The following is a 72,089-nucleotide window of genomic DNA, read 5'->3' on the forward strand; positions in this document are numbered from 1 at the left end:
ATAACTTTCGTATTCCCTTTCTCTATAATATTTCCCATCACTTTAACTTATTTCTCTTAACTAATATATCAAGAACATAAGACTTTACATAAGAAAACTCTACTATAACATCTTTTCCATGATATTTCAATAATATCAAACTTAAAAATATATTGAAATCTTAATGTTCTTACCTTGTCCTATTGATTTCAATATTTAACTTGATTTTCTCTCTCCTCCAGCTTCAATTTCTTAAATCCAACTTGATATTCTAGCTCCCCATAGTCTCCTTGTTATCTTTCTCTCTTGATGGATATGGAAATTCTTCTAGGTGAAAATGGTAAGTTTTTGGAGGAAGGACCAAATTGTAAAAAAAGCAAAACTTTCATTCTTTCTCTCTTCTCCTCACGTTGGATGCATGGAAGATGATGGGTTGGTTGCTTTTCATCTTTCTTTCCACACACACACACACACATATATATATATATATACTAAATAAATTAATAATCAAATAATAAAATATCATTTAAAAATCAAATTAAAATATTAATAAACTAATATTTATTTAATTAATTAATCTAAAATATCACCAACATCATCATTGCCTTCTAAATTTATCTCTCTTCTAATTGACCATTTTGCCCTTTATGTTCTTTTAAAATTTCATCCTTGAGTCATCAATTAATTTGGTAAAATTACGATTTAGTCCCTCAAAATTCTTCACCTTTTCAATTTGGTCCTAATTCATCCATTTTCGTTGGTTTCTAGATTATTCTACCCTTAAAAATTTGCACTATTGGTCCTTCAACTTTTTCATATTTACACTTTAACCCCTTAAATTTTGAGTATTTACTCTTGGACCACAAAACTTTTCTCACTTTTGCGATTTAATCTTTTCTTGAATTAATATGTCATAATATACTTCTCAATGTTGACATAACTCAAAATTACCCTTTTTATCACTTTATTTCCTTATTTTACTATATCATGAATATTATCTTACTTTCTTACTGTAGTAAATTTTTTTTAGGTATTACATTTCTCTCCCCCTTAAAATAAATTTCGTCCTCGAAATTTCCTTGTTTTCTTTTGATCATGAACTTCATTTTCCTTTCCATAAGAATAGAATACCTTTAGTAGATTACTTTTGAAGTTATTCATATAATCCTATTGTAACATATAGATTTTGGGTCTAGTCGGAACAGTGGTTTCGGGACCACAAATCCAATGAGGAAAAATCTATTTTTCTTATATTTTTATGGTCTACAATTTCATGGAATGATTTTGTGAAAATTTCGTTCAAAAATTTCGACGTTTGGGCACTCAATTTAGTCAAAAGGACTAAATTGTAAAAAATGCAAAAGTTGAGTTCTACATGTTAGAGGTGTCCAATTGTTATGAAATTTTGAATTTGAGGCCCTTATATGGTAATTAGACCATTGGTTAATTTGGTAGACAAAAATGGACATGGTTAGGCATGTTTCCAAAATTTTTCATTAAGGGCATTTTGGTCATTTAGGTATTAAAATGAATTAAAAACAAAATTAAAAGCCAATTTTTGTCCATCTTCAACCCCATGGCCGAATTTCACAAGGGGAAATCATGGCTAGGGTTTTTCAAGCTTCTAAGCTCGATTGTAAGTCTGTTCTAGCCTCATTTTTAATGTTCTTTACGTTTTTGAAATCCCCGTAGCTTAATTTAGCTTATTCTAGCAATAATTTAACCCAGGGTTCATATTTGGAAAATTACCCATAGGTGAAATATGTTGATTTTGATGTTTTATGGTAGAATATGAAGCTAGAAATTATGTTAAACAACTTTTGCTAGTCGATTTTAAGTGAAAACGATTATATTGACAAAATCGGCAAAAATACCTAATGTTCATAAGTAAGTGTTAGAGTAAGAATTTGATGTTGTCATAGAAGGGAAAAATGTTCAGAATGTTATAAAACGTAAGAATAAGAGATAAAGTTTAATTTCTGAGCTTTGGGGCAAAAGTGTAATTATGTAAAAGTTTAGGGGCAAAATCATAATTTTGTCAAAGTTAAAGTCGAGGACTGTTTTGATGAATTTGGGTATTAAATAAGCTAAATTTTCAATTATAGATCACGAAGAACGAAATCCAAAGCTAGACTAGGGAAAGAAAAAGATTGAGGACTAAAGTGTTAGATTTGATCACATTTTTGTACTGAGGTAAGTTTACGGTAAATAAATGAAATATTTTGATAATTATTATTAATGATGTTATTTTCAGCAATTACGTATTTATTTCATGAAAATATCTAATGTTAACTCAAGTATGAGATGACAGAGAAGCAGTGTTAAAAGGCCCCGTTGAAACATAAGGAATGTATCGGATACAAATGTCATGACATTAAGAGGATGAGATCCCATGTAAGACCATGTCTGGGACATGGCATTGGCATCATTGAGATTATGAGAGGTCCCATGTAAGACCATGTCTGGGACATGGCGTTGGCACTAAGATGAGAGGTCCAGTGTAAGACCATGTCTGGGACATGGCGTTGGCATCGAGATGAGAGGTCCCATGTAAGACCATGTCTGGGACATGGTGTTGGCACCAAGATAAGAGGTCCCCCGTAAGACCATGTCTGGGACATGGCATGGGCACCTATATGAGAACTCCCATGTAAGACCATATATGGGATATGGCATTGGCAGTATAAAAAACATCCCATGTAAGACTATGTCTAGGACATAGATTTGGCATGTTATATTCAGAGAAGAGACCCGAGTATCCTTAGTATTCCAAGTGATTCAACGGGCTAGGAAATGAATTAAGTTACATGACAGTTCAAGCAGAAGCATGATAACTAGATTCAGGTGAGTTATAAAGGATTGAAAATATCTCAGTTATCAGTTGAGAAAAAGAATTTCACTAAGTGAAGAGTAAGTTATAATCGTGAGTTATTTAAGCAAGCAAGTAAGTGAGTAAGTAAAGAAGAAAGTAAAGATCCTAGTGCTTGATGAAAAATTATGAGTATGATGGTTTATGATAAATGTTGTTATTTATTTACTTTTATTTCTTTTTCTTTCATATAGTATTATCAAGTATAGTCGGGATCTTAAAGACGTCGGAGAGGGTTCACACTATCAACCACCACAACTCGGTATTTTAAGACGATAAATGTTTTGAGCTATGGCATGTATAGGGACTTGGTCATTTTGATTGTATATTCTTAATATATGACCAAAAGATGATATGTAAATATTTGATGATGAATAGTTATTAAAATGGCTAAGTATGAAGGTGTTTGTTGTTATAAATGTCTAGGTGCTAAATTATGCATAGAAATCATGAAAAGTAAAATTGGTAGTAAATCGGTTTGAGACAATGATAGTGACGTGAATTTGAAAAATCACCAAGGATAGTATAAAATGAATTAGAGAGTGGATGAGATATAGAATTAAATATCATTGAGTCTATTTTCATAGAAAAATAACAGTGTAGACAAAGAAATTATGTATTCTAAGATATTTGCACTTTAGTTAGACAAGGTCAAAATGGTTTTCGGAATCCCTTGTCCTGACTTTGAAAAATCATTAAAAATTATACAAAAATATTTATGCATTTTAATTTAAATTTATAGATTAATCATTAAGTCTATTTTCTGTAGAAACAAGTGATAACACCATATGAAGTTTGTACAATGAGATAATTGAATTTTAGTGACGAGAGGTCAGGACAGTCGATCAGTGAAATAGGGGAGAATTTAACTAATACAATCTACTAATTTGCTGAACCAAAAATTCTAAAAAATTTATGGTAAAAATATATATGAGTATAGTTTCATGGAAAATTTACGGATCTAAATTTTGAGTTTCATACCTTGAGTTATAATTGATTTAGTGACTGTTGCGCAGGTGGACAGCCTTATTATGAACAGTGAAATAACTTTTAAAAGTAAATTTTTATGCGCCGAACTTTTAAGTTAAGTCAAGTAATGCCTCATGCTCGAATCCGGCAACGGTCTCGGGTAAGGGGTGTTACACCTATATTTCCTTTTTGCTCAATTTATAAGGAAATTCGTAATTAATATACATTCTCAATTTCCTTTAAATATCAAACATATAATGATTTATTGGTATATATATTAATTCATACTTCAACTTCAAATTTTCAACAATAACAATTAATCAAATTAATATCGCATATCCTCAAACTGAATTTAATCATCTTGTGAACCTTTGGTTCATGTCCTTTATTTTCAGTCTCCATTTAATTCACAATTTCAATTTTCTCATTTCTTCAATAAATCAATTGATCAATTTCATTCGTTTTGTAATATCACTTGTTTACCCCTAGTAACAAGTATGTAAGCAATAAATGCTTAGTAAGCTCGTATAAACTTTAATCATGTCCATTCATTTCAAATATGAAATTTATAAATATCAAGAATAATTTAATATTGATACCACAATGCTCATGTGGCTATATTCATCAACTCACAAGGTAAATAAATCCACATCATTACTTGTTCGTTTTATCCCTAGTAATATAGGATTTTAAACAACTTTATACTCTTCCAAATTTCTTTATTTTCATTTGCATTTATTTACTTTCCACACTTATTCGATATGCATGACACACAAGTCATAAACATATCATTCAACCATGGTCACAAGCTAATGTATTTAACCAAAGTCATTTTCGAATTGATCACATGATAAATCATTTCATAAGAAATTGCATAATTTAAACCTTACCACTTTTTAGTGAGCGCTAGCATATTTTCACTTAAATACTTATCAATTCAATGCATTATATAAATAATCATATTACCATTCAACCAATAGCTTGGCACTTGCCTAAGGATCAAGCAACACCACCGATTAGCGTACTTGCACATATTACATATAAATTCAACTTTGATAAACTTATTTTCTCAATATGTCACACTTGAGTTTATTACTTGTCTCAACATACATAATTTCCTTGTCAAATACCATATCAACATTAATTTAGAAATCTTTCATTTCAATCACATAAGTCTCTTTCCATTTCTTACTGAATCGAAGAACGGCTTACGGATATGAGTACATTGTTCTTTTTGTGCCATAGTCCAACTATGGTCTTACGCATGTATCTATACTACCATGGTCCAACCATGGTCTTACATTCAAGGTGCCATAACCCAGTTATGGTCTTATCCATAAATTCATCCTCTACCACAGAACGATTATACTCAATCCCGCGTTCAATCCAAACTGAGTATTAAATTCTATAATATATTTCTAATAATAATTCATTCATTAGTTAATATCATATACTATCACATTGAGCCATTATTTGTCTCATAAACATTTAGTTCATGCTTTCTATTCACATTTTCATATTCAATTCACATTTTCAAATTATATTCCACTTAGTCATTACATGATCTCATATATTTTTACTTAGTTAATTTCCCGATGAACACTTCAGAATAATAACATATACACGGTGGAATCAACACGTAGCAACCACCTTTATAGTCAATGGTATCCGGTTCACATAGTAGCCTGCACATAGTACTGCACATGTGACCATTTCCATCTGATACACGTAATAGCCTGCACATAGTACTACACACGTGATCGAAGCTATTCGGTACGCATAGTAGCCTGCACATAGTACTACACATGCGACCCATCATTCCGATACACGTAGTAGCCTGCACATAGTACTACATACGTGACCATCACTTTCACTTTTACATAGTGGCCTACACACAGTCCATGCCACACATGTGATCATTTCTGTCACTTCATTCGTATCCCTTTTTATTCTGAAGGTTCATTTGGGAATTTTCCTCTTTTTCTCACTTCTCTTTTTATCGATCAATTTCAATTTCTCGTCTTTCTTGATTTATAACAATAAATTTAACTTATATAACATTCACACTATTCATTCCTGTCCAAAAATCATACTTTGGAAAAATTACGTTTTTGCCCCTAAAGTTTCACAAAATTACGATTTTGCCCCTAGGCTCATAAAATAATTTTTATTCAATTTCCTTGCATTTTAGGACTGCCTGAACCATTTTATGACAATTTCAATCCACAATTTTCACTTATTCACACACTTATGGCATATTTTTATAACTTTTCCAAATTAGTCCTTTTAGGTGTTTTTATCGAAAATCACTTAGTTCAAGTCGTTTATCACACTCCAAAAATTCATATTCTTCCATAAAACATCAAAATACATTCATATAATTTTTACACTTTTCGCATAATGCTTTCAATATTATCGAAATTAGCTAAGTTGAAAAGTATCTTCATCTATAACTAAAACAAATCTTATAAAGGTTGGGAGATATCACACTATCACAGGTTATATAATGGCATGTATATTCCAAACTTCACATATGCTACGTTCAGTCCGAGAATCGATTAAACCGTAGCTCTGATATCAGTAAACGTAACACCCCTAACCCGTATCCTTCTCCAGAATAGGGTAATAGAGCATTACCGGAGTTTACAAATTAATTTTCAGACATTTCATTTCATCAAGCATTCATATTTATAACTAATCAAAATCAAAACATTTATGAGATAACATTAACCAATTTAACTTATACAAGTCATTATAACCAGAATCAAATCATCCAAAATTACCAATAGAACCAATGGATAATGTGATATATCTCCAACCAGTTTCCAACCCAATCGAGCTTCCGATAATCATTTCAAAACATCTAATAGTTATACCTATTACCAATAATAATTCAATTCCAATAATAAAACACACACATATATAATATTCATTAACAAATAGCATTCAGTTCTATTAAAATTATACAAAATATAGTCCTTATGAACTTACCAGGCTAAATTGCAGAAATAGCAAAATTCAGGGACATTTTGGAAAATTTCTATTTTTCTTGAATTTCCACCCAATCTTGATCTAAATTAATATTTCATTCAATTTACTACTTTAAATAATAAAACAATTTATTTCATGCAATTTGGTCACTTTTTGACATTTTTACAAATTTACCCTTAAAGTTTCACATTTGTTCAATTTAGTCCCTGAACCTAAAACATGTACATTGGTCATTTTTAATGAAAACTCATGCTAGTTGAATAATCATATATTTTCCTCCTCCTCCTCTCCATTCCACATCCTTAATGTATATAACATGCTTATATGTAACATTATCTATAATTTCACCATTTATTTATATATTCATTCAAAGTTGTCCACTTGAGTTATAGTCACTAAATTATTTATATCTTGAGCTACAGAACTTCAAATTGAGATCCGTTAATTTTATCTGAAACTATACTCACATATATTCTTACTATAAACTTTTCAGAGTTTTTGGTTCAACCAATAAGTACATTTTATTCTTTAAACTCACCTCTGTTCTGCTGTCTAACAGTTTCAACCCTTCTTCACTAAAACTTAATTATGTCCTTGTACAAAATTTGGATGATATGTTTGTTTATTGCTAGTGAAAATAGACTCTTTAAGGATTTTAAAAATATAAATTATAACCAATATTTTTTTTTACAATTTTTTATGATTTTCCAAAGTCAGAACAGGGGAACCCGAATTCATTCTGACATGGTCTCACAAAATCTATTATATCTCATGATTTACAATTTCATTACTTACACCGTTTCTTCTATGAGAAACTAGACTCAGTAATATTTAATTTCATATTTTTTTTAATCCTCTAATTTCATTTCCACAATTTATGGTGATTTTTTCAAATTTAACCTACTGTTGCTGTCCAAAACTATTTTAGTGCAAAATGTTAATTAATAAGTTTATAAGTTCCTTATTCCCTTTCTCTATAATATTTGCCATCAGTTTCACTTGTTTCTACTCACTAATATATGAAGAACATAATACTTTATATAAGAAAACTCTACTATAACATCTTTTCCATGCTATTTCAATAATATCAAACTTAAAAATATATTGAAATCTCAATGTTCTTACCTTGTCCTATTGATTTCAATCTTTGACTTAATTTTCTCTCTCCTCCAGCTTCAATTTCTTGAATCCAACTTTATATTCTAGCTCCCCATAGTCTTCTTGTTATCTTTCTCTCTTGATGGATATGGAAATTCTTTTGATTTCTAGGTGAAAATGGTAAGCTTTTGGAGGAAGGACCAAATTGTAAAGAAAGCAAAACTTTCATTCTTTCTCTCTTCTCCTCACGTTGGATGCATGGAGATGATGGGTTGGTTGTTTTGCATCTTTCTTTCCACATATATATATACTAAATAAATTAATAATCAAATAATAAAATATCATTTAAAAATTAATTTAAAATATTAATAAACTAATATTTATTTAATTAATTAATCTAAAATATCACAAACATCTTCATTGCCTTCTAAATTTCTCTCTCTTCTAATTGACCATTTTTCCCTTTATGTTCGTTTAAAATTCCATCCTTGAGTCATCACTTAATATGGTAAAATTATGATTTAGTCCCTCAAAATTATTCACTTTTTCAATTTGGTCCTAATTCATCCATTTTCCTTGGTTTCTAGATTATTCTACCCTTAAAATATTTTCACTATTGGTCTTTCAACTTTTTCGTATTTACACTTTAACCCCTTAAATTTTGAGTATTTACTCTTGGGTCACAAAACTTTTCTCACTTTTTCGATTTAATCCTTTCTTGAATTAATATGTCATAATATACTTCTCAATGTTGACATAACTAAAAATTACCCTTTCTATCACTTTGTTTCCTTATTTTACTAAATCAGGAAAATTATCTTACTTTCTTACTGTAGTAATTTTTTTGGGTATTACACTTCGATTGCACTGGCTCGATCTTTGTGGGATCTTTTTCTTCTTCTTTTTCGGGATCCTCACTTTCTTCAAGTTGTTGCTGTAGAATAGAGTCTCTAGCTATTCGATAGAGGTCCCAATCTGTGATTGTGCCTTGGCTATAGCCTGTCTTCTTTACGTTTGCAAGAATTTTAGCTTTCAAGCACAGAATTGTTATCGTAAAGGGAAAGTAAGCTGGGCCAAAACGTGAACGTCTAACGGCACAATTCTGCCTTTCCCTCAAGATGATTTTTCCCACATCAATATTCTTCCCAGTTAAAATCAAGTATAGTAAGACCATTCTCTCTAATGAGATTGTAGTCCCATGTGAGCTAGGCATAAGGTTGAATCGGATGAAGTAGAACCATACCTTTGCGAGTGGTGTCAAATATTCTCTTTGACAAGTGTGAATTCCTTGCTTTGACACAGTCCACTTAGAACCTGGAATCGTAAGTTCCTTAAGAATTTCTTGCAAATTTTCAGACTCTATATTGCTCATCAAGGAGAAATATTCATCGCTTTCAAAATCAAGCAATTCAAAGAACTCATTAATAGCGTTTGAAGTTATTGGTACCTTTATTTCACGAACTGGAACTTCTGTCAACTCGCTTGAGGTTAAATTTGCATAGAATTCGCGCACTAACTCTTCATCCACACTAGGTCTTTTCTCACAAAACAACTCTGAATTAAGAGTTTCAGCAACCTGACAAATATGCGCCATAAAACCAATATAGGTTCTTTCTTTCAATATGAAACCTTTCTCTTGATGCATCTGTTGATTCTTGAAGATACTCTCGTATCTTGCTTTGGCTTCTTCACAGTGGAACTTGTTTTGTGATTCGTCAATTTGGGCAGATGTATGAGTTCTCATACGAGGCATGATTAACTTGATCATAAGATGGTAACAATTATTTTCTCAAAAATTTAATTAATATAAATATTAATAATTTAATAAATTGAAAAATTAGATAATTAAATTAAAATTTAGGAGAAAAATTGGCATTACCACCTTTTTTGTAAAAATTAAGAGCTCTTAAGAAAATTAATTTTGAATCAAAATATGGAAAATTAAAAAAAGTTGAAGGGTTTTTGGCTAAGGATGGGTGAAAGGGTGATGTGTCGCTTGGGTATTCATGGCAGCAACGCTCAGCAGGGGATGGATGTGAGTAGTGTGAAAATCATTGAGCAGGCCTAGTGTGGGCACGCACGGGGTGCTGCTGACCGATTAGCTGGGCGATGCTGTGGCTAGGGAATTGTTAGGAGGTTTTGGCACTTAAGGGTTTTGGTGTTTTTGGAGGGAATGGTGTATGAATGAAAAACAAATAAGAATCGATGGGTGGAATTTATAGTGAAAGGAGTAGGAGCTAGTGTAGAATTCTTAAAAATTCTAAGTTCTAATTCTACTCAAAGTAAATAACAATTAATAATTAATATAATGCATATTAATTTATTATTTGCTATTAATTTATTAAGATAAAACTTATCGAATAAAATATGATTAAATTAAAACTAATCCTAACTCTAAATAAAGTGATAATAATTAATATATATTATAATTGATATAATTATATATTAATAATTATCATCTTTTCTTTTTTCTTTTTATTGAACTAAAACATTTATTCTAGATGCTTTTGAAAATATTGACAAAAAGAGGCATCGATTTTTAATATTTACAAAAGAGCAACCAAATTTTTAAAATAATTCAATTACATTCCTAGACTTAATGAAAATTCAAAATTAAGTTGCAACATAAAACTTGGATCAAAATTGACCCTTTTATTTGAAAAACTATAAATTTATTTTGTCATTTAAGGAATAATTTCTTGGGAAATTATGTTAAAATCAATTTTCAAGAAAGATTGGAGTGGTCACAAGCGATCCCGCTTAAGTTCCAATCTCCTAGACTGAATTTATTTAAACTTACTAATCCCGAAAATATACCCTAAATCATTTATTCAAACAGAAGAAAAGAAAAATTAAATATCTGATAAAATGAACGAGATTTTATTCCGTTCAATTTTATCTCCCCAGTAATGTTTCAAACGTTGAGCATTACCTCGAAAATTACATCCCTTACCTTGAAGTTCAACAACTCCGTATGGATAGACTTGACGAATCATAACTGGACCGAACCAACGTGATTTTAACTTACCTGGAAAGAACCTTAATCTGGAATTGAATAACAAGACTTGCTGACCTGCTTCAAATTCTCGAACTCGAATGTGCTTGTCATGCCATTTTTTGAGTCTCTCCTTAAGTAATTTGGTATTCTCGTATGAAGACATTCGAAATTCTTCTAATTCATTAAGTTGAAGCATTTGTTTCTCTTTGGAACTTTTAAAATCCAAGTTGATTCATTGGAGAGCCCAGTAAGCTTTGTTTTCTAACTCCAAGGGTAGATGGTAGACTATCCCAAAGACTAACCTATAGGGTGGCATCCCTAAAGGTGTCTTGTATGTTGTCCTGTGAGCCCATAAAGCATCATCCAGTCTTTGAGACCAATCTCGTCGGTTCAGGCAAACTACCTTCTCAAGTATGCCTTTGATCTCCTTGTTTGCCAGTTCAGCTTGCCCATTCGTCTGCGGATGGTAAGCTGTAGTGACCTTGTGTTTCACTCCATGTTTATCTAATAACCATTTCAACCACTTGTTCACAAAATGGGACCCTTCATCACTAATGATGGCTCTTAGGGTTCCAAACCTTGTGAACACATGTTTCTGCAAAAACTTCATTACAACCTTAGCATCATTTATCGGATACGCCTCTGCCTCAACCCACTTAGACACACAGTCTACTGCTACTAATATGTACTTGTGACCAAAAGACGGAGGGAAATGACCGAGAAAGTTAATACCCCAAACATCGAATAATTCTACCTCAATGATGTTTGTTCGAGGCATCTCATTTCTGTTGGTGACATTTCTGACCCTTTGACATCGATCACAACTCTTTACGTACGCATATGCATCTTTGAATAGTGTTGGCCAAAAGAATCTGGATTGTAATACCTTGGCTGCAGTATGTGTACCTCCAAAGTGTCCCCTACTCAGAGTTGAGTGAAAATGGTATAAAATCTTATGTACTTCATCTTCTACCATGCATCTCCTGATCATTTTATCTGCACACTTTTAAAACAAATACGGTTCTTCCCAAAAATAGTACTTCACATCGTGAAGAAACTTTTTCTTTTGATCAAACCACAAGCTAAAAAGTTAGCAATATCAGCAAACCAAGGGGTATTATGGACATGAGTTACCTTCAATATGTGTTCATTTGGAAACGTCTCTCGAATTGGTATAAGAGGAGAGTTCCCTTCTTGCGACTTCAATCTGGACAAGTGGCCTGCTACTTGGAATTCCACTCCCTTTCGATCTTGAATTTTTAGATCGAACTCTTAAAGTAGAAGTACCCATCGAAACAGTCTCGGCTTAGCATCTTTCTTGGCAAGTAAATACTTAATTGCCAGTGGTCTGTATAAATAGTCACTTTGGTACCTACAAGATAAGATCGAAACTTGTCAAAAGCTAACACAATAGTAAGTAACTCTTTTTCTGTTACTGTGTAATTCAGTTGAGCTATTGTCAGAGTCCGATTCGCATAGTAGATGGGATGAAAAACTTTGTTCCATCGCTGACCCATGACAGCTCTGATCACGAAGTCACCTGCGTCACACACATATTCAAATGGCAAATCCCAGTCTGGTGTGACTACTATGGGTGTAGAGACTAACTCGTCAAATCGTTGAAAGCTCTTAAGCACTACTCATCAAATTTAAACGTCGTGTCCTTCTCTAATAATTTGCATAAGGGTTTAGCAACTTTGGAGAAGTCCTTGATGAATCTTTGACAGAAACCGGTGTGGCCCAAAAAGCTCCTAACACATTTTACAGATATTGGAGGTGGGAGTTTCTCAATAACATCTACCTTTGCTTTATCTACCTCGATTCCACGTCTTGTTATCCGATGCCCTAGAACAATACCTTCTCGTACCATGAAATGACACTTTTCCCAATTAAATACAAGGTTTGTTTCTTCGCATCGCCTTAGTACCTTGGCTAGATTGGCTAGGCAATCATCATATGTATCTCCGAATACTGAAAAATCATCCATAAAAACTTCCAAATATTTTTCAACCATGTTAGTAAAAATAAACATCATATATCTTTAATATGTAGCAGGTGCATTACATAAACAAAATGACATGCGCCTAAATGCAAATGTACCATACGGATAGGTGAATGTTGTCTTGTGATGATCTTTCGGTGCTACTGTAATCTGATTATGCCCCGAGTATCCATTAAGAAATTAGTAATAGTCTCGCCCTGCGAGTCTATCCAGCATCTGGTCCAAAAACGGCAAAGGAAAGTGATCTTTCCTAGTTGCCTTATTCAGCTTTTGATAATCGATGCAAATTCTCCATCCCGTAACCGTTCTAGTTGGTATCAACTCGTTAATCTTGTTTTCAATGACCGTGGTACCTTCTTTCTTTGACACGCACTGGACCAGACTTACCCATGAACTATCTGAGATGGGGTAAATTAGACTCGCATCTAACCACTTGATGATTTCTTTCTTGACTACGTCCATGATGGGGTTCAGTCTTCGTTGTCCATCAATCGTCCCTTTTTTTCCATCTTTTAAGATAATCTTGTGCATGCATACAGATGGACTAATTTTGCGAATATCGGCTATGGTCCATCCATTAGACTTCTATAATTGTTTCAACACCAGGATGAGTTTCTCTTCTTGCTCAATAGTTAATTCTATTGAAACAATCATAGACAGATTAGAAGAGTTACCTAAATAAACATATTTCAAATATGAGGGAAGTACCTTCAGTTCTAATTTAGGTGGCTCCTCGATTGACACTTTTGGTTGGGCATAATCCCTTTTCTCTAACTTCAAAGATTCAAAGCGAGATTGCGGATTAAATCCCCTTTGATTAGCTTCTAACAAAGCTAAGTATTCATCTTCCTCTTCATCATTTGGAGGATATGCTGTCAAAATTTATTCCAATGGGTCCTCAACATAATTGAGTTCTTTCTCTACGATTAAATCCTTTAAATCAGACACTGCAGAACAATCATAAATTGTGTCAAGAAATCGCATGGACTTAAAAACATTAAATGTTACCTGATCATCCTGAACACCCATAGTAAGCTCGCCCTTCTACACATCAATAAGGGTCCTTCCGGTTGCTAAGAATGGTCTTCCTAGGATGATTGGCACCTCTTTGTCTACTTCAAATTCTAGAATCACAGAGTCAGTAGGGAAGATAAATTTGTCTACACATACCAATACATCCTCGATTTTTCCTTTTGGATGTGTTAAGGATCGATTTGCTAATTGAAGTGTAATTGAAGTAGGTATAACTTCACCTATCCCCAACTTTCTAAATATTGACATGGGCATCAAGTTGATAGTCGCACCCAAGTCACATAGTGCCTTACCACAAATTGTTCCTCCAATATTGCAAGGTATGGTAAAACATCCAGGATCCTTCAATTTTGGGGATAGTTTATGTTGAAGATATGCACTACATTCCTTCGTTAGGGCTACAGTTTCAAATTCTCCAAACCTTCATTTTTTAGACAGGATAGCCTTCATGAATTTGATAAAGTTCGGCATTTGTTCAAGTGCTTCAACCAACGGGATGTTGATATGAAGTTGCTTGAGTACGTCTAGGAACTTCTTGAATTGAATTTCTTACTTCTGCTTCTAAAGTCTTTTAGGGTAGGGTAGTGGAGGTTTATTTATTGGAACTGGTTGATTCCTTTTTTGTGGCAATTCTGCATCTAATGGAGTTATTAGTTTATCAGAATTAGCTGGTTCAGAAGTTACCTTGTCGAATTTTGTAGATAAAATTTCCAGTGAAACTAGAATTTCAACACTCGGTTGAACTTCCTCTGAGTCTTAAGCGTTAGCTAGCTCCTCCTTAACTTCGACGGAATTGGGCTATAAAGTTTTTTCGCTCATTAATGTTAAAGCTTTACAATGCTCCTTCCCTAGATTCCTCGAATTTTTCGTATCACTAGGTAAAGCACCTTGTGGTCAGGTTATGAGTTCAGTTGCAAGCTGGCCCACTTGATTCTCCAAATTCCTTAGAGAGGCATCATTTTTCGCCATGTATGCATTCAATAGATTCTGTAGGCTATTGGATGGTTCAGCTTGGGCTGGTTTTTGAGCTTGTTGGGAAAAACTAGGTGGCTGGGTTGATCTAGGTTGGACATAATTGTTACTGGTTCCTACCCCTTGGTTACTCCAGGAAACATTCGGGTGGTTTCGCCATGATGGGTGATAGAAATTGTATTGCAACCCTTGCCTTCCTCAATTTTTGTTCTGGTTACCCATGTAATATACAGATTCTGGGTTTGATAGACAATCTTCGAACAAATGTCATTCCCCACAATAAACACAGGCTAAATTTTCAAATTGATTCAGTGGTTGTGCTTCAAAACTATTACACCCATTAGTAGTAAGATTTTTTAACATTGAGGATATTGATGATACTTGAGATGCGAGTGAAGTAAGAGCATCTACTTCATGTATTCCAGCGACTTGTCCTCCTAACATTGCTTGATTGGTTGGTCATTGAGAATTGTTGTTGGCAATCCTCTGAATGATTTCATAAGCCTCATTATAAGACTTAGAAAGGAGAGCGCCATTAGCAGAAGTGTCCACTACTATTCTCGTGTGAGCATTGAGACCATTATAAAATGTCTCAAGTTGTATGCAATGTGGGATTCTGTGATGAGGGCACTTCCATAATAATTCTTTGTACCTTTCCCATGCCTTATACAATGACTCATCATCCATTTGATGGAAAGTAGTGATCTCGTTCCTCAACTTAGCATTCTTGCTAGGCAGGAAATAATTCACAAGGAATTTTTCTGCTAACTCTTGCCATGTTGAAATTGAGTTTGGTAGTAATGAGCTCAACCAAGCTCGAGCTCTGTCCCTTAGTGAATATGAGAACAGCTTCAATCGTAATGCATCTTCGGGTACTCCGGCTAACTTGAAAGAATCGTTCACCTCCATAAACAGTCTTAAGTGTAAGTGAGGATCTTAGGTAGGCATTCCTCTGAATTGGCCCACTGTTTGAAGCATGTGTAACATGATTGGCTTCAACTCGAACTATTGTGCCTCAATTTCAGGTCTTTTAATACCCGAATTAAGATCACGAAATACTGGCACGACATATTGTCTCAAAGCTCTATCCCTATCATCAGCAATAAGGATAGGATTTTGAGCAAGGTTTGCTCTGTTTCCTTGATTCAGATTTTCGAAGTTCATCTCTTTAGTCCTTCCCTGACGTGCTTGTCTTCTTCGTTGTTGAAAAGTTCATTCAATCCCAGGGTCTACAAGGAGTAATTCGATGATTCAGTCAATACTCATAAACACCTGAAATAATCACAGAAAAATTAACTAAGTTAAAATTTGAACAGAAAAATAAACCAAAACCCAAAACTAACAACTCCACAAATAATGACTTTTTAAAAGATACCCCGCAACAATGCAAAAACTTGAACGCGATTTAAATGTGCAAGTGTACACAATCGCAACAAGTAATAAAGTGACAAGTAAATGTCAAGTTATCGTACCCACAGGGACTGTGAAAAGAATTATTTATGAATGCTATTTAAAACATTTTAGTGAAGAAAAAATTTTGTTTGAAGAGGGTGATTAAAAAGTAAGATTTTAAACTAAGTAAACTAAATAAATAAATCTCAAATGCACAATTTTAAAATACGATTTTAATCAAGATGACATAATTGTGTTAGATTAATTACTTTTCTTAACGTAGAATTATTAAACTCATGTTTATATTGTTACGAATAAGTTCACGGCAACTCGGTAATTTGCTAACTTATGAACATACTCACCTGCCAAAATCCATTTATCTCTTGACTATATCCCTATGTCAATTCAACCAATTAAACAAATCTTAATAGGCAAATATGTTATTGCACATACATACTTATTAAATCGAAATAATCTCTTGTACATATCCCTATGTCAATTCAAACAATTAACTTGATTTAATAAGCACATAAAAGACTATGTGAGGTAACAAAGTATCCTTACCTTGAAACAGTTTAATCACAATAATCTTCCAAGTTATGCAAAGCAAATGTATCATCAGATACCGTTGCTAATCTAACCCTCAGCTACCTTAGATGGTTAAACATGCACTGATTAAATACTATGTCCATTAAATACAATTTCAATCCGTTTCAATAATTAATTCATTAGTTACCTAACAATTGTAATGCAAGAATAACTTAGTCATGATTTTACTTAATCAAGCATCTTACCGAGGCCTATAACAACATAAACACAATTTCAATAATTTTAACAAACGAAATGCAATCAATCTAACACGAGTTAAATTTAAGCTAAATTGATTAAATTAACCATTCCAACAACATAAATATTCATAGATATGTTCAGCATAGCAAAAACAAAATTAAAGAGATAGGGAAGAAGAATCAAATCCGGTGTTTTTTCGTGGCTTGACTAGTTGCTCCATTCTTCCTTCTTTGTTGTCCTCGTCGACCAAGGCTGCTATGAACACTTAATTGCTACTCCAAATATCTGATGAATGCCCCTTTCCTAGGAGGATAAATCGGCAAGGGAGCGAGGAATTTTGGAATGGAAAAGAAGAGAGAAAGTGGAGAGAAGAGAAGAAAGATGTGAATGCTTGAGGTGTGTTCTTCAAATGAACAGCCAAAGGGGGTTTTTATAGCTAAGGATGGCTGCTAAAATTAGCTACAATTATCAGCCAAAGAGCCCTCCCTTGGCCGGCCTCACATGTGGCAATGTTGATATTTTCAACTTTGCTAATTTAAGCTTGGGGCAAATCTATAAAGCCACCAATTGTGGAAGGGTTTGAATGCAACTTGAACAAGTCTTCAAGGGCCTCTTTGCAAGCTTAATTAACAGCTAATAAGCTGATTTGGGTCAGCTCTTGGGACGGTTTTTGGGCCGTCCATTTCTTGGTCGGTCTGGTTCACTCGGTTCGGTTCAACTGGACCACTTTTTCATAATTAATTAATAATAATTTATTAACCTAAATTAACTTGGATATAAATTAAAAATAATTATATTATGAATTAATACATATAATTTTGGACCGTTTTAGGCTGAAATTTAGTTCGCCTTGATTCTTCAAATTGCTTCTCGATTTTGCGCTTCTAACAGTGTCTGCCGAGCCATTTTTCGCCGTTTGTGCAAATCTATCGAAAATAACCAAAATTCATAAAAATTAATTATAAAATTAAATAAAATTAAACATGTTCATCTTTTAAGTGCACTTTAATGATTTTGTAAAAGTTAATTATTTTTCGACAAGAATTTTATCGAAACTGTATAATTTTAAGTTAAAAATGGTATGTAAAAAAGTGTAAATTTTTGTGTTTCCAAGGAGCAATGTAATTTATTGGCAATAGTGGTCTACATTGGACCACTCCAAGTGGCCTCTCCTACACAAACAGTAGCCAATGATGCCGGGGCAGAGTCGGGCACTGAGGAGCAAAAGATGGCGCAAAGCCCAAAGAAAAGAAAATGAAGCGCTCCGAGATAAAAAATAAAAGGAGGAGAAAGAAACATCATGCAGCCACATCAATGGCTGTGGATAACTGAGTTAGTTTATTTTAAGCTTTAATTATAGTATTCATGCATTGCATGTAGCTGTAGGTTTTATTTTGATAAGTATATATTGTCATTGCATTTTTATTGTCATTACATTTTCATGTTAGTGCACTGGGGACAATGCAAACTTTAAGATTGGGTGAATGCACACAGGGCTTGGAAATGTACCCACATTTAAAAAAAAAAACTGAAGCATGCAAGGTTTAATTATAGTTAATGAAAATTGTTCGAAAAATTTTATTACATTCGATGCTTAATTCTTGAATCATGAAAATTATCAATGAATGTGTTGGATAAATTTGACATAAGGTTATAGCTTTAATTCAATGATGAATGGATTAGGTTGCATTAGTAATGGATAACTGTCATCATTCCTTAAATCTTGAATGAATCTACTTATTACAGCTGCTTATATATGTATATATAGTTATTAAGTAGAGACACTCCAAAGTGGGTGTACTATGGAATGTTAAAAAGGGAACACTCCAATACAAGCGTTAGAAAAATTAATATGGCCAAAGGTTGTCACTGCATGAGTCTGTGTCGGTGCAATTATGTACTCCCTGGGGTTTGTTGCACCTCATCTTTACTTCTTAGGAACAAGGGTACAGTAATGCAACGATATCCCTTATTCTGAAAAAAAATATGTATATATATACTTAGTATTTTACAATAAATGTTGTAATGGTAGATAGAAATTAGGGTTTAAAGCATGATGCTAGCATTGATGAAGTTGTAACCTTATTCATTCATGCTTATGAATTGTTGATGCTTCTTTCATTTGAATGTGATTCAACCATTGGGAATTTAGAAGGTTCAAGTTGCTAGAATGATCATTTGCCTTAGTAAAATTTTTGTAGTCTTGCTAGTTTCTGTTTTACTTTAGAACAAGTAAAGACTCAAGTTTGGGGGCGTGATAGCACTAGAAAGAACATAGGTTTTCCCCCTTACTTATTGGTTAAAATTTTCCCATTTAGTTATCCTTAGCATATATTTTAGCATTTTCAATTTAGTGAATTTCATTTTATAACTTAGTGAATCCTAGCCTATTTTATCCTTAATTTTGCTATCTTATTCATTAATGTCGCTACATGAGTTAATTTCATATTGCGTCTAGAATTATTTTCGCACCTGACAGTTGCCCGCAATGTCGTAGCAAGAGTTAATTCCAGATTGTGTCCAAAATTGTCGCCACACCTAACAGTTGTCCGGATAAGAACCAAAATTACGTGAGTTATCCAATCTAATATAACCAACCTGTATGGACAAGAACATAATAATTTTGAGGGAAGGACACCTGTACTGTTGGAGGAGGACATAAAAGGAGGATGTGAGAAGAAAAAGAGAGTTTTTTTATATTTTTTCTGGATCATCATCCAACCTTGAAGATTGAGACCATGGTAGCTTGAGCCTTCAATGGGTGAGTGTAACGCTCAGGTTTGTGCAAGTGTACACAGTCGTTATCAAGTAATAAGTAAGTATCTAGTTATCGTCTCCACAGGGATTGTATTTGTGCTAAGTCACTTAATTTGTAAAATTATATTAACAATTTGGTAAATAAAAACAACATAATATAGTTGAGAAGTGGTGATTAAAATATATTAAACTAAATGCAATGATCCCTAATGCAAATTATCCCAAGTATGCAAACTATATGAATTAAATAGATTTTAGTAAAATGAAACACAATTTGCAACAATTATAACATAAATAAACTAGGATAATTACTTTAATTAAACTTAATTTATTATCAACATGCTTAATAACATTCGGAAAAACATTCCATGGCAACTCGATCTTTCACGAGTTTGGAAACCACATTAGGTCATTTCAAAATCCTTTACTTAGTAAATACCCATTTTATTGATCCTTATTTACTAAGGGTTTCTTAGCATTCGTGTGAGGTAACTGGGATGTGTTAGGTTTGAAACAATTTAATCACACAAATCTAAAAACTCTGCAGATAACAGAGCTTGGTTAGACTTGTTATACAACCTACAATTTAATCGGGTTAGGATCTAAATTGAGCATGTACATTTCAATTATGCGTCCATTAGCTGTCGTCTGGTTAGGATCGCTCAGGTAATTCAGGTACATTTCAATCACGTATGAATGAAATACAGACTTGATTTTAATTGAAAACATGATCGATTGAGGCACAACATTATAAGCATGAATCAAATAAATATTATTTAATCAAAATAATCATCCTAGCTTAAATAAAATTAAGCTATTATTGTTGTAAACAAGAACAAAGAACACATAGCAAACATCTTTATATTAAATTAAAGAAAAGAAAGATTAAACCCAATTCAAATTTGCTGTCACCCAAGACTCTGACTGATGAGGCTCCTTCGCTTCTTTGCGTTCCTTTCTTGATGGCTCTCCAAGGTGGCTGACCAAGGGTTCTTTAAGAGGCTTAATTGCTAAAATCCTTATGCAAGGATAGTGAAGGGGAAATATAGCTAAAAGAGTTGAGATAATGATGAATGAGTGAGAGATGATGGAATGAGCGATGATTGAAAAAGTGAGAAATGAGCTCTTATTTATAGGTGAGGCAAGAGAGCTAGTTTGCTAAAAATAGGATTATCCATCCTTTGAAACTTCCTCCAAGAGCGGCTGGCCATGAATTGAGGAAAGGTGGCTGATTTTTCCTTAATTTTTGGTCAATTTGAATGCCACACCAACTCAGGACTAAGACTCGATCATCAGTAAATCTTCGGGAAAATCTCTGATTTCTTTAATTCTTCAAGGACTTTGTATAATTAAACCAAAAAAATGGTTTATGACATCCATATGCAGTCGGAAATTGGGTTGACTTGGTCCCCAATTTTGACGGTTTTGTAATTAGAAGAAAACTCTCAGACCTATCCAAAAATAGTAGATAGTTTATAGAACCAAATAATATAATTTAACCACCTTAATTAATCAATTTACTTAATTAATTAAAACCCAATTTATTAATGAAATATTAAAATTGAATTATTAAATATATCTTTATATTTTATTGTTTAATTTAATCATGCATGACCCACTTTATAGCTTAAAAATATAATATGCTCAAATTAATATAAAATAAGCCATTTTATGCATGAAAACTATATAATAAAGTATAAAATCACATTTTAATAATTTCTATGTCCTAATTTCATATTTTTGCATATTTCATTAATTTATTAAACAATTACTTAGTTTTAGCAGCAAATTTAAGTAAAAAGGAAATGAATTATATAGGAAAAATATTATATATTTTGCAATTTACACACCCCCAAACTTAAATCATTGCTCGTCCCAAGTAATGTTCATGCACAGCACAATGTCTTGCTAAGGCAATTTTTACTAAGAGTGTAAGTAACATCAATCTTTGTCTCATAATCATGCATCAATAAATCATGCTCATAGACCTTCTTTATTAACAAGTAACTCATATACAAACATTTTGAAAATTTTATTCTAAGTTTCAAGATATGCCAACATGAATCATAGTTTGCATGTATGTCATAGCCATAGATAATATTTTCATTCAACACAATTTCTTATCAATCAAGCAAAACAATCATAAGGCTTATTTATGATCTTCATATGTTGAACTTAATACTTCCTCTTCACTAATGTAGGTGGCATAATCATCAAATCAATAGGTCTTTTATAAGGTTGTAATGGGGCTCAGTTAAAGGTGGGGATTTTAAGAGATGGGACATTTCGGTTTCAAAATCTTAACCTTTAACTTGTCCTAGATTTCTCGAAATTCAACCTTTTTCTTCAAGTGAACCTGTGGAACTCTCCTAAACTTATTTTGAACTCATACTCATACATTTTCTTTTTGGAGACTGAGCAAAATTTTCTTCACTCTTTCTTTGTCTTTTTGTTGTTGTTGTTTTTTTTTTAAGCATGAGCACATACATCTTTATGAAAATTTCCTCAAATGTTGATTCCCAAGACAACTTTAGTTAAGATAGGTGCACAAAATTAGGATAATTAAAAAGATGGTACTGGCTTATAATGTAGGTCTATTACAATGAGCATGCCTTTAAGCTCAAAATTATTGTTTCAAGGGTCTAATATCATAAGGTGGGCTTGAAAAGGCTCAAACGATCCAAAGAAAAATGGTGCCTATATCATTTTAGATTTTTATGTCCCCTAGGATTTCACCTCAAAAAAGTTACTAAGTCAATTTTAAAGATATAAACCTTCATGCACGTCTAATCTCAAGAGAAACTAAGTTTTCATGGAAAACATTACCTAAGACTAAGATCATAAAAACATTCCATTTTTCATGATAACATATAATCACTCAGATAAAATCATCATTCATGCTTGCATACAAACTATCTTATTAAAATGAATTTGTCTAAACATTCATTTATTAAGACATACTTATGAAAGAATGATTTGAAACATACTTGAATATTTTAAAAACTTGAGCAATTTGCCTTACCCCCTTTAAAAAGAAGCAATGTCCTCATTGCGAGAATAAAAGTAATGAATGAAAACTGAACACCAGGTAGGGTTGTAAGGAAAGAGAGGTGAGTCATTAAGACTACTTAAATACCAAGTCTTTCCTAATAACCCAATCCTAGACATGTTCATTCCCATTGCCACATCACTTAATCTTTTTCTTTCTAAAGAAGTATTTATTTATGCTTGCTATGTTTTATTTTGCAAAAATTAAATCCTAATTACTAAATAAATAAATTCCTAAAGACCAAAAAATAATTAAATAAATAACAAGACAAGAATCCCCCCTTTTATCTTTTTGACTTATTCTCCTTTCTTCTTTAGCTCCATCTTCGCTTGCATCGTTAGTCTTTTCCATCCATGTCTCAAAGATAGCATCTAGGAACTCAGGAACAAAATTATTAGAGATATTCTAAAAAATATTTCGAATTATATCATCTCTAATTTTTGCATGAACTTGTACATATCCATCAAAATTGACTACTCTGATTTCCTTGAAGTACTTGCAGAAGTCGGCATGGGAGTTGTATATTCAAGTTCAACATTTAGCTTGACTGGTTCTTCTTCAAGCTCAACCCTAGGTTCAGGGTTTTCAGCTCCTTCAGCTGGTTGAGGACTATTTGGTTCCCTATCACATTCTTCTTCTTCAGTGTCTGTAATTGAATCAACTTCAATTTTTGTTTTAATTGTTGACTCTTCGGTTTCTACCTCAGTTGGTTCCTCTTGCTCACCTTGGTTCAACCTATGCACTCTTTCTACTAACCTTTCAAGATCATGACTTGTAATACACCCTTGAACATACTGCCCCTTCAGATTTGCTTGTGTTTTAAAATGGGCCCTTAAGCAAAGTGAAGTGATTAATGATGCGAAATTAGCACTTCCTGCCTTCTTTTTAGCACAATCATGAATCTCCTTGAGCATAATTTTCCCAACATTAATGAATTTTTCTGTCAAGATTGTATATAACAAGAGCAGTCATTCCATCGAGATGGTGGAGCTATGTGAGATAGGCATAAAACTTTAGTGAACAAAATAAAAGCATACCTTTGCTACTGGTTTCAAGTATTCTCTTCGATAAGAATGGCTCCCATACTTTCTTATAATCCATTGGGATCCTGAATTTGTCACAAAATCAAGCACTTGTTGAAGAAAATCCCAATTGATATTGCTCATCATAGGGTAGTACTCATCTTCTTAAACATCAAGTAAAGTAAACAAATCATTGATGGACTTAGAAGTAAGAGGTACCTTTTTCTTTCGAACAATGACTTCAGTAGCATCTTGTGTAGTCAAACTAGCATAGAATTCTCGAACTAGTTCATCATCGGGAAGTGAACGAGCATCACAGAATCATTCTCATTTGAGAGCATTGATTATCTTTCTAATTGGCACAGGAACAACCATCACATCATTGCTCTTCAGATTAAACCTTTTTCCGGCATCATAGGTTGATGCTTGAAAATTGAATCAAATCACTCTTTCACTTCTTCATCAACCACAATCGAGTTTTTAGGAGTAGCCTTTGACGATCTAGTTCTTTTGTGAGACATGATACTTTCTTGAAAATTTGGCAGAGTTTTTGTACAAGAGAGAAAAAAGAAATCGGCAAAGTTGGTATAACTTGCTACGAAAAAAATCTTGCGACAGCAAGGATGGTGCGGCGGTGATCTCTTTGCGACAGTAATAGGGAATTTTAGCAAAAAGAAAGAAAAGAACTAGGGTTTCTTTTGGGATTTGAGGTTGACGGCACAAAGAAGAGATTTAGGGATTTTTAGGGTAAAGCAAATTACTTTGAGGGATATGAAAATTAGTAGAATGAAGAGGGGTTTATATAGGGAAAAATTAGGGCAACATGTAGCAAAAATTTAGCTACATTAAAGTTACTTGGGAGGCAAGTAATGAGTGTGACTGTAAGGCCTAATTTGTTCCCTCCTTTTTGCCGTCTTAGGCCCCAAACTTATACTATATCTTAAAAAAATTTGATTAGTACTTGGGCCAAATTTGACCCTCTTTATTAACATAAAAAATTTAAAATCTAAACTGAACAAAATGAAACTTAAAAATTTTAATTAGAAAATTTCTTCTTAACAAATTACATTAAATTAATTATCAGGAAAGGTTGGAGGGGTCACAGCGGTCCCGCTTAGGTTCCATTCTCCTTAGGCAGAATTATTTAAATGTAATAAATGAAGAAAATAAGTTCTAATTATTTATTTATTTACACAATGAGTTCATGAAAAATTAAGGGTCTACTAAGATGAGCGAGGATTCAAGTCGCTCAACTTCACCATCCTAGTAGTATTTGAGACATTGACTATTAACTTTAAACGTACATCCATAATTGTCGTATAATTCAATAGCTCTCTAAGGATAAATTAGTAGATGGTATAGAGTCCTTTCCATCGAGATTTCAGCTTCCCAGGAAATAACTTCATCTCTTTGATCTTTCATTACACATTTTGGCATTCTCATAGGAAAACAATCTCAGCTCTTCCAACTCATCCAGTTGTAACATCCTTCTCTCACCAGCCTGCTTTAGATCAAAATTTAACTACTTTAAAGTCGAGTGAGCTTTATTCTCCAACTCTAATGGCAAATGACATGCTTTTCCAAAGACTAACCGATAAGAAGTCATTCCTAACGGAGTCTTAAATGTTGTTCGATAGGCCCATAATGCATCATCGAGCCTTCGAGACCAATCTTTTCTGTTAGGGCATACTACCATTTCAAGGATACCTTTGATTTCACGGTTCACTCTTTCAACATGTCCATTAGAGTAGGGGTGATAGGCAGTAGCAATCTTGTGCTTCACATCATATTTATCAAGCAACAACTTAAGCCATTTGTTCACAAAGTGAGAACCTTCATCACTACTAATAGCTCTTGGTGTGCCAAATCGTGTAAACACATGCTTATGTAGGAATCGCATGACTACCTTAGGATCTAACATCTGATCCAGAAAATGGTCCTTTCAAGTGGCTTTGTTCAACATTCTATAATCAATACAAATTCTCCAACCGGTACCAATTGTCGTTGGAATTAACTCGTTACGCTCATTTTCAACAATCGTGATTCCATCTTTCTTCGGCACATACTGTACCAAACTTACCCACGAACTATCTAACATAGGATAGATGATTCCCGTATCTAACCATTTGATCACTTCCTTCCTCACAACTTCCTTCATAATAGGATTGAGCCTCCTTTGCCTATCAATTCGAGCTCTTTCACCTTCTTCTAAAATGATTTTATGCATGCAAAAAGAAAGGCTTATACCTCGAATGTCAGCTATGGTCCAACCAATTGCTTTCTTAAATTTCTTTAAAATAGAAATCAGTTGTTCCTCTTGATCTTTAGTTAGTTCTACTCAAATAATCATAGGCAAAGTAGAATAGTCACTTAAATAAACATATTTCAAATAGGAAGGAAGTTCCTTTAGTTCGAGTGTAGGTGGTTCTTCGATTGAGAACTTGGGTTGCACAAATTCTCTTACTTCCAACTCCAACGGTTCAACCCGTGTGGATTGAATACAATTTCCCAGATTGGCTTCAATCAAAGCCATGTTTTCTTCACCTTAGTCATCCTCGAAAGGGTCAAGATCTAAGGCTTTCTCCAATGGATCTTCTTCAAAATTTGTTTCCATAGAAACCAAGGTTTCTATCTCTTCCATAACTTAACACTCCCCTGCCGGATTGGAAAATTTTATCACTTTAAGAATGTTAAAGGTTACCTGATCACTTTGAACTCGCATGGTGAGTTCTCCTTTCTGCACATCAATTAACGTTCTTCCCGTGGCTAAGAAAAGTCTCCCAAGGATGATCAACACTTCCTTTTCTGCTTCAAAATCTAAGACAATGAAATCAGTAGGAAAAATAAATTTACCGACTCTTACCAAAACATCCTCGATCTTTCCTTCGGGATATGCTAAAGATCGATCCGCTAGCTGAAGCATCATAGTTGTAGGTTTTACTTCACCTATCACTAACATATTGAAAATAGACTTAGGCATCAAGTTGATACTCGCTCCTAAGTCACACAAAGCTTTACCATAGTAAGATTCACCAATGTTACAGGGTATAGTAAAGCTTCCTGGGTTTTTCAATTTTGGTGGCAGTTTGTTCTGCAGGAACGCACTGCACTCCTTTGTCAAGGCAACAGTCTCATACTCACTCAGTCGTTTCTTCTTGGACAGTATATTGATGTGTAACTGCTTCAAAATATCCAAAAACTTCTTGAATTACACCTCTTGTTTATGCTTGTGTTGCTGCAATCTTTACGGATATGGAGGTGATGGAACTTTCGGTTGAACTGGACAACATTTCTGAGTAGGTAAATCTGCATCCAAAGAACATGTTAAAATATCTGAATTCACTAAGTCAGGGTTTACCTTGTTAGACTTTACAGATTCTGGTTCCTTTGGTGTAGGAACTTCAACATCTGGTTGACTTTCCTCCTTTTCAACATGCTATCTTCGACATCAATAAATCGAGATTCCAGAGTCTTACCATTTCGCAATGCCACTACCTTGATATGTTTTTGACTCAAATCCCTTGGATTCTCAGTATTTCTCGGCAAGGTTTCTTACGGTCTAGTATGAAGCTCCGTAGCCAACTAATTCATTGGTTTTCCAAATTTTTCACTGTTACTGCTTAGCTTTGGATCAAAACGTCATTCTTTGCCATGTACACTATCAACAAGTTCTCCAAACTGTTTGATGCCTCAGCTTGAGGTGGTTTTAAAGCTTGCTGATTAAACCCTTGAGATTGGTTGGGTCTTTGCTGCAATAAGTTATTGTTCGGTCCATTTCCTTGGTTACTCCAAGAAAAGTTCGGATGATTACGCCATGAAGGATTGTAGAAGTTGGACTGGGGTCCTTGTCCACTCCTATTTAGATATTGGTTCCCTACATAGTACACTGACTCAGGATTGGATGGACAATTCTTAAAAGAATAACCTTCTCCATAGTACACATAGGAAATTACTTCAAACGGACTTGGTGGCCGAGCTGCAAAATTATTAGTACTATTACCGGTTAACTATTTGAACATAGAGGAAATAAACGATACTTGAGTTGATAATGAATTGAAAGAGTCAACTTCATGAACTCCGGCTATGCGTCTTCCTGAAGCTGCTCAATTTTTTGGCCATTGATAGTTATTTCTTGCCATCCTCTCGATGATCTCATAAGCCTCATTATAAGACTTAGACAAAATTGCACCGTTCGTGGAAGCATCTACCATCAATCTTTTATGTGTATTGAGACCATTATAGAATGTCTCCAATTGGATACAATGATGGATGTCTCCAACTGGATACAGTGAGGAATCCCATGATGAGGACACTTACGAAGTAACTCCTTAAATCCCTCCCAAGCCTCATACAAAGACTCGTCATCCAATTTTTAGAAAGTTGTGGTCTCATTCTGTAACACCCCTTACCCGTAGTCAACTCCGAAATAGGGTATGAGGCATTACTAGAACACTTACACATGTAAACGTATTAAACCGAGTTACAAAATTCCATTCAAATTTAAACTCTTCAAATTTTTAACATGTTTTTATAATTCTTTACAACATATCCTCAAAATATTATATTCATAACAAATAGGGCCTACGAGACCCGATACTTACTCATGTAATTCAATGCTTCATTTCCATTTTATTCAATTCACAATCTTTCATGTTCACAATTCAAATCAATTTCTCAATCCAATATATATATTTCAATACCACAATAATTCTTTTAATTCAAATCATATCACTAGAAACTTCCATTTAATTCATGTACACTTCAATATCGTTAAGTTCAATACTAATACGTATTCACCATTTAACTCAACGCTTATTGATTATACCATTCCTTAACACATTTATAAAATTCTTAGTATTACAATGAAAACATCACTTAAGCTTAAATAACAACATCAAATCAACTCATCATCCCCTTTTTCGTCAATTTATTCTTCAAGTATGAACTTAGTATTTCATTTCCTTTCCACACCCATTTCCTACGAATATCACACAAAACAATAACATATCATTCAACCATAGTCACAAGCTAGTACATTTAAACATAGTTCTTTTTGGAATTAACAACATGATAAACCATTTCAAGTAAGTTTACATAATTTAAACATTACCACCCTTTCCATGATCACAAGCATATTCCCATCTAGGCACTTACCATTTCAATGCATAACTTATAAATCTAACGTGGCATAATTCAGCCACCACTTGGGCAAAGCTTAAGCGTGTACACTACACATGTTAGCCAAATAAACATATAGCGTAAGCATTATAAGTATGGCCGAGTTCAACATTTATTCATGTATCAAACTTACCAACATGAGTTAATCCATAAACCATTCATGGCCTTACTTTATACCAAATCATATACCAAATATACCATACTCACATACTATGAAACTTTATTTTCCCATATGAGTTTAAATCATGATCAATAATACGGAAAAGTAAGCATCATTTCTATTTTAACGTTTATCGATTATAATAGAGAATATAACCAATTATACACAAATTGTTCATATATATAATTAATTTTCTCCTCCTCCTCTCCATTCCACATCCTTTATGTATAAAATATGCTTAAATAGTATTATACATAATTTCACTATTCACTTATATTAAAATTCAAAGTCATTAATTTGAGTCAGAGTCACTAAATCATTTTTATCCGAAGCTTCAGAGCTCTAAATTAAGTTTCGTTAATTTTCCAAAAAACTAGACTCACATGTTTTCTTACCATAAAATTTTCAGAATTTTTTACTTGGCCAATTAGTACAGTTTATTCTTTAAAGTCACCCCTATTTCACTACTCAACATCTCTAACCTCTCTTCACTAAAAATAAATTATCTCATTGTACAGAATTCAAATGATATTTCTGTTTGTTTCTTTTGAAAATAGACTCATTAAGTATTCTAATAATATAAATTATAACTTGTAATTATTTTTTTACAATTTTTAATTATTTTCCAAAGTCAGAATAGGGGATTCCAAAATCAATCTGACCCTGCCTCACTAAATTTCAAATATATCAAAATGTATAACTCCAATGCTTGCTCTATTTATTTTATGAAAAAATAGACTCCTTAAGCTTTCATTTCATATCTCATTAACTCTCTAATTAAATTTCCACCATTTTTGGTGATTTTTCAAAATCACACTATTGTTACTGTCCAAAACTATTTTGTTGCGCATTTTACTTTTTCATAATTTCATTACTTCTTTTCATCTTACTCAAGGGTCGATTAAATATTGAACTCAATATTCATCACGTAAACTTATTTGATTTACATATATTTTCACGTATCCAATTTTCCCGATGAACACTTCAGAATATTAACTGCTACACGGTGGAATCAGCACTTAGCAACCACCTTATGTTCAAAGGATCCTGGTGGAATCAGCACTTAGCAACCACCTTATAATCAATGATACGGGGAATTAGCACATAGCAACCCCTTTCACAATCAAGTATACGGTGGAATCAGCATTGAGCAACCACCTTATAATCAATGATATGGGAAATCAACACATAGCAACCCCTTTCACAATCAAGGATACGGTTGAATCAACACTTAGCAACCACCTTATAATCAATGATACGGGAAATCAGCACATAGCAACCCCTTTCACAATCAACGATATGGTGGAATCAGCACTTAGCAACCATCTTATAATCAATGATACAGGGAATCAGCACATAGCAACCCCTTATTGATCAATGATTCGGGGAATCTGCACTTAGCAACCCCTTACATTCAAAAAATCCCGGTCAAATTCGAGTGTTCAATCGGGAACCTTACTTCACAACATTTTACAAAATTTTCCAATTTATTCACATTTTTTAATCTACATCAAATATTTATTCTATATTCAATCATATCTCAACAATATATTAAATAAAATTAAAACAATGTATTATTCACATACAAACTTATCATCATGCTTTCAAGGTCAATTCCTCATCTTTCTTGGTTTATAATAACACATTTAACTTATTTAACACTCACATTATTAAATCTAGTCCTAAAATCACACTTTGGCAAAAATTACATTTTTGCCCCTAAAGTTTCACAAAATTATGATTTTTCCCCAAAGCTCGTAAATTAAACTTCATCCCTTATTCTTATGTATTATGACATGCTAAAAATTTTTCCCTTCTATGGCAACATCGAATTTCCACTCTAACACTTACTTATGAACATTAGGTACTTTTACCGATTATGTCGTTTTGCTCGTTTTCACTTAAAATTGCTTAGCAAAAGTTGTTTAACATAATTTCAAGCTTCATATTATACCATAAAACATCAACATAAACACATTTCATCGATGGGTATTTTTCCAAATATAGACCCTAGATTAAATTATTGCTAGAATAAGCTAAATCAAGTTATCGAGACTCCAAAAACGTAAAGAACATTAAAAACGGGGCTTGGAATCACTTACTACGGAGCTTGGAAGCTTGAAAACCCTAGAAATGGCTTCCCCCCTTGTGAAATTCGACAAAGGCTTTAAGATGATGATTTTTGGCCTATTTTGTCTTTTTAATACATTTTAATTACCAAATTACCAAAATACCCCTAACTTAAAAATTTCCTATTTCACTTATCTCATGTCCATTTTTGTCCACAATATAACCAATGGTCTAATTACCATTTAAGGACCTCCAATTTAAAATTTCATAACAATTGGGCACTTCTAACATGTAGAACTCAACTTTTGAACTTTTTATAATTTAGTCCTTTTGGCTAAATTGAGTGCCCAAACGTCGAAATTTTTGAACAAAATTTTCACGAATTCATTCCGTGAAATTGAAGACCATAAAAATAAAATAAAAAATAAATTTTTCCTCGTCGAATTTGTGGTCCCGAAACCACTATTCCGACTAGGCCCAAAATTAGGTTGTTACACGTTCCTTAACTTAGCGTTTTTGCTAGGTGGGAAATACTTAACCAAGAATCTCTTTGCTAATTCTTTCCATGTAGATACGAAACTTGGTGGCAATGAATTGAGCCATGCCTGTGCTCGATCTCGTAACGAGTACGAAAACAACTTCAACCTCACTGCGTCTTCAGTCACACCGGCTATCTTGAATGAATCACTCACCTCCATAAATAATCAAGGTGGAGATGTGGATCTTCCAATGGGCATACCACTAAATTGGCCCACTGTTTGTAGCATTTGAAACATCACTGGTTTCAATTCAAACTAGGTTGCCTCAATATGTCACCTTCTAATTCCAGGGTTTACCTCACTAAAAAGTGGCGCAGCATATTGTCTGATGCATCGATCCCTATCATTGGTAATGAGGATGGGATTTCGTACATAATCGGCCTCATTATCTTGGTCTTGATTCTGATTTCGAAGGTCCATCTTGACTTGTCTTTGAGGTGGTCGTTCACGTCTTTTTTGTCTGAAAGTTCGCTCAATTTCGGGGTCTACAGGGAGTAAACCAATAATTCGATCTATGCTCATAAACACCTGAACAGAAAATCACAAAAATTAAAAAGACTAAGTTAGTAATGTTAGAAATAAATCAAATTGAAAATAAATAATTTCACGAAAAAAATGACTATGGCAAGAGTTGACAATCCCCGACAATGGTGCCAAAAACTTGTAACGCTCGGGTTTGTGTAAGTGTACACAGTCGATATCAAGTAATAAGTAAGTATCGAGTTATCGTCTCTATAGGGATTGTATTTGTGCTAAGTCACTTAATTTGTAAAATTATATTAGCAATTTGGTAAATATAAAAAACACAATATAGTTGAGAAGTGGTGATTAAAATATGTTAAACTAAATGCAATGATCCCTAATGCAAATTTTCCTAAGTATGCAAACTATATGAATGAAATAGATTTTAGTAAAATTAAACACAATTTGCTTAATAACATTCAGAAAAACATTTCATGGCAACTCGATCTTTTATGAGTTTGGAAACCACATTAGGTCCTTTCGGAATCCTTTACTTAGTAAATACGCATTTTACTCATCCTTATTTAGTAAGGGTTTCTTAGCATTCGTGTGAGGTAACAGAGACGTGTTAGGTTTGAAATAATTTAATCACACAAATCTAAAAAATATGAAAATAACAGAGCTTGGTTAGAGTTGTTATGCAACCTACAATTTAATCGGGTTTCGATCTAAGTTGAACATGCACATTTCAATTATGCGTCCATTAGCCGTCGTCTGGTTAGGATCACTCGGCTAATTAGGGTGCATTTCAATCATGTATGAACAAAATAAAGGCTTGATTTTAATTGAAAACACAATTGATTGAGGCACACCATTATAAGCATGAATCAAAAAATATTATTTAATCAAAATAATCATCCTAACTTAAATAAAATTAAGCTATCATTGTTGTAAACAAGAACAAAGAGCACATACCAAACATCTTTATATTAAATTAAAGAAAAGAAAGATTAAATCCAATTTATGGTGGCTGTCACCCAAGACTTTGACTGACGAGGCTCTTCGCTTCTTTGCGTTGCTCCTTTCCTGATGGCTCTCCAAGGTGGCCGACCAAGGGTTCTTTAAGAGGCTTAATTGCTAAAATCCTTATGCAAGGATGATGAAGGGGAAAGATAGCTAAAAGAGTTGTGAGAATGATGAATGAGTGAGAGATGATGGGATGAGGGATGATTGAAAAAGTGAGAAAAGAGCTCTTATTTATTGGTGAGGCAAGGGAGCTAGTTTGCTAAAAATAGGAGTGTCCATCCTTTGGAACTTCCTCCAAGAGTGGCCGGCCATGAATTGAGGAAAGGTGGCTGATTTTTCCTGATTTCTTTAACTCTTCAAGGACTTTGTATAAAATAGGAGTAAGACTCGGTCATTAGCAAATCTTCAGGAAAATCTCTGATTTCTTTAACTCTTCAAGGACTTTGTATAATTAAACCAATAAATGGTTTATGACATCCATGTGCAGCCAAAAATTGGGTTGACTTGGTCCCCAATTTTGACGGTTTTGCAATTAGAAGAAAACTCTTAGACCTCCCCAAAAATAGTGGATAGTTTAGTGGACCAAATAATATAATTTAACCACTTTAATTAATCAATTTCCTTAATTAATTAAAACCCAATTTATTAATGAAATATTAAATATAACTTTATATTTTATTATTTAATTTAATCATGCATGACCCACTTTATAGCTTAAAAATATAATATGCTCAAATTAATATAAAATAAGCCATTTTATGTATGAAAACTATATAATAAAGTATAAAATCAGATTTTATTAATTTCTATGTCCTAATTTCATATTTTCGCATATTTCATTAATTTATTAAACAATTACTTAGTTTTAACAACAAATTTAAGTAAAAAGGTAATGAATTATATAGAAAAAATCTTATATATTTTTCAGCTTATAGTGAGCCAACGTGAACACCAGATGCAGACTAGCTCCTGATGAGGAGACCTAAGTGGGAGAGAAGAAGGGATAGAGATATTCAGTCAAGTCTTCTTGGGATAGTACTCTCTGATTTTTAACACGGAAGTGTTATTGTAGTCACTGACACTTGAAAATGCAGTAATAGTTTGAGCCAACAAGCATTACAACAAAAGTTGAGTTAGGATTAGAGGAATTTAGTCCACTTGTTCTAAATAGTGCCATATTGCCATCATCGTAAAGTGAGGTTAATATGCATGTTTTAGTTTCAAAATAAATAGAGGAGTAACGCTGGGTAAGATATACTTTGAATTTTATTGCCTCGACAATCACCTATACTTTTATACATTGTGAGCATTTAGTATTCTATTGAAGATTCATGTCGGGGATCCCAGTTTATCATTATCATATTTTATTTTATTGTTTTCAAGTTATTGCATTGACAATTATCCTTTCAATTTATGTCGTTTATATCCAGTTATTGCACCGACATTAATAGACAAAAGACTACTGTCCCTGTGGGATCGATATCTGACAGAATCACATCTATCTACTATACTTGCATTAACAGTGTACACTTGCACATTATTATTGTGATTTTAAACAATCGATCAGTACGAGAAAAGTTAAAAAGAAGTCGTAAGGATAAATTTGAAAGCTGACAAGGCATGTACGAAGATCCAACAAGAATTAGAGAAATATAAGTCGTGTATTAGCTGACTTAATCATGGAAATGTAAGAAGGGAAAATTATTCAAGGAACACAAGCAAGGATCAACAATTAAGAGCCGTTAGGGAGAGCTTAATGAAGTTGTACACAAGAAACAAACCTCGTGAGAGGGATGGGAATTCCACTCCCAGGATAAGGATTCTATCCAGAGGGCAGAATGTCTGTCAAGACTATTCCTCTTTGAGGAAAGGTCTATCGTGGGTACGCCACCACAAGGATGGTCGTAGGGAGAAAATGAGCAAGTAAGGTAGCAAGCTCGTGTAGTCACAAGAAAGATAACCAGTTGCTCCAGCAAGTCAGACTGACCTTCACATATAAGACAAGTGAGTTCCCAAGTAAAGGCTGGAGTGAAGGGTGGATTACTAAAATCAATTCCCCACTACGAACAATAAGGTTGAAGGAGAATGGGTTCGCTAGGGTGGCGAGTCATGCTGAAGGTCAGCATGGTAAGGAAATGTCAACAAGTCCTTCAAGACTAGAGTAAGGGAAAAGAGAGTTCGCCAAGGATTGGTCTGTCCAAGTCTGCCAATGAAGGCCTACAACAAAGTAAGTTAGAGGTGAACAACATCCTGTATGTGGGGTGAATGGAGGAAGGAAAGACGAGAAGTAAGGATAGGACTCGTTGATATGGCGAGGTGTCTGGGATATGGTCAAGTGGAGAGTTCAACCCTAGGAAGGTCTAATAGTGAGCCGAATAGCTCTGAGGGTTGGGTGGACTCCGCCACCCGAATAAAGAACACTCGCTTCGAATGACCAGGGAGTTAATTTATGTTTAATTTACTTTACATCTGTTACTTGTGTGCGATAAAGTTCAATTATGTATAACATAGTGAAGGGACTCACTAAGTTCTTTCGAACTTACAAGTAGGTTGGCTGGTGTTAACAGGAATTACAAGGTTTTTCGAGGACTCAGAGGAGGGACCAAACCAGATGGAATGATAAGATCGGGGTTCGCAGGAAGTTTAAGTAATGCACATAGAATGGGGGTACCTTTGGAGGCTTCACCTTGGGATCAATAATAACAAAGCCAGACAACATCCCTAGCATCTAGATTATAAGAAAAATAATCCTTAGTTAAATTTTAAAAGTTATTTTGTAAACAAACAACCTGATTAGAGATAGAATTTTGAGAGACTAAGTATTCAGTGGCTTAAAGCCTTTATTGTAAGAATTATTATTCATATTATTTTTGGACTGTTTAAAGCAGTTAAGTTAGTGAAAACTAAGTATAGGTGAAACTGATCCATTGTGACGCTCCATACCCAAATTTGGTGCATGGGTCAAGTTGGGGTGTTACAAGGTAAGTCCCCTTAACCATTGGTTTTGTTATGTATGTCAAAGGGAAATGATAATGAGCGAATGCATGTACAGTTAAAATTAGCAAAACATAGATAGAAGTTTTGCGCATGCATTGGTATAAATACTTTTTCCTTGGTGCATAAGCTCCGTATCCAGAATGACGTAGGGAGGTATTACAAGGTTAATATGTATGATGATGAAAAGAATATACAATATTATATGTTTTGCTTATGGTATGTTAGTTTGGTGCAAACCGTGACTAGTGAATACCCGGTCTTGTGGGGGAACACTTATGTGTTCCAATTAAAAGGAGGAACGATGGAGGTTTTTAGCTTACGATTGATCTACTGAATCTGTGGAGCGACAAGACGAAAAAGGAATATTGGTTTTTAAGAAAAGGATCAGAAGCTAACACAATGAAAGAAGTGTATTAGCAAAAAAGGTACATAATGTGCTAAATGATATTTGAACATTGCATAAAGTGTAAAAAGTACGTGAAATGGTCATAAAAGGTAATCTGTAATGCGGCATACCAATAGAAGAATCGTGACATGTGTTCGTTAAATACTGGTCTCTAATAGCAGATAATGTCCACCAATAAGTTGTGTCTGCTTGCAAGAAGTATCCACCAACGTATACTTCGGAAAAAGGAAATTGAATCAATTAGAAATGTCGTGTCATTTAGACAGTGTCAGATGAATCTTATTATGAGCTTGTGTTTCTCTAGAACTCACTAAGTTCTTAAGAAGTTAGTTGATAAGTGTCAAAAGTAACATATGTTAAAATCGTTTTTAATGCATTTTTGGCTAGTTAATCAATGCAAAAAAAGGTGAATTTTATGCTTCTAATCTTTTAAATTCATATTTCTCTACATAGGAAAGCATTTAGGAACAAAACAAATGAAAACAGAGCGAAACTCGAACAATTGAAGTAAATTTCAAGAGTCACACGAGTTGGACACACGGCTGTGTGAGCCACACGGGCTACACATGGCGATGTACTAAACCGTGTTGATTTTATAAACTGTACTTCGGACACATGGAAAAGCATAGTTTTTAGGTTTTTCAGCCATTTTAATAACTATAAATACAAAATATAAGAAGAGCAAAGGGAGCCGTCAGAGAAGATTGTAGGAAACAACTCGGAAAACACCATTGAAGCCAATTCTAAAGTAGATTTCAACCAAGATTGAAGATCTCCTTTTAATTTCTTTGAATGTTATTATGAGTTTCTTTATTTCTTGCGGTTATAATAACTTTAAGATGTTTTTATTCGCGATTATGAACTAATTTTTTAAATACCTAGGGGAGATGAACCCTATGATGAATTCTATATTTTGATTTTTGTTTTACACAATAAAAACTTGAATCTTGTTATCAGTTATCTGTACTTAATTCTTGATTTAATATTTTCGATTATTATCTCATACTTGATGTGTTTAATTTCGAGGAGGAATAGACATTGTTTAAGAGTAGATCTAGCATAATTGAGTGGAGTTGCATGCAATCCTAGAAATAGGATGACATAAATCTACCATATTATAGTCATATGTAGTAAGGAAATTCATAGATCGAGTTAATGTGATAGTAGGGGTTTTAATTACAAAAAAAATTCAATGAATCAACCTAGAGTTAGTTACTCTTAGTCTTGAAGAAAGATATTAGCATAATATAGGGATTTCTACGGATCAAGATATAAGTGAATAAAATGTTTAATTCTGATTAATGATGACAGATGCAGTCTAGGTGGATTCTTTCCTGGGTATTGTTTCACTTCTTGGTTATTATTCTATTATTTTCTTAATTTGTTATTTGCCAAGTTCTTAGTTAATTAATTTGGTTAATTTTAGTTTAATTCAATCACTTCAATTTGTCAGTTAAATAATAGAAATGCAATAATTACTACTACTTTTTGTCCTCATGGGAACGATATCTTTGCCCACCGTAGCTATACTATTTATCAATAGTTGCACTTGCCTTTGTCGTATTTTTAGTTGGTTTTGTGGACATCAATTTTTTAGCGCTGTTGCCGGGGACTGAAATATTAAGAAAACATTATTTCTATTAATTTAGCCATTTTTATTTTTATTAGTTTTTAATTTAATTTTTTTATTTTACTATTTTCTTTTGTTTGATTTTGACAGGTTCTTTTGATTTATGACTAGAGGAAACTCGTTGGAACCAATAATTTTTTATAGTGAGATTGAAAGAAATGCTTGCAGAAATCGTAAAAAGGTTAGAGAAGCAAAGAAAAATCAACAGAGTACAGTAGATGATCATGAGGAAAAGGATACTACTATGGAAATGGGTGATAATCAAAATAATCAACAAGTCATTAAGCGTCTTTCCCCTCGCACTATGTATGGTTATTCCAAGCCTACTTTGATTGGGGCTGAATCGAGTGTTGTGAGACCGACTATTACTTCAAACAATTTCGAGCTGAAGCCGAACACAATTCAGATGCTACAGTAGTATGTACAGTTTGATGGTTTGCAAGATGAAGATCCAAATACTCATTTGGTTAACTTTCTGGAGATTTGCGACACTTTCAAGATCAATGGCATTTCTTATGATGCCATACGCTTACGAAAGTTCCTATTCTCATTGAGGAACAAGGAAAAATAATGGTTGAATTCATTGTCATGAGGTTCTATCACAACTTGGGATCAGATGACTGAGAAGTTTCTATTGAAGTACTTCCCACCAGCTAAAATAGCTAAGTTGAGGAATGATATCTCTTCTTTTGCTCAAATCAATTTGGTGACATTATATGATGCATTGGAGAGATTTAAGAATTTATTTAGAAGGTGTCATCATCATGGGTTACCTTTATGTTTACAAGTTCAAACCTTCTACAATGGTTTGAATCCTCGACTAGATAGCTAATTTGATGCAGTAGTTGGTGGAACATTGAATAATAAAACATTTGAGGTAGCTTATGAGTTGATTGAGGAGATGACACTAAATAACTATCAGTGGCAAGTCATGAGAACAAAACCGATGAGAGCAGCCGGTGTTTGTAATCTAGATGCAGTTGCTATGTTGTCAAGCCAAGAGGAAGCACTGCATAAGAAATTTGATGGTTTAAATTTTTCTACATAGGTGAATCCAATGATGAAATGTGATGCGAATGAAGTAGGGATGATTAGTCCAAAATGTTTACCGTTCGATTTTAGCACAGAGAATAAACAAGTCAACTATATGGGTAACAATTCTAGACCTCAAAATAATCCTTATAGCAATAACTATAATGCAAGTTGGAGGAACCATCCAAATTTCTCTTGCGGTGGTCAAGGAAATCAAAAGTCACAACCCCTTCTAGGTTTTCAACAACCTTATCAGCAAGAGAAGAAACCAAACCTTGAAGAGGTGTTGGCAAAATTTATTTTGGTGTCAGAAACTCGATTTCAAAACACTAAGCTTTGAAAAATCAGCAAGCATTGATTCAAGGGCTTGAAAATTAAATTTATGAGCTTGCAGAATTAGTTTCAGAAAGACCACAAGGTAGCTTACCTAGCGATACTGAAACTAACCCAAAGGAGCAACTCTATACAATCACTGTTCAAATCGTGGAAGGGTTAGTCGAGCCTAAATAGAAATCGAAACTAGAAGCTATTGGGAAAAATGATGAGGTTGAGGAAAACCAGAAAGAGCAAAAGCCAGTGATTAGAGAATACAAACCTCAAATTCCATATCTAGCAACACTGAAGAGAGACTGCAGAAATGAACAATATGGTAAATTTCTTAAGCTCTTAAAAAATTACACATTAACTTACTGTTTGTTGAAGCCTTTTCACAGATGCCAAATTATGTAAAATTTTTAAAGGAGTTGTTAACAAACAAAAATAAGTTAGACAACTCATCGACTATAGAGCTCAATGCAATTTGCTCGGCCATTCTCCAAAACAAACTCACCAACAAACTTAAAGATCCAGGGAGTTTTACTATTCCTTATTTTTTTAAATAATGAAAATGCTTTAGCTGATTTAGAGGCTAGTATAAATGTCATGCCTTATAAGATGTTCAAACAACTTGGTCTTGGGAAACTAAAACCCAATAGAATGAGTATTTAGTTAGTGGATAGATCAATTAGGTATCCTAGGGGTATTATTGAGGATGTACTTGTGAAAGTTGATAAATTTATATTCCCTATTAATTTTTTGTTATTGGACACGGATGAGGATAGTGAGGTACCTATGATATTAGGTAAACCCTGTTTAGCCGCTGCTAGAGTTGTTATCGATGTGGGTAATAGTGAACTTGTGCTTCTTGTAGGTGATGAAAAGATTATTCTTCAATCATGTGATTTTGTGAGAGCCCCTAATGAGCGAGATGATACTCATCATCCTGTTAATGTTAGTTATCATGTGGCTCAATGATCTTTGCAAGAAATCTCTCATGAAAACCTGTTGGAGCCATATTTTATTCAAGGTGACAGAAACCGAGCAACAAGTGAAGAGCAAATGGTGCAACTCAATGAACTAGATGAATGGCGAAACCAATTCAAAGTTGGGGACAAAGCGACGTCATGATGTACATGTAAAGAGGCCAAACCAATTCAAAGTTAGGGACAAAGTACTGCTAGACAAATTCAAAGTTGGAGCTTAAGTCAAGAGGGTAGAACACATTTGTGGTACTAAACACTTTTCCATATGGTACAATTAAGGTAACATATTCTGAATTCGACAAGTTCAAAGTAAACAGTACTCATCTCAAACCTTATTTTGGTAGTAAAACTTATAATGAGAAAGAAGAGCTTGAGTTTCAAGATCCACCGTAACTGTGAGCCTAAAAAGGAAGCCAAGTTTAGACTTTAAATAATCGTCTCCGGGGAGGCAACCTGAGTGTTTTTATTATTATTTACTTATCTTTTAATACTTATTTTTATTTACTTTGATTTTTTTATGGTTTAAAAAAAGTGAACACACGGCTGGGAGTGATACACAGGGCCTCGCGACACGACCTTGAGTGATACATAGCCTAGACACACGGGCGTGTCCCAGGCCGTGTGCATCCTGGAGCCAAATTTTTTTTTCTTTGACAAACATAGCGACAGAGACTTACACAGTTTGAAGACATGTGTCAGTCGTACGGTCTGGACACACGGGCGTGTCTTGGGTTATGTGCGTCTTGAGACTTAATTCTTTCAACTTTCGATCGTTACACAGTTTAAAATGATACACACAGCCTAGCGACATGACCGTGTGTGAAACATGGCCTAAACACACAGGCATGTTGCAGGCCATGTGCGTATTCGAGTGAATTTTTTCAATTTTAATTCAAAACAGTGAGATACACAGGATAGAGACACAGACATGTGAGACACATGGCCTGTCACACGGGCGTGCGTGCAACCATCTGCACTGTACAGCCTCGTACATGAGTGTGGAAGAAGCGAAGGATGATCACACACGAGTTGGCACATGGTCGTATGTGACACACAACTTGGACACACGGGCGTTTCTCAAGCCGTGTCAAGACTAGGCTTCAATTTTCTTAAATTTTCAATTAACACAAAGGCGTGTGGCTCAACACGTGTGGTCCCCCTCGTTGCACCACCGTATGTAGCCCTCCCTTTTCCCCTTTTTTTCTGCTTTCCATTCAAATCACCACCACACACCCACATCCATCGTCATCCTCCCCTACTCCATTCTCACCCCGTCAACTACCACTGCTTGTGCCAACTATCGCGCCTCCACCACTGCTATCGCCGAACACCTAAAATCCCACCATTTTGTCCCTTATTTTTCCCTTTATTTTATTTTATTATCTTTACTATTTATTATACTTCGTTGTTTTATTATTTATTATTCTTGTTATTTTATTTTTTATTCTTGTGCTTAGATTTGTTTATTACTGTTCGTTTTCTATATATATATATTTAGGTGTAGTTATATTTTTATTCTTATTATTGTCCTTACTTTCTGTAGTTAGTTGCACGAGTTACACTGTTACTTGTTATTAAGTTTTATGGTTTAGATGTTAGTTCGGAGTCGATGGTCGTTGTGCGTTTTATTAGACAGGGACTATTGTGTTGCTTCGTACATTTGATTCTTTTGATGCTGATAGTTGTTAATTATTTTTAGGTACATCATGACTAATACTAAAGGAAAGACTAAGGTCGTCATCCCCGCTTCGAAAAAGTGGAAGACTCTAGGCACGACCTTATCCTCAGGCCCATCCTCCGACACACGTGATCCTTGTCTACAGTTTCCATCGGGTCCTCACGAGAACCTATATCAATGTTTTATTTAGTGACCCTTGGGTTTAGGGAGAAATTCTTCTCCATCATCAAGCCCACTTACTTGGAGCATACACAAAAGTTTTGTTCGACATTTTTTTTGCAGCATGTCATGTCAAGACATGATAAGCTGCGCACTATTTATTTCCAACTCGGTGGTACAATGCATTATCTGAGCGTCCCGAATTTCGGAGCTACCTTAGGACTCTATTCTAAGGAGTTCATGAGTACCGAGGGGTTCCTCACCTTATATTGACACAACCATCATTTACCATCTTTATGCTAGACAGAACTTACTACTAGTACGACACTATATGACCCAAGTCTTTAAAAGGAAACTTCCCTACCTCTGGCATTGTGCTACATTCATGCTATGTTGGCACACACGTTGACTGGTCGGAGGGAGAGCATCAGAGTCATCAGTACACTCGACGCTTATTTTATTTGGAGCATGGTGATATACACCTTTAATCTTGCTTACTTCGTCGCCCAATCATTTTGCCATCAGTCTGACCGCAATAAAAAGTGTATTATCTGTTTGGGCCCTTATGTCACTTATCTTGCATGACATTTTCGCCTCATTGATTCTCCGGAGCAGTCATCGTCATTTAAACTTGTTGGATAGATGACCCCACAGGGATTATAAATTATGAGTCATATGAGGATGATCCAGTGACAGCGTGGCGTGGGTCTTCCTCGATACAGATTGTCTCATTCTGACCCATATGATGAGTAGGCAGACTTTCGCGACGATGATCATTTTCATCGTGAGGATTGTAAACTGAAAAATATATAGGATTTTTCTTATATAGTTCATCACCTTTTTTTACTTAAATTTGTTGTTAAAACCAAGTAAATGTTTAATAAATTACTTGAAATACGCAAAAATATGAAATTAGGACATAGAAATTATTAAAATGTAATTTTATACTTTATTATATAGTTTTCATGCATAAAATGGCTTATTTTATATTAATTTGAGCATATTATATTTTTAAACTATAAAGTGGGCCATGCATGATTAAATTAAATAATAAAATATAAATTTATATTTAATAATTCATTTTTAATATTTCATTACTAAATTGAGTTTTAATTAATTAATTAATTAAATTGATTAATTAAAGTGGTTAAATTATATTATTTGGTCCTCTAAACTATCTACTATTTTTGGACAGGTTTGAGAGTTTTCTTCTAATTGCAAAACCGTCCAAATTGGGGACCAGGTCAACCCAATTTTTGGCTGCACATGGATGTCATAAACCATCTTTTGGTTTAAAGAGTTAAAGAAATCAGAGATTTTCCCGAAGATTTGCTAATGACTGAGTCTTAGTCCGGAGTTGTTGTGGCACTCAAATTGACCAAAAATAAGGAAAAATCAGCCACCTTTCCTCAATTCATGGCCAACCACTCTTGGAGGAAGTTTCAAAGGATGGACATTCCTATTTTTAGCAAACTAGCTCCCTTGCCTCACCTATAAATAAGAGCTCATTTCTCACTTTTTCAATCATCCCTCATCTCACCATCTCTCACTCATTCATCGTTCTCTCAACTTTTTTTAGCTATCTTTCCCTTCCATCATCCTTGCATAAGGATTTTAGCAATTAAGCCTTTTAAAGAATCCTTGGTCCGCCACCTTGGAAAGCCATCAGTTGGGTGATAGCCACTCTGAAGTGAGTTTTATCTTTCTTTTCTTTAAATTTAATTTAAAGATGTTTGCTATTTGTTCTTGTTTACAACAATGATAGCTTAAATTTATTTAAGCTAGGATGATTATTTTGATTAAATAATATTTATTTGATTCATGCTTATAATGTTTGTGCCTTAATCAATCACTTTGAGACAAAGAAGACGAGAACAAACAACTCAAAGACAAGTCGAGATGGACATTGAATATCAGAATCAAGACCAAGGTAATGAAGCCGATAATGTACGAAATCCTATCCTCATTGCCAATGATAAGGATCGATGCATCAGACAATATGCTGTGCCACTTTTCAATGAGTTAAGCCCAGGAATTAGAAGGCCAAATATTGAGGCAATCCAGTTTGAATTAAAGCCAGAAATGTTTCAAATGCTACAAACGGTGGGCCAATTTAGTGGTATGCCCACGGAAGATCCACATCTCTACCTTCGATTGTTTATGAAGGTGAGTGATTCATTCAAGATAACCGGTGTGACTGAAGACGCACCGAGGCTGAAGTTGTTTCTATTGGGAATGTCGGTACCCCCATGGCACAGTGAAAATTAATAAAAAAATAATTTCGGCGATCCAACCCATGGATTCATGTGTGAGGAACGAATCTGGGTGAAATAATGGTTTCAAAATTACCGTAATTTCAATCTGAATAGACAACGACGCCTCGGCAATGAGAATTCTAATCTACTATAGAACCAAGCCGAAACCTTTCACGATTCCGACCTCTACGTAATCCACCCAATTTGATAATGAATGGAAGAAATCCCTAAAACTGTTTTTGAGAATTCTTTGCTTGACAGCTGCTAGACATCAAAAGCAAAATTTTAGGATTTTATTTCTTAGGTTTTTTTTTAAAACTCTCACACACTAACACTCTTATAATTGGTATATATATACTGAATCATAATTCATAAAATTTTTATCCGAACATAATAATCATAACTAAAAATAAATAAATAAATATATTAATAGAACTATGTTCTCATTATGTGTACAACAATCTTGTACATATAATATGTTCGGTATTTGATTACCCAATTAAATTAATTCTATAATTAATTTAATTCATGTGACAACCAAACACAATACCAACTATGTTTTATTCCATTCATTTCAACCATAGGGTATGACCCTGTAGGTTTTTGTAACGTTAGCAGTAATACTAGAACGATTCTAATGTTACAAACAATAAGTGGCATCAAGCAATGCATCATTGCTACCTAAGTTACAAGAAATCATGATTCGACATAACCTTTTTGCAATTAACCTTTCATGCATTAATCCTTAAGTCCTTTATCTCTGGATTGGACACAAGTCATAGAATAGTCACACTTGCATAGTCCATCCCATGTTCCTTGATATCTTGAGTAGACTATGATATACAAATAAGTATGACATCTCATATCAACTTATTTGAGCATGGCCATGCATTTCTAGTCTCACTCAATCAAGTGGCCTAATATATTACTCCCATTATGTAGGAGGGACTTATCCTATATTGATTAACCGTATCCCTCTACATAGTTTGTGGTATATCCAACATTAGCCTTTATAGAACAACCAGTTACGGTGTACATTTGACTATATCAAAATATACAACTCACGATATTGGGATAATGATGATCTTAAGTCTGAGGATCATATACATATTAATCACTATGAGTAATGTTGTGACAATTACATAATAATCCAAGAAACATACTCATAACAGAGTTCGATTCCTTCTCTCAGAAACTCTATTCCATTGAGGAGTAACAGGAGGAGTAAGTTGTGAGACAATCCGACATTGCTTCAAAAGATCGTCAAACTCTAGGCTCAAATACTCTCCACCTTGATCAGATCAAAGTGTCTTGATAGTTTTGCCTAGTTGATTTTGTACTTCATTTTTTAATTCCTTGAACTTTTCAAGGGGCTCAGACCTATGGCTCATGAGATAAACAAACCCATATCTACTGAAATCATTAGTGAAAGTAATGAAGTAGTGAAATCCACCTCTAGCCTGTGTATTTATTGGTCCACATACATCAGAATGTATTAGGCCCAATAAATCACTAGCTTGTTCACTTTTACCAGAAAAAGAAGATTCAGTCATTTTTCCCAATAAGAAAGACTCACATACTTTAAATCGTTCAAAAACAAATGAATCCAAAAGACCATCTTTATGGAGTTTAGATATGTGTTTCTCACTTATGTGGCCCAAACGACAATGCCATAGATAAGTTTGATTTGAGTAATTTATTTTAGATATTTTAGTATTTATGTTGTAAATGAGATTCATTTGATCTAAAATATAGAGGCCATTAATCAATTGTGTCGAACCGTAGAAAACATTTTTGAGATAAAAGGAACAACAATTATTCTTAATAATTATCTCAAAACCAATTTTGTCTAAACAAGAAATTGAAATAATGTTTTTAGTCAAACTGGGCACAAAATAGCAATCCTCTAAACATAAATCAAGTCCACTAGGCAAAGATAAAGTATATGTTCCCACAACTAATGCAGCAACTTTTGCTCTATTTCCAACTCGCAGGTCCATATCTCCTCTAGCCAAAGTCCTACTCCTTTGTAGCCCCTGTACAGAAGTACAAATATGAGAACCACAACCAGTGTCTAATACCCAAGAAGTAGTAGTTGATAAATTAAAATCAATAACATAAATACCTGAAGGAGACATTCCGCTTGTTTTTGCCTTCTTGACTTCCTCAAGATAGATAGGGCAGTTTCGCTTCCAATGTCCAGTCACACCATAATGAAAGCAGCTTCCTTCCTTAGACACCCCACCTTTAGGTTTCAGTGCAGCCTTTCGTTTTCCAGGCTTGGGCCTACCTTTTCCCTTGGGCTTTGTCTGAACTTTGGCCTTTCCATTGCCTTTGTTGTTACGGACCATCAGTATGGCTTGGGTCCAACCTTTTTCATGTTGCCTTCAGCAGTTCGTAACATACTGATCAACTGTGGCAGAGTCTTGTCAATTTCATTCATATTGAAATTGAGGACAAACTGGCTATAGCTATATGACAACGATTGTAGAATAACATCAGTGGCCAACTCTTGGCTCAATGGAAACCCAAGCTTAGACAGGCTTTTAATATAGCCAATCATCTTAAGGACATGAGGTCCTACTAGTCTTCCTTCAGCCAGCTTACATTGGAATAGGGCATTAGAGGTATCGAACCTCTCTTTCCGTTCTTGCCCCTGATAAAGTTCTTTCAGGTGCTCGATCATATCATAAGCAGCAATGTCCTCATGTTGCTTCTGAAGCTCAGGATTCATAGTGGCAAGCATAAGACATCCAACGTCTACCATTTCATCGAGATGCTTCCTGTAAGCATCTTTATCAGCCCTCGAGGCATTTGCGTGTGGTTCATTAGGAAGTGATTGTTCAACGACATATAATTTTCGTTCTTATTTGAGGACAATCCTCAAGTTACGGAACCAGTCAAAAAAGTTCAAACCATTCAATTTGTCCTTCTCAAGGATCGATTGTAATAAGAGTGTATTAGTGTTTGCAGCCATAATATATCTACAACAACAAAATATGCGTGTGTAAATTTACCAAGTTTATATCAATCATTAAAAGGACTTTATTAAATGATGTTCTCACTATTTTATTTCAAAATTAATAGCCCTCATATATTAATTTCGGAAAGACTTTCTTGAAAGTATTTCTAGTGGGTTATGGATCCATATTTCACCTCCTCTCAAGTCAGCTTTGGCTTTACTCTCAAGATTATGGTTATTTAAGTAAGCAACACTTGCTAATTACATCATATATAACTCCTAATGTTTGGTGAACAACTCTTGTTCTAATCATCTTATGATTTATCCAAATTACTTACCTTTGGGTTTCTAATCCTATTAGAGTAACCTAGGTAAGCCATTAACCAATTTTTAACAAGCGAATATCACTTGTTTATTATTCGCGTTTAACCAAGATAAATACTAGTACTTCACTTTGGCAGATCCTACATAGTATTGATCAAGGCCTTAACGAGGGCAAAATTAGAAGGCTATGTTGACTTAATATTTTAATAGAGGGATTTTATTAAGATTGTTTCATCTCACCAATTGTGGTCTACTTTAGTCCATTTAGTCTTTTAATTGATCTCATTAATTAATGGGGTTGATTATTATCAAATTTTAATATATTTAAAATTTGACATGCTTTTGACATCCATAGCATCTCATACATGAATAAATAAAGCAATAAATAAATGCAATAGTTATAACCCATAAACTAAGGTGGTTCAACCCAAGCCAATGGGAGAACCAAAAGGAAACCTAAAGGTGTAAGTTTTTTCACAAGCTATTGGTCCACACTAGTTGGCCCGTCTTGCTTCTCGTCTAGCCCACAACTCTTGCAAATTACAATATGCCGAAACTCGTTTTACATACGAGGGAATAAGATGAGAAGAGAAATACAGGAGAACAGTAGTAAGGCACGACACGCAGGCCATATTTATAAAAATTACAACCTTTTATCAAATGGGTCATCGAGCTATAACTATGCATTTCAAACACCGTGCATGTCAAAAATAGCATACATAATTCAACGTTTTGCTAAGGTGAATTATAAAATATCCTTTCAATCTGTTTTACGGCCAGCCAAGTTTTATTATAAAACATACTATAAGAAGATGGGATCTGAGGCGGTCGGAGGAAGCGGGCCAAATAAAATGAAACCTCACGATTTGATGACTTTTATCAACAAAATCGTGTTTTCAGGATTTTAATCCTTGAGGTTTCATGCCGGAACAACCCTTGTTCCACTAACCAGTTAACTCTTACTAGAAATTATAAATACCACCGTCGCATCATTACGGATTTGTTAACACTTAACAGTAATAACATAAAACCGAATAGGCCACAACATCATGATTAACATTTAATCAATTATCGAAAGGAACGGTTATCAGGTTATGGTTAAACGATTTAAACAGTCGAAAACGTAATAAAATTAAAGCATGCATCTTATACAATTGCATCACCCAAGTATTTAAACCTGAATCCGTATCACAAAAGTGGCTCTGATACCACTGTTGGGAATGCCGGTACCACCATGGCATAGCAAAAATTAATAAAAATAATAATTTCGACGATCCAACCCGTGGATCCATGTGTGAGGAACGAATCAGGGTGAAATAATGGTTTCGAAATTACCGTAATTTCAATCTAAGTAGACAGCAACGCCTCGGCAATGAGAATTCTAATCTACTATCGAACCAAGCCGCAACCTTTTGTGATTCTGACATCTACGTAATCCACCCAGTTTGACAATGAACGGAAGAAATCCCCACAACTAGTTTAGAGAATTCTCTGCTTGACGGCTGCTCATAAGCAAAATTTTGGGATTTTATTTCTTAGGGTTTTTTTTTAAACTCTCACACACTAACCCTCTTATAATTGATATATATATAATGAATCATAATTCATAAATTTTTTATCCGAACATAATAATCATAATTAAAAATAAATAAATATAATAATCTTTTAAACCGAAAATTATAATTACGTTAATTATAACAAGGCTTTTGGAAAAATATATTTGATTAAATTTATATACAAACCAAATCCATATATTAATAGAACTATGTTCTCATTATGTGTACAACAATCTTGTACATATAATATGTTCGATATTTGATTACCCAATTAAATCAATTCTATAATTAATTTAATTCATGTGACAACCAAACACAATACCAACTATGTTTTATTCCATTCATTTCAACCATAGGGTGTGACCCTGTAGGTTTTTGTAACGTTAGCAGTAATACTAGAACGATTCTAATGTTACAAAAAATGAGTGGCATCTAGCAATGCTTCATTGCTACCTAAGTTACAAGAGATCATGATTCGACAAAACATTTTTGCAATTAACCTTTCATGCATTAACCCTTAAGTCCTTTATCTCTGGATTGAACTCAAGTCATGGAGTAGTCACACTTGCATAGTCCATCCATGTTCCTTGATATCTTGAGTAGACTATGATATACACATAAGTATGACATCTCATATCAACTTATTTGAGCATGGTCATGCATTTCTAGTCTCATTCAATCAAGTGGCCTAAGATATTACTCCCATTATGTAGGAGGGACTTATCCTATATTGATCAACCATATCTCTGTACATAGATTGTGGTATATCCAACATCAGCCTTTATAGAACAACCAATTACTATGTACGTTTGACTGTATCAAAATATACAACTCACGATGTTGGAATAATGATGATCTCAAGTCTGAGGATCTTATACATATTAATCACTATAAGTAATGTTGTGAAAATTACATAATAATCAAAGAAACATACTCATAGCGAGTCAGCCCAATATGTTTGTTCTCTAACACACATATTCATGCATTGATTTTGACACTCCATATCAATGACAACTCTTTATCATCAATCAACTACTTGTTCGTCTCAATGCATTATTGTTGTCCTAGTCAACAATAATACTTGACTAAGGACCTTTTAAGAATAATCATATTATTCTCAGGACATTATTATAAAACAGTTTATTTATACTCACAGAAAAGAAACTAAAATAAGAATGGTAACGCCTTATATTTCCTTATATTAATAAACATGATAAATTAAGTATGTTGTTACAATCATCTCATGATTGATCTTTGGGCATACTTTTACAGTTTTCGTACTCGTCGCGAGATCAAGCACGAGCATAGCCCAATTCATTGCCACCAAGTTCCATATCTACATGGCAAGAATTAGTAGAGAGATTCTTGGTTAAGTATTTCCCACCTAGTAAAAACGCTAAGTTAAGGAACGAGATCACAACTTTCCAACAATTGGATGACGAGTCTTTGTATGAGACTTGAGAGCGATTCAAGGAGTTACTTCCTAAGTGTTCTCATCATGGGATTCCTCATTGTATCCAGTTGGAGACATTCTATAATGGTCTTAATGTACATACAAGATTTATGGTAGATGCTTCCACGAATGGTGTAATTTTGTCTAAGTCTTATAATGAGGCTTTTGAGATCATTGAGAGGATCGCGAGTAATAACTATCAATGGCCAACAAATCGAACAGCTTCAGGAAGACCTGTAGTCGGAGTTCATAAAGTTGACTCCCTCACTTCGTTATCAGCTCAGGTATCGTCTATTTCCCCTATGTTAAAATAGTTAACCGCTAATAGTACTAATAATTTTGTAGCTCAGCCACCAAGTCTGTTTGAAGTAGTTTCCTGTGTATACTGTGGGGAAGGTCATTCTTTTGAGAATTGTCCATCAAATATTGAGTCAGTGTACTATGTGGGGAACCAATATCAAAATAGGAGTGGACAAGGACCCTAGTCCAACTTCTACAATCCTTCATAGCATAATCATCCTAACTTTTCTTGGAGAAACTAAGGAAATGGACTGAACAATAACTCATTGTAGCAAAGACACAACCAATCTCAAGGGTTTAATCAACAAGCTCTAAAACCACCTCAAGTTGAGGCATCAAATAATTTGGAGAACTTATTGGAAGCGTACTTGGAAAAGAATGATGCTTTGATCCAATGCCAAGCAGCAACACTGAAAAATTTGGAAAACCAAATGGGTCAGTTGGCTATGGAGCTTCGTAATAGACCACAAGGAACCTTGTCGAGCAGTACTAAGAATCCAAGGAATTTGGGTAAATAACATATCAAGGTAGTGGCATTGCGAAGTGGTAAGACTCTGGAACCTCAATTTATTGATGTCGAAGATGAACATGTTGAAAAGGGGGAAAGTCAACCAGATGTTGAAGTCCCTACACCAAAAGAATCAGAATCTGCAAAGTCTGACAAGGTAAACCCTGACTTAGTGAATTCAGATATTTTAACATCTTCTTTGGATGGAAATTTACCGTCTCAGAAAAGTTATCCGGTTCAACTGAAAGTTTCATCACCTCCATATCCGCAAAGATTGCAGCAACACAAGCAGAAATAGGAGGTGCAATTCAAGAAGTTTTTGGATGTTCTGAAGTAGTTACACATCAATATTCTGTTGGTGGAGGCTTTAGAACAAATACCAAATTATGTGAAGTTTATGAATGATATACTGTCTAAGAAGAAACGACCGAGTGAGTATAAGATTGTTTCCTTGACAAAGGAGTGCAGTGCATTCCTGTAGAACAAACTGCCATCGAAATTGAAAGACTCAGGAAGCTTTACTATACCCTATAACATTGGTGAATCTTACTATGGTAAAGCTTTGTGTGACTTAGGAGTGAGTATCAACTTGATGCCTAAGTCTATTTTCAAGATGTTTGGGATAGGTGAAGTAAGACCTACAACTGTGACACTTCAGCTAGATCCCGAAGAAAAGATCGAGGATGTTTTGGTAAGAGTCGATAAATTTATTTTTCCTGATGATTTAATTGTTTTAGATTTTGAAGCAGATATGGAAGTGTCAGTTATCCTTGGGAGACCTTTCCTAGCCACGGGGAGGACGTTAAAGCGATGAAATTTCCAGATTCAACAGAGGAGTGTTTAGTTATGGAAGAGATAGAAACCTTCGTTTCTATGGAAAGTAATTTTGAGGAAGATCCATTGGAGAAAGCCTTAGAGTTTGACCCTTTAGAGGATGAAGAAGGTGAAAAAAAATGGCTTTGATAGAAGCCAATCTGAGAAGTTTTATTCAATTCACACGGTTTGAACTGTTGGAGTTAGAAGTCAGAGAACTTGTGCAACCCAAGTTGTCAATCGAAGAACCACCTAAACTTGAACTAAAGATACTTCCTTCCCATTTGAAATACGTTTATTTAGGTGACTATTTTACTTTGCCTGTGATCATTTCAACGGAACTGATGAAAGATCAATAGGAGAAACTAATTTCTGTTCTAAAGAAATTTAAGAAAGCAATTGGTTGGACCATAGCTAATATTCGAGGTATAAGCCCTTCTTTTTGCATGCATAAAATCATTTTAGAAGAAGGTGAAAGAGCTCAAATTGATGGGAAAAGGAGGCTCAATCCTATTATGAAAGAAGTTGTGAGAAAGGAAGTGATCAAATGGTTAGATGCAGGAATCATCTATCTTATTTCAGATAGTTCGTGGGTAAGTCTGGTGCAGTGTGTGCCGAAAAAATGTGGTATCACGATTGTTGAAAATGAGTGTAACTAGTTAATTCCAATGAGAACTATTACCGGTTGGAGAATTTGTACTGATTATAGAAAGTTGAACAAAGCCACTCGGAAGGACCATTTTCCGTTGCCTTTTATGGATCAGATGTTATATCGACTGGCAGGTAATGAATTTTATTATTTTTTAGATGGCTATTTGAGATATAACCAAATAGTTGTAGCCCCGGAGGACCAACATAAAACAACCTTTACTTGTCCATATGGTACATTTGCTTTTAGGCAAATGCCTTTTGGTTTATGCAATGCACTTGCAACTTTTCAACTATGCCTGATGGCAATATTTACTAATATGGTTGAAAATTTTGTTGAGGTTTTCATGGGTGATTTTTTCTGTTTTTGGTAACACTTATGATATTTTTTTGAGTAATTTGGCTAAGGTACTGAAGAGATACGAAGAGACAAATCTTGTCCTTAATTGGGAGAAATGCCATTTAATGGTTAAGAAATGGATTGTCTTAAGCCATAGAATTTCAAAGAAAGGAATTGAAGTCGACAAAGCAAAGGTGGACGTAACTGAAAGATTACCGACCCCAATTAATGTGAAAGGAGTCAGAAGTTTCTTAAGCCATGCCGGTCTTTATCGAAGGTTTATGAAAGATTTCTTGAAAATTTCTAAACCGTTGTGTTTGTTGTTAGAGAAAGATACAGTGTTCAATTTTAAGAAAACATGTTCGGAAGCTTTTCAAGATCTAAAGAAGCAGTTAATCTCAGCCCCAAAATCATTACACCTGATTGGAACTAACCTTTTGAGTTGATGTGCGATGCAAGTGACTATGTTGTTGGAGCTGTGATGGGTCAAAGAAATATAAAGTGTTCCACCCCATTTACTTTGCAAGTAGAACCTTGACGGGAGCCCAACTCAATTATACGGTAACTGAAAAGGAACTATTTGCTATAGATTTTGCTTTTCACAAATTTTGCTCGTATCTTATATGTACCGAAGTTACAGTATTTACTTACCATGCAGCCATTAAATACTTACTCACGAAGAAAGATGCGAAACCGAGGCTAATTCGTAGGATACTGTTACTCCAAGAATTTGACCTTGAGATCCAATACAGAAAAGGTGTCAAAAATCAAATACTTGATCATCTGTCAAGGTTGGAGCAAGATGAGGCAACTCATTCATGTGTGCCTATCAACGAGAATTTCCCAAATGAACACTTATTTGAGGTAAATCGAATTCATGAAATACCCTAGTTTGTTGATTTTGCCAATTATCTTGCATGTGGAATAATTCCTCGAGAAATGACATACCAACAAAGGAAGAAATTCATTCATGATAGTCAGTATTATTTTTGGGAGGATCCATTTTTGTTTAAACAGTGTGCGGATAATATAATCTGAAAGTGTGTAGCTGAAAGTGAGATTGCTGAGATCTTATATCATTGCCATTCATCTCCAAGTGGGGGACACTTTGGTGATTCACGTACTACAACAAAGATTTTGCAAGCAGGTTTCTTTTGGCCTACACTATTTAAAGATGCTTACGCTTATGTAAAGAACTACGATAAGTGCCAAAGAACCAGAAATATATCAAAGAGGAACAAGATGCCCTTGACAAGCATTTTGGAAATTGAGTTGTTCGACGTATGGGGTATTAACTTCTTAGGCCCGTTTCCTTCTTCATATGGGAACAAATACATCTCAGTTGCTGTGGACTATGTATCCAAGTGGGTTGAAGTTGAAGCATACCCTACAAATGATGCTAAGGTAGTCATGCGATTCCTACATAAACATGTGTTTACACGATTTGGGACACCAAGAGCTATTATTAGTGATGAAGGGTCTCACTTTGTGAACAAATGGCTGAAGTAGTTTCTTGACAAATATGATGTAAAGTACAAGGTTGCTACTGCTTATCACCCCCAATCTAATAGGCAAGTTGAAAGAGTGAATTGTGAAATCAAAGGTATCCTTGAAAAGATAGTATGCCCTAGCAGAAAAGATTGGTCTCGAATGGTCGATGATGCATTATGAGCCTATCGAACAGCATTTAAGACTCCGTTAGGAATGACTCCTTATCAGTTAGTCTTTGGAAAGGCATGTCATTTTCCATTAGAATTGGAGAATAAAGCTCACTAGGCTTTGAAGTAGTTAAATTTTGATCTTAAGCAAGCCGGTGAGAGAAGGATGTTATAACTAGATGAGTTGGAAGAGCTGAGGTTATTTTCCTATAAGAATGCCAAAATGTGTAAAGAAAGATCAAAGAGATGGTGTGATACTCATATACCGCTTCGTGAGTTTAAAGAAGGTCAAAAGGTGTTGTTGTTTAATTTAAGGCTAAAGTTATTTCCTAGGGAGCTGAAATCCCGATCGAAAGGACCCTATACCATCTACCGAGTTTATCTTTATAGAGCTATTGAATTATATAACAATTACGGAGGTACATTTAAAGTTAATGGTCAACGTCTCAAACATTACTGGGATAGGGAAGTTCAGCGAACTGAATCCTTGCTCAAATTAGCTGACCCTTAATTTTCATGAACTCATCTTGTAAATAAATAAATAATTAGAACTTATTTTTCTTAACTTATTACATTTAATTAATTCTGTCTAAGGAGATTGGAACTTAAGCGGGACCGTTGTGACCCCTCCAACCTTTCCTCGGAATTAATTTAATGTAATTTCTTAAGAAGAAATTTTATAATTAAAATTTTTAATTTTCATTTTGTTCAGTTTAAATTTTAAATTTTAATGTTAATAAAGGGGGTCAAATTTGGCCCAAGTATTAATCAATTTTTTTTAAGATGCAGTCTGTGTTTGAGGCCCAAGACAACAAAAAGGAGAAAAAAATTAGGCCTTTCTGTCACACCCATTACTTGCCGCCCAAGTAACTTTAATGTAGCTAAATTTTTGCCACATGTTGACCTAATTTTTCCCTACATAAACCCCTTTTCATTATACTAATTTTCATATCCCTCAAAGCAATTTGCTTCCACCCTAAAAATCCCTAAATATCTTCTTTGTGCCGTCAACCTCAAATCCTGAAAGAAACCCTAGTCCTTTTCTTTCTTTTTGCCAAAATTCCCTACTGCTGCCGCAAAAAGATCGTCGCCGCACCATCCTTGCTGTCGTAAGATTTTTTCCGTAGCAAGTTGTACCAACTTTGCCGATTTCTCTTCTCTCTTGTGCAGAAAATCTGTTGAATTTTTGGGAAAATACCATGTCTCGCAAAAGAACTAGATCGTCAAAGACTACTCTTGAAAACCCGATTGAGGTTGATGAAGAAGTGAAAGAGTGATTTGATTCAATTTTCAAGCATCAACCTATGATGCCGGAAAAATGTTTTAACCTGAAGAGTAATGATGTAATGGTTGCTCATGTGCCAATTAGAAAGACAATCGATGCTCTCAAATGGGAACGATTTTGTGATGCTCGTTCAGTTCCCGATGATGAACTAGTTCGAGAATTCTACGCTAGTTTGACTACGTAAGATGCTACTGAACTAATTGTTCGAAAGAAAAAAGGTACCTCTTACTTCTAACTCCATCAATGATTTGTTTAATTTACCTGATGTTGAAGAAGATGAGTACTACCCTATGATGGGGAATATCAATTGGGATTTTCTTCAACAAGTGCTTGATGTTGTGACAAATTCGGGATCCCAATGGATTATAAGAAAGTATGGGAGCCATTCTTGTCGAAGAGAATACTTGAAACCAGTAGCAAAGGTATGGTTTTATTTTGTTCGCTACAGTTTTATGCCTATCTCACACAGTTCCACCATCTCGATGGAACGGATGCTCTTATTATATGCAATCTTGACAGAAAAATCCATTAATGTTGGGAAAATTATCCTCAAGGAGATTCATGATTGTGCTAAAAAGAAGGCAAGAAGTGCTTATTTCCCATCATTAATCACTTCACTTTGCTTAAGGACCCGTGTTAAAATCACAAACAAATCTGAAGGGGTAGTATATTCAAGGGTGTATTACAAGTCATGATATTGAAAGGTTGGTAGAAAGAGTGCATGAGTTGAACCAAGGTGAGCAAGAGGAACCAACTGAGCCAGAAAATGAAGAGTCAACAACTATAATAGAAACTGAAGCTGCTTTAGTTACAGACACTAAAGAAGAAGAATCTGATAATGAACCAAATAGTCCTCAACCAGCTGAAGGAGCTAAAAACCTTGAACCTAGGGTTGAGCCAGAAGAAGAACCAGTCAAGCTAAATGTTGAACCTGAATATACAATTCCCATGCCGACTTCTAGAAGTACTTCAAGGAAATCAGAGTTGTTAATTTTGATGGATATGTCCAAGTTCATGCATAATCAACAACAAACTTACTAGAAATATGCAAAAATTAGAGATGATTCAATTCTAAATACTTTTAAGAATATCTCTAATACTGTTATTCCTGAGTTCCCAGATGTTATCTTTGAGACATGGACAGAAGAGACTGATGATGGAAGTGAAGATGGAGCTAAAGAAAACAAGGGGAATAAGTTAGAAAAATAAAAAGGGGGACTCTTGTCTTGTTATTTATTTAATTATTTTTAGGTCTTTAGGAATTTATTTCTTTAGTAATTAGGATTTAATTTTTGAAAAATAAAACATAGCAAGCATGAATAAATACTTCTTTAGAAAGAAAAAGATTAAGTGATGTGGCAATGGGAATGAACATGTATGGGATTGGGTTATTAAGAAAGACTTGGTATTTAAGCAGTCTTAATGACTCACCTCTCTTTCTTTACAACCCTGCCTGGTGTTCAATTTTCATTAATTACTTTATTCTTGCAATAAGAACATTGCTTCCTTTTAAAGGGGGTAAGGCAAATTGCTCAAGTTTTTAAAATTTTCAAGTATGTTTCAAATCATTCTTTCATAAGTATGTCTTAATAAATGAATGTTTAGAGAAAATTTTTTTAATAAGATAGCTTGTATGCAAGCATGAATGATGATTTTATCTGGGTGATTGTATGTTATCATGAAAAATGGAATGTTTTTATGATCTTACTCTTAGGTAATGTTTTCCATGAAAACTTAGTTTCTCTTGAGATTAGACATACTGAAGGTATATATCTTTAGAATTGACTTAGTAACTTTCTTGAGGCGAAATCCTAGGGGACATAAAAATCTAAAATGATATAAGCACTTTTTTTCTTTAGATCGTTTGAGTCATTTCAAGCCCACCTTATGATATTAGACCCTTGAAACTATAATTTTGAGCTTAAAGGCCTGTTCATTGTAATAAATCTACATTATAAGCCAGTACCATCTTTTTAAAATTATCCTAATTTTGTGCACCTATCTTAACTAAAGTTGTATTGGGAATCAACATTTGAGTAAATTTTCATAAAGATGTATGTGCTCATGCTTAAAAAAACAACAACAACAACAACGACAACAACAAAAGACAAAGAAAGAGTGAAGAAAATTTTGCTCAGTCTCCAAAAAGAAAATGTATGAGTATGAGGTCAAAATAAGTTTGGGGGAGTTCCATAGGTTCACTTGAAGAAAATGGTTGAATTTTGAGAAATCCAAGACAAGTTAAAGGTTAAGATTTTGAATTCGAAATGTCCTATCTCTTAAAATCCCCACCGTTAACCGAGCCCCATTACAACCTTATAAAAGACATATTGATTTGATGATTATGTCACCTACATTAGTGGAGAGGAAGTATTAAGTTCAACATCTGAAGATCATAAATAAGCCTTATGATTGTTTTGTTTGATTGATTAGAAATTGGGTTGAATGAAAAATATTATCTATGGCTGTGACATACATGCAAACTATGATTCATATTCGCATATCTTTAAACTTAAAATAAAATTTTCAAAATGTTTCCGTATAAGTTACTTGTTAATAAAGAAGATCTATGAGCATGAATTTAGTGATGCATGATTATGAGACGAAGATTGATGCTACTTACACTCTTAGCAATATTTGCCTTAGCAAGACCTTGTGTTGTGCATGAACATTACTCGGGATGAGCAATGATTTAAGTTTAGAGGTGTGTAAACTGAAAAATATATAGGATTTTTTTTATATAATTCATCACATTTTTCTTATATAATTGTATATTTCATTAATTAAGTAAGTTGATTAATTAAAGTGGTTAAATTATAATATTTGGTCCTCTAAACTATCTGCTATTTTTGGACAGGTTTGAGAGTTTTATTCTAATTGCAAAACTATCCAAAATTGGGGACCAAGTCAACCCAAATTTTGGCTGCACAAGGATGTCATAAACCATTTTTTGGTTTAATTATACAAAGTCCTTGAAGAGTTAAAGGAATCGGAGATTCTCCCGAAGATTTGCTGATGACCGAGTCTTAGTCCTGAGTTATTGTGGCACTCAAATTTACCAAAAATCAAGGAAAAATGAGCCATCTTTCCTCAATTCATGGCCGGCCACTCTTGGAGGAAGTTTCAAAGGATGGACACTCCTATTTTTAGCAAACTAGCTCCCTTGCCTGACCTATAAATAAGAACTCATTTCTCACTTTTTCAATCATCCCTCATCTCATCATCTCTCACTCATTCATCATTCTCTCAACTTTTTTAGCTATCTTTCCCTTTCATCATCCTTGCATAAGTATTTTAGAAATTAAGCCTCTTAAAGAACCCTTGGTCGGCCACCTTGGAAAGCCATCAGCAAATGAGCAACACAAAAAAGTGAAGGAGCCTCGTCAGTCAGAGTCTTGCGTGATAGCCACTCTGAAGTGGGTTTTATCTTTCTTTTCTTTAAATATAATTTAAATATGTTTGCTATTTGTTCTTGTTTACAACAATGATAGCTTAAATTTATTTAAGCGAGGATGATTATTTTGATTAAATAATATTTATTTGATTCATGCTTATAATGACTATGCGTCAATCAATCATGTTTTCAATTAAAATCAAGTCTGTATTTCGTTCATACATGATTGAAATGCACCTAAATTAGCTGCGCGATCCTAACCAGACAACGGCTAATGGACACATAATTAAAATGTGCATGCTCAATTTAGACCCTAACCAGATTAAATTGCAGGTTGCATAACAACTCTAACCAAGCTTTGTTATCTGCATAGTTTTTAGATTTGTGTGATTAAATTGTTTCAAACCTAACACGTCCCTGTTACCTCACACGAATGCTAAGAAATCCTTAGTAAATAAGGATCAGTAAAATGCGTATTCACTAAGTAAATGATTTTAAAAGGACCTAATGTGGTTTCCAAAATCATGAAAGATCGAGTTGCCATGGAATGTTTTTCCGAATGTTATTAAGCATGTTGATAATAAATTGAGTTTAATTAAAGTAATTGTCCTAGTTTATTTACATTATAATTGTTGCAAATTGTGTTTAATTTTACTAAAATCTCTTTCATTCATATAGTTTGCATACTTAGGATAATTTACAGTAGGGATCATTGCATTTAGTTTAAATCATCACTTATCATACTATATTGTGTTTTTATTTTCCAAATTGTTAATATAATTTTACAAATTAAGTGACTTAGCACAAATACAATCCCTGTAGAGACGACAACTCGATACTTACTTATTACTTGATAACAACAGTGGACACTTGCACAAACCCCAGCGTTACAAGGATCCACCTCGTTCTCCACCTCCGAGTCACCCTACTACTGCTTCTACTGGTACACTCTAGGATCTATGGTTCACCCACTTTGAGTAGTGATGGTTTGAGCGGTTCGACAAAATTTTTGCAACTTTGCAATAAATATGTCAACATATTTATATTTCTCCTACTGATCATGCGCATCACAATCCCGACGTATCTCACGATGATGATCACTGATCTACTTTCATTTTATTTGTTTTATTTATTTTATTTACAATTGAACTTTTATTTTTCTTTCCGATTGTTTTATTTTTAGTTGTTCGACTTCTTTAGTTTATTTTTATTTTGAACTATGTTTTATTTTTCTTGTTTTGATGGTTGTTTTTATTCGAGTTTGTAACCTCTTAATCTTCTTATTTACTTGTGTTTATCTTCTTATTAGTTTGCTTGGAAACATGCATTACACTTAGATGTGCTCACAAATCCAGTTTTCTCTATTCTGGTGATTTCATCCATAGTCAAGGCAGTATTAATTCTCTCCCTCTATTTTGATATTGCGCCTATTCTGTACTTATATTTGTTTTTACATTGAGGGCAACGTACATCTTAAGTGTAGGGAGGTTGTTTATATTTGTGATAAAATCCCTGAATTATTTATTGTGTTTAAGTAATTTTCTCATACTCGTCATTAGAGTGAAATTTTTTAAAATTTGGAATTTTTATTGATGTTGTTTTGGATTTATTTGTGGATATTTGCGCATTGGTTGATTTAGTCTTTAAGACATGAAAGAGTCGAGCTATAACACCGCTAACCCGTCTCCACTGCTGGATTAGGGTTTCAGAGTATTACCAAGCAATTTCAAATAATTTATAGCAAAATATGTCAATCAATTTTAATTAATGAAAACTCATTAAGAACCTATCCAAAATATGAAATTTGGGCCTTAAATCGGGCCTTCGAGGCCATAAAAATAGTTTAGACACAATTTGGGACTAATTTGAAACAAATCTGAGGTTTTAAAAAAAAGTTGAAAATTTTGAAAAATAGGGTTCACACGGCCGTGCAACATCACCCCAAGCCGTGTAACTTTCAAACAAGGGACAGATGGTCGTGTCCCAGCCCGTGTCCTCACCCATGTAACTCACTTGGATACCCTACACCCCCGTGTGCCAGGTCTTGTAACTCACTGACTTGAACACTAAGAAATTCTCAAATGACACGTAGTCGTGTGACAACCCGTGTCCTAGGCCGTGTGGACCTAAAATCAAGCCATTTCATACCCAATTCATGCATAACTAACTCATCTATTTATGCACACTTTCAAAGGACCTAAGCATCATTCAAATACACATAATCATGCCATTTCAAACAACCTAATTCATCTAACCAATGTGACATTCAAAGGCACCACAAATACATCAAAACATTACATAACAAAACAAGCCAAGATTACCTTAGTTCATGCATAAAATCTAGTTCATACACTTACCAAAACTTCTCATAAATAACCATTTTCAAGTCATCATAAAATACCAAAAAGGAACCTTATATACAAGCATTTGAAAGTGCCCAAAATGACAATACTTGCTGAAGCATTAAAGCACACCAAACCAAACATAATCTTCAAAGCTTAAACCTACCGAGACACCATTACAAAACATCCTATACATTTCCAAACCACATATTTATCTATATATACATGCCACTACCCTAGGAGATACAAAAACTACCAACTTAGATGGATAGTGTGAGTCGGTTGATTGATCCTTCCAAAACATTAGCAACGATTATCTATAAAATAGTCCACAAGAACCGATAAGCTTACATAGCTTAGTAAGGACATAGTATAGCATTTAATATAAATATAATTAGACGTAGCCCATATACTATTTGATTCAGGGTTACCAAAGTACAAACAGGGCATGTATGAGCGTTCAGGTGTACCGAAGTACAAACAGGGGCATGTATGTGCATTTAGGGGTATCGAAGTACAAACAGGGGCACGTAGGTGCATTTAAGGGTATAGAAGTACAAAAAGGGGCATGTATGTGCATTCAAGGGTACCAAAGTACAAATAGGGGCAGGTATGTGCATTCAAGGGTACCAAAGTACAAACAAGGGCACATATGTGCATTCATACAAAAGTTATATATAAAAGTTTTTAACAGAAGAAGAATAATAGAAGGTTAAAATATAATTTCATTTACGTATTGAAATATTGTGAACTTACCAATGATTTAATTTTTGGTCGACACGCAGGGACTAATCTGCTATTTTCCCTTTTCCTAAATTATTCTCTTTTTGATTCAAGTCTTGATATGCACAAGGAAAGATGAAACCAAGCTTGGGGATCCCTTCAATGGTGTTTTAGCGTCAACATGAAGAATTGAAGAAGAAAATTTTTTCCTTCCTAATTATTTTGTTTTAATTTTAAGGTTATTACAATTTTGCCATTAAAAATACATGTTATTTTATCATTTTCATTACATTATGTCGTCTAATATTAAAAACTAGGGAGTAATTGCTATATAGGTCCTTCCTTATTTAGTAATTAAGTTACTTAATCACTTAATTGCAATAATCACTAAGTTATGCACATTTTCAATTTAGTTCTTTTCTTACATTAATTATCTAAACGTTAAAATCTACGAACCAAATTTTTATACGACTCTTATGACTCCATAAATATTCTATAAATAATATTTAAATTCAACATGACATAAATTTGTAGTCCCAAAACTACTATTTTCATCACTAAAAAGCAGTTTGTTACACGAGCATAATAACCTATTTTTCAAAAATCTTTTTTTAGGTTGTCTCCCTATATTGAATTATTATCTTAAAATTTTGAATTTTCAAGTTTGACATCAAAACCATAATTTTTTTGGGGGGTTTTGAGCCTATAAAACATATATTTTCTTTCATGCTCATTTTATTATTGGTTATAAGTGTCAACTTGATTTGTTATTCTATAACTTGCTTCGATTATGCATGTCAAGACCACACCATTGATTTGATATACTGAGATGATAGAGGCATTTAGGTTTTAACCCACTTAACTTTTAAAAAGCTTACATATTGAATTAACCCTTAGTGAACCCTATTGATCCTAACACATTTTTTTGATTAACCCATTAATGTTATCCTACAACACATATGTTTATTGTAAAATTTTCCCATTTTATTAACTCCCTTTTTATTGAGATTTCATTTGGTTAGTTGCCTAACTATGTTCCATTTTCTTAAATTGCTGGATTTTATTCTTGTTCTAAGAAAAGAAATATTTATATATTTGATTGAGCTTGAATCATTAGTTGTATATTTTGTTGAAAAGTAGTATTATTGATGTTAATTATTTTAATTCACCAAATGATTATTTTTCTATTTTGGTAACTTATTAACTCAATCTCGATTATAACCAACTTTTCTGGTCTTTTCCATACCCTTAACCTAATCCCCATTACAACCTTTTAAAAACATCTTGATTGGGGTGTCATTTTATTTTATAGTGGTGGAGAATTGATTTTCAACCAAGCCTATGGTAATGACATTTCTCATTTGACTGTTAAGTGCTTAATATTTGAACCTTAAACATTTTGAGCGCTTTGAGTGAATTTTTAGTGAGGATGTCAATTCTTGTTTATTTTGAATTTAAGGTAATTATTTGGATAAGGGGAAACACCTATATTTCTACACTTTAAAAATTTCGACTTGGATTGTTTGAATCTTTAGTCTCCTTTTAGTTGAATTGCCAATGCATGATTGTTTGCGAATTATCTTGAGAAATTATTGATGAAAATGACAAATTGAGAAAAGTTAACTTTATTGTGGGTTGAGAATTTTGCTTAAGGACAAGCAAATGCTTATGTCTATGCATTTTAGGTGATTAATCAATGCAAAATGGTGATTCTTAAGCTTTTAATCTTTTAAATTCATGTTTCTATACGTAGGAGCGCATTTCGAAGCAAGACGAGCTAAAATAGAACGACAATTAGACAATTGGAGCAGATTTCAAAAGCCACACGGGCTGGACCTTCCCACATGGGTTGGACACATGGCCGTGTGAGCCACATGGGCTTCCACATGGCCTTGTGCCAAACTGTGTCAATTTTGCGAACTGTATTTTGGACACGCAGAAAAGCGTAATTTTTAGGTTTTTCGAACATTTTAAGACCTATAAATAAAAAATATAAGAAGAGGAAATGAGCCGTCAAAGAAGATTGAAGGAAACAACTCGAAAAATTCCATTAAAGCCGACTCTGAACCAGATTTCCACCAAGATTGAATATCTCCTTTTAATTTCTTTGAATTTTGTTATGTGTTTCTTTATTTTTGCGGTTATACTGACTTTGAGATGTTTTTATTTGTGATTATGAACTAATTTTCCAAAAACCTAGGGGAGATGAACCCTATGATGAATTCTATCTTTTGATTTCGGTTTTACGCAATAAATAATTGAATCTTGTTCTCAGTTATGTGTACTTAATTCTTGATTTAATATTTCTGGATTATTATCTAATATTTGATGTGCTTAATTTAGAGGAGGAATAGACCCTGTTTAAGAGTAGATCTAGCATAATTGAGTGGAGTTGCATGTAATCTTAGAAATAGGACGACAAAAATCTACCAGATTAGAATCAAATCTAATAGGGGAATTCATAAATTGAGTTAATGCGATAATAGGGGTTTTAATTAGAAAGAAATTTCAATTAATCAACCTAGTGTTGGTTGCTCTTAGTCTTGAATAGTGATATTAGCATAATTTAGGGATTTCTACGGATCAAGATATTAAGTGAATAAATTGTTTAGTTCAAATAGATAATGATAGATGCAATCTAGGTGGATTCTTTCCTGGGTATTGTGTCGCTTCTTGGTTATTATTCGATTATTTTCCTGATTTGTTCTTTTTCGAGTTCTTAGTAAATTAATTTAGTTCATTTTAGCTTAATTTAATCACTTCAATTTATCGGTTAAATAATAGAAAGACTGTAATTGCTAGTACTTTTAGTCCTCGTGGGAATGATATCTTTGTTCACTGTAGCTATACTATTTATCGGTAGGTGCACTTGCCTTTGTCGTATTTTTAGTTGGTTTCATGGACATCATTAGTTTTCTTCTTATTTTCAGGTTTTTAGGTTGAACAAGTTGCTAAAGGGATTCAACCAGATCTGCGACCTATTTTGTGAGCCATCTCTTGTTTTATTTGTAACATGAAATCTCTGGGAATAAGATGATTGTTAGTTTTCGCCGGTTTAAACTTTAAAGCTTGTATCTAAATGATGATATTGTATCTTCGAATTCCTTTCAGCAATCTTGGTAGGTTACACACCAAATTATTTTAAATGATGTTAATTTACCTATAGCGAATTTTAAACTTTTGCATGAGTGTTAACTCATTTTGCGTTTTATGAAAACTTGACAATGTTTAAATGACTTCCGCCAAATGATATTTAGTCATAGCCTATTTATAAGAGGTGTAATACTATTTTAAAGTGTTTTTTAGAAATATCATTCATTATTCGATATTTCATTAAGAAATTTTATCGTTTACATGCTTAATTTGATAAAATGACTAAATCACGTAAAGTGCAAAAGTAGTATTCTAGTAGCTAAAGGTATTAAATAGCTATAGAGCCTTAAAGTATGAGCCCTTATGTGGTAATTAGACATTTATTTTTTAAGTGGACATATATGGGCATTAAATTAAGTGATTTGGATCTTAATTAATAAGGTTAAAAAGGTAAATAAATAAAACAACTTAAATTAAATTAAAGTAAAAGAAAGATATCATATTCTTCTTCTTCACCAACTAAAAATAGGGTTTAAAGAAGCCATAGCCAAGCTCAAACATTCTGCCATCTCTCTCTTTGTGCATGTAAGTGCATTTTTGTCCCGTTTTTCATGATTTTTTTGTTTTTAGAGTTGTTATAGCTTAATCTAGCTAGCTCGGGGACTAATTTGTAAAATTATTTAATGATTTGAGTTTTGCCATGAATGAATATTGGTTTCTTTTGTTGTTTGATGGTAGAAATGGATAGTTGTTGATAGATAAACAACTTCTGTTAAGTGATTTTTGGTAAAAATGTCAAATAAAGATTAAATTGAAATAGAAATTTTACATGGTATAATTTGTGAATTTACGAAATATATGGGCAATTATAAGTACGTAGAATAATTGGCTAGGCTTGGGTAGGGATAAAATTGCATGAATTTTGTTTTCCGAGCCTAGGGACTAAATTGGAAATAATTAAAAGTATAAGGGGAAATGGTAATTTTGCCAAAAAATATGTTTTGGATTAAATTGAATAAATTATATGTTGAATTAAGTTAAATTTATCCGTATAAATCCAGTTAGACCCCGTACGGAGTTAGGTCGGGGCAAAGAGAAATTCTCAGATTAATCGCCTCCGTATCTATGTACACTCGTCGAGGTAATTCATATAATTAAATTGTGTTTATATTTTTGAATCGAAAATATAATGTTATGAATTGTCATATATAATTACCGACTGTATATCCAATGACGTGCGACGATTACTGAGCCCCGTTTGAACCTTATGAATCTATAAGATACAAATGACATGTCATTAGGGTTACCAATTTATAGCTCGTGAGAGCATACCGATTTATAACTCGTGAGAGCATACCGATCTTCAGATCAAATGAGCATACCGATTCACAGGTCGTATGAGCATACATGTACATGAAATGACGGATTACAGTTATATGAGCTAGCACACTATGTGTGAGCTATCCAGGGTATTCAACAGTATTCTAAACGGTTAAACGGGAAATGTTCTGTTACAGAACGATATGAGTTCGATACGAACTATTACAGGTATATACATGAAATATATAGAAATGATGTTACATGAAATATAGATATATGAAAAGGATGATACATGTACATGGAATTTGATAAATTGTTGTGTTCATCAATGATTATTGACTTGTATATATGTGTGTACATAGCTAACATGGTTGGTGAATATGTGCTTAAGCATTTGGCCAAATTGTGTTGGGATATACTTTGTTTGCTTACCTAATATGTGACTAAATGGAAAGTTATATTCTATGTTATACGAACTTACTAAGCTTAAATGCTTACTCTGTGTTATTTTCCGTGTTTTATAGAGAATCAGAAGCTCGTTTGGGTTGGAAGCTTGTCAGAGCTATATCACACTATCCACCGACTCTTTTGGTACTTTTGGATATTTAATTTTGGTTATAATGGCATGTATAGGTATATTGGCTAATGTTGGCCTATATGTTTAGTTGTTGGAATGGCCATTTGTTTGGCTTATATTTTGGTACTTTGATGATGAAATAAGTTTGGTTTTGGCATGTAAATAATAGATGAATATGCATATTTTATATGGCTTGTGACTAGTTAAGAATTGATACTTTGTTTGAATAGCTTATATGACTATTTATTCAATATATAGAATGACATTTTGGTACCAAATGGTTGTGTTTTGGTAAGTAAATTAATTGGTATGTATTGGTGCAAATATGCATGGAAGTGAGTTGAGTATTTGGTCAAATTGAATAGATTGTTAGGCATGTTTATATATTGTCATTTGAGGTGCCTAAGGGCATATTGGTTGTATGATATTATATTATATGTATGAGACTTTTTTATGCTTGATTTGGATGTCTTGCATGTATGTGCAATGTTGTGTGTAGGTACATGCCAATTTGGGTGAGAAAAATTCCTTGTAAAATGGCCTATCTTCGTCCACACGGGCAGAACACAGGCGTGTGTCTCAGCCATGTATGACACACAGCCAGGTGACACAACTGTTGTCCCCAGTAGCTTTCAAAGGGTTGCAAGTCAGGCCATTACACGGCCTAGCACACGGGTTGGGACAAGGCCGTGTGACCCTTGTAGTATAGAAAATTTTTACTATTTTCTGAAAAATTCTCTAAGTTTTTTATTTAGTCCCGACAGGTTTCTAATGCATATTTTGGGTCTCGAGGGCTCGTATATGGGACATTATGAATGATTTTGAGGGTTTTTATATGAATATTGATATGTTTTGAAATGTTTGAAATTCCTGTCTATTTGATTTTTAAACTCCGGTAATACTCTGTAACCCTGTTCCGATGACAGATGCGAGTTAGAGGTGTTACATTGGGTTAACGCCCTAGTACATGAAAGTTTTTGCCGAACTAAAGTGTTAGAATTTCAAATGCTTTTGTCAGTCCAGTTGGTTTTAAATTGTAATGCTCCATTCCCAGATCCGACAATCGGGTCGGGTGTAAGGTGTTACTTGATAAGTACAAAAACAATATACAAGAGAATAATGGGAAATAAAGAGCTTGAAGCTTTTCTCTTGACTTTGATGCTTGAATATGTCTCTCTTATATCTTGAAGTGTTGTTCAATTTCATTTATACAAAGAAATAAGTTTATGACCATTTATAATTGGAGATGGAAAATGATTGTTAAAAGAATTAAATTCCCAAGTTTTTCAACCTTGCCTATCAAAGGGAGATTGAAACATTGATACGATATCAATTTTTTAAATAAAATTAATTTAGCTAACTTTAAATTTTATATAATTTAGAAAAACATATCTTGAATGAATCTAAACATACAATTGTCCAATTTCACTATAACACCCTTAACCCGTATCTTTCACCAGAATAGGGTTATGGAGCATTACAGGAGTTTACATTTCAAAACTATAAAAAAATTAATCATTTAATAATTCAACATCAATCATAGCAAAGTCAAAAAAATAACATACATATTGTCCCTTATATGAGCCCTCGAGACCCTAAAAACACACTAGAAACAAGTCGAGACTAAATCAGAAACTTAGGGAATTTTTCAGGAAACAAGGAAAATTTTCAAAGCTGCAGGGGTCAACGACCGTGTAACTCACTGACTTGGGTTACACGGCTAAGCCACACACCCGTGTGCCAAGCCGTGTGATAGGCCGTGTCACTTGGCCGTGTGTCACAAGCGACTAAGACACACACCTATGTCTCTGCCCGTGTGGGCAAAAATAGGTCATTTTATAAGTCATTTTTCTCACCCAACATGCCATGAACCTACAACCAAAATTTCGTATAGGTGCAAGCCATAACAAGGCACCAAATTCAAACATAATCAAGCTACAAACTTAAGGTATACAAACATACAACCAATATGCCCATAGGGCACCTCAAACTCAACATTTAATCTAGTATAAATACAACCTCAATTTGACTAAAATGTTCAACTAAACTTGAACTAATCTTACATCAATAACCAACCATTGAGATCACCTACTAAACATACTAATTTGTACCAAAATTTCCATTCAACAATTAGCACCAAAGTATACATACATTTCATATAAATCAAGGTACCAATTCATCAGATTTCCAACACAGCACAAGACATTTATAGCTTCCATTTTAGACTACCATTTCATCCTTAATCATCCAAGCATCATGATCAAAGGTACCAACCACTTTAAGATTATATATTTACCTAACAAACCAAGTTCACATTAACACACAAAATCCTAAATACATGGCAAGCATATGGCAACTTCAACAACCAAAAAGCCTATACATGCCATTATAACTGAACTTAAAAACATCCATAGGTACTGATATAGTTGATGGATAGTGTGATGGATCCCCGACTAGCTTCCAACCCGATCCAGCTTTCGATAATCTGTAAAGTAAGAGAAATACAACCACATAAGTAATGAATGCTCAGTAAGCTCGCATAAACTTTAAACATAACATTTCATTTCAAATATGAAATTTATATGTCATGAATAAACCTATATTAATGCTCCTAGATTTACAAATCTATATAAATATCATCTCACAAATGAATAGGTTCATTACCAATCCGGACGCTTTCTATTTATAATATAATAATGTCTCATACATTGAATTTCATAATCATCTCCCTTTTCTTAAAACGGTAATCGATTTCATTTACTTACTTACCATTTCATTCACCTATTCCCAATTATTTCATTTGTATATGTTAGAGTATGCCCAAAGATCAATCATGAGATGGTTGTAATAACATACTTGATTTATCATGTTTATCAATATAAATGCGTTACCATTATTATTTCAGCTTTTTTCTATGTGTATAAATAAACTGCTTTTATAATAATGTCCCGAGAGTAATATGATTATTCTTAAAGGTCCTTAGTCAAGTATTGTTGTTGGATAGGACAACAATAATGCATTAAGACTAACATGTAGTTGATTGATGATAAAGAGTTGTCATTGATATGGAATGTCAAAATCGATGCATGAATGTGTGTGTTAGAGAGCAACATATTGGACTGACCCGTTATGAGTATGTTTCTTGGATTATTATGTAATTGTCACAACATTACTCATAGTGATTAATATGTATATGATCCTTAGACTTGAGATCATCATAATCCCAACATCGTGAGTTTTATATTTTGATACAGTCAAACGTACACCGTAACTGGTTGTTCTATAAAGGCTGATGTTGGATATACCACGATCTATGTAGAGGGATATGGTTGATCGATATAGGATAAGTCCCTCCTACATAGTTGGAGTAATATCTTAGGCCACTTGATTGAGTGAGACTATAAATTCATGGCCATGCTCAAATAAGCTGATATGAGATGTCATACTTATTTGTATATCATAGTCTACTTAAGATATCGAGGAACATGGAATGGACTATGCAAGTGTGACTATGCCATGACTTGTGTCCAATCCAGAGATAAATGACTTAAGGATTATTGCATGAAAGGTTAATCATAAAAAGATTATGTCGAATCATGATTTCTTGTGACTTAGGTAGCAATGATGCATTGCTAGGTGCCACTCATTGTTTGTCACATTGAAATCGTTCTAGTATTACCGCTAACGTTACAAGAACCTGCAGGGTCACACCCTATAGTTGAAATGAACAAAATAAAACATAGTTGGTATTGTGTTTGGATGTCGCTTGAATTAAATTAATTATAGAATTAATTTAATTGGATAATCAAATATCGAACACATTATGTACAAGGTTGTTGTACGCATAATGAGAACATGAATTTGGTTAGTATATAAATTCAAATAAGTATATAGTTTGCCGAAATCATTATTATAATTAATGTAATTATAATTTTCAGTTTAAAACATAGTTATATTTATTTAATTTCTAGAAACCCTAAA

General features: G+C 33.9%; 4 non-coding genes across 4 annotated transcripts; 2 read left to right on the top strand and 2 right to left on the bottom strand.

The window, feature by feature from the left end:
- Window positions 1-15,523: 15,523 nt before the first annotated feature.
- On the top strand, window positions 15,524-15,630 carry LOC128036382 (small nucleolar RNA R71). Its single transcript, XR_008193179.1, has one exon. It is a non-coding gene; the product is annotated as a small nucleolar RNA R71 (small nucleolar RNA).
- A 12,584-nt stretch (window positions 15,631-28,214) lies between these two features.
- Window positions 28,215-28,322, top strand: LOC128036424 (small nucleolar RNA R71). The gene has a single exon (XR_008193221.1). It is a non-coding gene; the product is annotated as a small nucleolar RNA R71 (small nucleolar RNA).
- A 10,729-nt stretch (window positions 28,323-39,051) lies between these two features.
- On the bottom strand, window positions 39,052-39,158 carry LOC128036319 (small nucleolar RNA R71). The gene has a single exon (XR_008193117.1). It is a non-coding gene; the product is annotated as a small nucleolar RNA R71 (small nucleolar RNA).
- An 11,894-nt stretch (window positions 39,159-51,052) lies between these two features.
- On the bottom strand, window positions 51,053-51,159 carry LOC128036338 (small nucleolar RNA R71). The gene has a single exon (XR_008193136.1). It is a non-coding gene; the product is annotated as a small nucleolar RNA R71 (small nucleolar RNA).
- Window positions 51,160-72,089: the final 20,930 nt, after the last annotated feature.

The sequence above is a fragment of the Gossypium raimondii genome, chromosome 13 (assembly GCF_025698545.1).
Source record: "Gossypium raimondii isolate GPD5lz chromosome 13, ASM2569854v1, whole genome shotgun sequence".
Classification (NCBI taxonomy): domain Eukaryota; kingdom Viridiplantae; phylum Streptophyta; class Magnoliopsida; order Malvales; family Malvaceae; genus Gossypium; species Gossypium raimondii.